The sequence below is a fragment of the Pogoniulus pusillus genome, chromosome 20, assembly GCF_015220805.1.
Source record: "Pogoniulus pusillus isolate bPogPus1 chromosome 20, bPogPus1.pri, whole genome shotgun sequence".
Lineage (NCBI taxonomy): Eukaryota > Metazoa > Chordata > Aves > Piciformes > Lybiidae > Pogoniulus > Pogoniulus pusillus.
This window is the reverse complement of record NC_087283.1, coordinates 3802158-3874246: the sequence shown is the minus strand read 5'-3', so window position 1 is coordinate 3874246 and position 72089 is coordinate 3802158. Positions and strand designations below refer to the sequence as shown.

General features: G+C 39.6%; 1 long non-coding RNA gene across 4 annotated transcripts; it reads left to right on the top strand.

Annotated features, from left to right (window-relative positions):
* Positions 1 to 26416: 26416 nt before the first annotated feature.
* On the top strand, positions 26417 to 67196 carry LOC135184190 (uncharacterized). 4 transcript variants are annotated; one of them, XR_010305891.1, is made up of 4 exons: positions 26417 to 26537; positions 26961 to 27192; positions 42281 to 42361; positions 67104 to 67196. It is a non-coding gene; the product is annotated as an uncharacterized LOC135184190 (long non-coding RNA). The 4 variants fall into 4 exon arrangements; XR_010305893.1 differs by lacking the exon at positions 67104 to 67196 and adding an exon at positions 61289 to 61496; XR_010305894.1 differs by lacking the exon at positions 67104 to 67196 and adding an exon at positions 49144 to 49191.
* Positions 67197 to 72089: the final 4893 nt, after the last annotated feature.

Sequence of the window (72089 nt, the reverse complement as noted above, 5' to 3'; positions counted from 1 at the left end):
TCATGGGATTCACTAGATCCTTGTAGATACTAGAAAGAGGAGAAACATAATGGAGAGCAGAGCTAAAGCAACTTGATCAAAGTCATTTACAGATGGAAGAGTTGGGGGAAAACCCCTCCAACCTTCCTAGATTGCAGAACTTTTAAGAAATGTTGTTACTAATTATGCAAAATTAATAGTTGATATTAATTTTGATATCCAAACAAAGGTAGTTAATAACTATGAAAACTGTTTATTACCATTGAATCTCACCAGAAACTTGTTTACAAGGTTCAAAATAAACAGGTTGGATACTTACACATACAGGGAACAGGCAAAATTGTAACACTTTAAGAAATAACTAACAAATGCGAACATTGTACTGGAAGAGAAGGTTCTTGTGGTCAGTACACCACTTGTGGTTAATTATACTGCTTATCCACTAGATGGATGTAGGAAGCTTTTTTCTGCTTATGTCAGAAGGCAATTAATGAATTACAAGAGGCTTTAAGTATTTACTCACAAAATATTAGTCTCCTGGCTCACGGGGCTGGCTACAGCTTCAGATGGTATCCAAATGCTTTCAGGGAATTCTCTTTCTGTCTTGTTAGCTGCTGAGGCTTATCATTCTTCCCAGGCTTCACAGGCTCCTGGGGAAAGCAGGCAGACAATCTCTGATCTTATCTTGGCTCCTCTGGATGATCCAGGCGAAAAGCCTGGAACACAAACCCTACAAGGAGAGGCTGAGGGAGCTGGGGTTGTTTAGCCTGGAGAAGAGGAGGCTCAGGACTGACCTCATTGCTGTCTACAACTACCTGAAGGGAGACTGTAGCCAGGTGGGGTTGGTCTCTTTGCCCAGGCAACCAGCAATAGAACAAGGGGACAGAGTCTCAAGTTGTGCCAGGGGAAGTACAGGCTGGATGTTAGGAGGAAGTTCTTCATGGGGAGAGTGATTTGGCATTGGAATGGGCTACGCAGGGAGGTGGTGGAGTCACCATCCCTGGAGATGTTCAAGAAAAGCCTGGATGAGGCATTTAGTGCCATGGTCTAGTTGACTGGACAGGGTTGGGTGCTAGGTTGGACTGGCTGATCTTGGAGGTATCTTCCAACCTGGTTGATTCTATGATTCTATGACTACAGTAAACACAGGTTTCAAGTTCTGCTTCTAGACCAGTGATTTAACAACTCATTTACTACTGCATATACTGTGATCAGATATGCAGCCTAGGGTTCTGGTTGGGCAAATGTGACTATTGTAACTAATATCACATTTTGTTGGTACCAATATTAAGTAATGCCCAGGGTTCCTATTAAAAGCGAGACAAGGAAAACTCAATATATTTGGAACAAAAATGGCCTCTGAAAGTCAGTCTCAGTGTATCTTTTTAAAAGTCTTTTCTCACTTTCTGTCACAAGCAATTCAGCAACTAAATTATTTGCCCAATTATTCAAATAGCTAAAAGATGAGCCTGTATACTGTTTTTTTTTTCCTACTAGCCCTGTCCACCCAAACTCCTCTTGACAATAAAGAGACAGACAACAGTGCACAAACTCAGCTTCGATGGAACTATGTGGGTTTGCACTGGCTAAAATTCTAAGTCTGGGCTATACAGAAAGAGAAGGATTAGACTTCACCTGTGTGACAGGACTATGCAAGCTCCTGGTATAGTGAGGAGGGCTGACTTTGTCAGAAAAAATCAATGCTCAAGAGAAGTAAAAATAGAATAGGTCACCTCCATCAATTTCTGGTCTGAGAAAAGCATGAGGCTAAAAAAGCAAAGTGGTGAATGTCTTTAACAGCTATAGATTAAAGAGTGGAAGTGGATCTAAAAATCTTACTTTTTCAAAGAGATGTTCAATGCCTACCCAGTTAAGAGATTGTAGACTCTTAGAGAGGTTAAACCCAATGATTACACTAAAGTGGCATTCACATAGAAACAGACTTCTAAACCATGGAGGTTGAAGGAAGGGCAATGAGGAGCAAGCATGGAGAATCTGGGGCTAAAAGACAGCAATGACATTAGGCAAGGATGAGAGGAGGCTTGGGTTTTTCACACCAGCCATAAAGACTGCTGCACACAAAAAGTTTGGAATGAGGTTGACAGCTGGTGAGAGAAGTACTGTTAGGAAGAGGAGGGGAAGACATGGGAAAGGTCTTTGTTCTTTGGTCATAGAGATGAATTGAAAGTATCTTGAGTCTCTCTGAAAGTGTTTACTGGTAAATGTAAGTCCTTGTTTCCTCAGCTTAGTCATCAGAGAGTACAATGTGATGTACAGGCAGTGTCTGTAGCAAACAGAATAATCAGAATAATGTACAGCCCATGGTATATGTAAGTATGGGCATGAGAAACAAGACACCACTAATTTCTAAGCACATCATTAGAAGTATATTGACTTCTTCACAAATTCCTTTCTCGAGGTGTTTTATTTAGTTTCTGCAAAATGAAATGTTACCTTTTGGAAAAACATGTATGCATCGTGCCATTAGTTACTGACTGGCAAAGAAGAAGGAACTCTGCTCCTACAGAGTTTTGTTTTAGTTTTTTCTCATACCTAGAGATTTTTAAATGCCAGAGCAGAGATGGCCTGTAAATCTAATTGCCAAAGCCACTTTTAATGTAAGAAAGGAATTTAGATGGGATTTGTTCAAATGCCATGTACAGTACAAGCCAAATAGACTCTAATCTGTTGTGGCAATTCTGGTAGGATATAAAAACACATAGGTCCATAGGATTACTCTGTTTTAAGAGGGGATAGAAAAAAGGGTAATTACATCTAAACTCATTCATTTTGAAAATTAATTGCTTTGAAATGGCATCCTCCTCAAAAAGGAATGACACAGAGTGTGATCCAGGTCCCAGCAATGTCAGTGGGAAGCTCTTCAGTGACTTCGCAGACTTTGTGGGAAGGAAGCTTGGAAATGGCTTTAAAAGACACTTTTTATTTTTAAATCTGTCTCAGTTCTAATTTATGTTCCCAGAGACTCAAATACAGTTGATAGAACCAATAACAATTTATTTCCCTCTTCCCCCTTCTTTCCCAAATGAAAAGGAATTAGATGGAGAGAGAGGAAAGCTATGCAGACCCAAATAAATAATCTCACTGCAATTTGGAAGTTAAAAGAAGAAAAGTTTAACAATAATTAAAAGGTAAATGGGGTAGGGAATTTACAAAGGTGTAGGGAAGGGAAAACAAGGTACAAAACATGTAAATATACAACCAGGTTTGGCAGCAATGGGTTTTGTCTGCCTCGTGGTGGTGATGGCGACGTGGTAACACAAAAGAGCAGCAGGATACAGGAATGGTGATGCTAGCAGGCAGGGAGGGCAGAGAGAGAGAGAGCAAGAAATGCCCACTGCTTTTATGGATTTTTAGACAGGAAGGGGGAGTGGGCTAAACCATCACCTGTTAGTGTTCAGACCCACCCCTGGGAAGGGCTCAAGACCACCTGGAGTCATGTTCAAGACCACTCCTCCCTGGAGGGTTAACCCTGTACAAAAATTTAGAGTCAGTGAAGTTGCTCTGTGCCCTGCTACACTGTATGGTTTTCCAACATATGGGCACGCAGCCTGGACCTACTGTCCTACACTTGAATTCAAGTCTTTTCTGGAGCTAGAGCACCTCCTATGAATTGTACTTTTCATCTGCCTTAAATGTGCAAAAGGCCCAATGTTGGTAAGCCTAAACTCAGCTCAGGCTTATTCCTAGGCTATCATGACCTTTTTTGGCTGCTTCTGACAGATCACCAGAAGAACTAGTTCCTTTTCTCCTCCTTAATGTGGTAATTCTTTGAGCACTGTGCACACTGAATCCACACATCCTTAAGTGTTGGAAGTCATCTGTGCTTAAGCACACAGCTTTATCACCAACATAACAGAAAATTGAATACCCTATGGTTAGAAAACTAAGCTCCCTGTACTGTTAGTCATGAAATTGCCCTGTATCTCATATGAAAGATACTGGGGCAGCATTTGTTATGTTATAGTTGTCGAAGATTTTTCATGTGGAAAGCTTTCCAATTGAAAGATACAATGCTGCCAAAAAGCATTTTTAATGAAAAATGCCAGTTCCAATAGAAAAAAAATCAATCATTTAAAAACATTGGAAGGTTGTTTTTTTTTTCTTTTTGGTTCAGGTTTTAAGAGAATTGAAAGTGAAAAATTAAAAGGAAGTGTTGCACAGTTATCCATATCCTTGGAATCGTGGAGAAGACACTGCCTTCTGGGTAGACTTGCCCTTTTCCTGTGAAAAGAAAGACATTTTCTTTCTCAGGGATACCACTGACTCTGATGTTTCCCCCCCAGATAGTATCAGGACTGGGACATATCCATTTGGGGCATAAGCAGAAATATGTGTTTGCCAAAAATAAACAAATAAATAGCATTTGAATAGGAAATGTGCCCACTCAGGTCCTCTGTAAATGTGTTCAGAGGCAGAGTGTTGCTTAAGGAGCTTTCACAGATGTGTTGCCCAGGGAATTAATATTCATGAATGATTACACTTGGCATTTGGAAAATATTTTTGCTTTTGAAGCCCCCTACCAAACACCATCTGGTTTATACACAGCTCCATTACATGAATGGGGAAACTGAGGAGCAGAAGGCCCTTCATGGCTTTTTCAAGTCCTCACTCTGAACATCTATGTGCATCTGTAAGATTTTTTTCACTCCCTATTCCAAACTAAAATTGGGAAACAATGCTGCTTCTTTATGCCCCAAGTGCTCAATAAGCAGCAATGAATTGGGAATGCAGAGACTTGCATTATAAAGCTACTAGCTTAAATGGAGAAGCTTAAAAAGCAATTCTGAACTTAACAGAGGGTAATAACTAATATAAGGATCTGATAGCACAGAAATTATCTCTGTTATCAGGTCTCTAAGTTAAGCACTTCTGTATTAGTTATCCCAACATTTGGTTCAAAGGAATTACAAAGAGTAAATTGTGTTTCACAGCTTCAGCCTCCTAGCATGCACAGGAAGGTTTGACACTGAGATCTTTAGACATCCTCTGTTTTTTCTACCAATGTAAGAGAGCAGAAACTGCCCAAATAGCTTTTTAAACTGGCTGCAGACTGCTTCAGACTAAATGCTTGGCTTAATCTGTATGCCAGTATCCTAGCAGGAAAGGATCTGGGGGTACTTGTTGATAGCCTGGCAAAGATAGGCCATCAGTGTAGCCAGGTGGCCAAGAAGGCCAAGCACATCCTGGCTTGTGTCAGAAGTAGCGTGGGCACACCTCAAATACTTGGTTCAGTTTTGGGCCCCTCACTCCAGGAAGGACACTGAGGTTGCTGTAGCATGTCCAGAGAAGGGCAACAAAACTGGTGAAATGTCTATAGAACAATTCTGATGAGGAGCAGCTGAGGGAAATGGGGTTCTTCAGTCTGGAGAACAGGAGGCTGAGGAGAGACCTTATCACTCCCTACAACTACTTAAAAGGTTGTAAAGCATTGGAAAAGGCTGCCCAGGGAAGTGGTGGAGTCAGCATCCCCGGAGGTATTTAAAAGCTGTGTAGATGTGGTACTAACATGCCTGGTTTAGTGATGACCTGGCTGTGCTGGGTTAATTGTTGGACCTGAGGATTTTAAAGGTCTTTTCCAAAGGAAGCAGTTCTATGATCTGCTAAGTGTCCCAACTTCAAGTGATATGAAAGAAAACTGTGCAGGTGCCAAGAGAGGTGACTAATTAAAGAGTAGGAAAGAGAGATGAAAATCCTGTGGGCCTTTCTAAAGGGTTAAGTGGTCAAATGACAGAGCCTCTCCTGTGAGAGGGTATGCAGCTGAGATACACATCCTGCAGCTTTTGCCCTAAGCCTAAAGGGAGGCAGGCTTAAGGTGTTCCTAGTTACTTGTCAATGGGGAATCTATATATCCTTTAATTAGTACCACCACTTAAAAGGCATTTGCCCTCTTCCCCTGGCCTTTGTGCCCCAACACAGACTGCCCTTGAGGCTATGGTAGCAATTCACCCCATGCCACCTTCTTTTTTCCCCTTTTCTTTGCAATTCTGATGCCAAGTGCATTATCTTAAACGCTTTCAATTTTAGCTAATGAAAAGACAAGAAACAGCAACTCTGTGGGAATATTTCAAGGGGATTCTCATCCAATATAAAGACAATAGCAGAAAACGCTGATGTATAAACTGTGCCAAGAGGTAAAAGAGAGAGGAAGAAAAGAGAGATAGATGGCAAAAAAAGGTTTTCATGTAGCAGAAGACAAAGAACCTCTTGCTAATCTCACTCTACTTTCACTCTGGTGTAATGAAACGAGGGCTCACGTGCAAAAGCTAAACAACAGAGGAATAGTGTTTGCTGCTATGCAAAACAAACACTGGTCTTCTGAGAAGAAAGAGCAAAACTAAAAGAGGGCAAAGTAATAGCATTTCATGTTTCCAGGCTGTCAAGAGTTGTCCTTTGATCAGTTTTATCAAAAGCTGCACTGATTGTCTTCAGCTGGGGCTGGTTCAGGAAATGTTAACCCTTCAGGATTCTGGTTTGTTTCATAATAAATCTAAAAGCAGTGTAATAAGGGAGTCATTGGGGCTGGCTGTCGATAAGGTTTTCAGCCTGATGCTGGTACGTGCTGGATTTTCTCAAGGTAACGCAGTTCAAGGGCTCTCAGCAGCTGTCTCAGAGCTTAGGAAAGACACTGTCACGATGTTGATCAAATCCATCCCCTTCAAGATGTTTAAAAGAAGTGGCTAGCTTGGCTTGCAGTCTACCTTTTACGAGTTTTCAGTTAGGGAAAATGAAATAACACCTTCCACTTGATTAAGAAGAGAGGTAGGCTTTCACCTTCAACGCACTGTGCGCCCAGCTCAGAGAGGCTCAAGCAGGGCCAGAGGTACGGGGTGGGAGACAAAGCACAGAACGCAGACGGATGAAGGCAGCTAATACTTTCAGCACGGGAAACATGCATCGACACAGGACTCTGCTGAAATGGTGGAGGAGCAGGCAAGTGCTGTTGGCTTTCTCACATGCCTCGCTTTGGGGCCACCAGCCTACCCGGGGCTGCAGGGCAGGAACGACTCTTCCTCCTCTCCAGGAGCGAGAACGAGGATCCTGCACACTGGTGGGGAGTCTGAAGAGACATTCTATTTACAAGAGCATACATACAAAAACCAATCGGGTAGTGTAAGTGCAAAGCACACTGGGCCCAAACCGGCTGCCCAGAATCCTCCACCCCTCCACCCTCAGCCAGCCTGAGGGCAGGCCGGAACTGCCCTCCCCAGCTGGGGCCTGCAAGGCTTCAGCAGGCCGCATGACGCAGCTCAATTCCCTGCCCGCCAGGAGCCATCTCCCCTGCCAACCAACCGTGAGGTAAGGAGAGGAGCGAAGGGAAGAAAGGCAGGAATGAGGAGGGGCAGAGATCAGTCAGGCATTATCTGTTAAGTTGTGACAGCAGAAGATGGAATAGAATGACAGAATTGCAGTATGCTGGGATGAGCAGGTCCATCCCCCGGGGTGGGCCTCAGCCCCCACGGCCTCGCTAAGGGAGACCTGGGGTCCCCCAAACTAGCACACCGTGGTGAAGGGACGAGGCAGTATCGACTGGAATGATACGGTGACAGGAGTTGGGAAAAATAAAAAGCAGTTAAAAAGAAGGCATTTGGTCACAAAGGCAGCTTAGCTGAACTCTGGAACTCATTGCTGCAAGACAGGCAGAGACCAGAATCGTGAATGGGTTAAAAGTGTATCTAGACAAACTCCCTGATGAAAGATCTGGTAAGACTGTTAATGCAAGTTAACATTTCCTGCTAGCTGATGAAGTATAGTGGAGGAATATCACTTTATGCTTTTCTTACATCCACCCAAGCTGGAATCTTGAGTTAAATGTGACTGTGATGCAGTATGGATGCTGGTATGTTCCTAGGAAGCAAATGAGCACAGAACCCTGCTTGCAAGCTCTCTGGAACACCTCTGCTAAAAGGAGCAGATCAGAATGCTGTTAAAACTGGTCCCAGACACTAAAAGGTGGGACTAGTAGCATACCTGCCTGCATATAAAAAACCACAGAATCATAGAATCAATCAGGTTGGAAGAGACCTCCAAGATCAGCCAGTCCAACCTAGCACCCAGCCCTAGCCAGTCAACTAGACCATGGCACTAAGTGCCTCAGCCAGGCTTTTCTTGAACACCTCCAGGGACTCCACCACCTCCCTGGGCATCCCATTCCAATGCCAAATCACTCTCCCTGTGAAGAACTTCCTCCTAACATCCAGCCTAGACCTCTCCCAGCACAACTTAAGACTATGTCTCCTTGTTCTATTGGTGGTTGCTTGGGAGAAGAGACCAACCCCCACCTGGCTACAACCTCCCTTCAGGTAGTTGTAGACAGCAATGAGGTCACCCCTGAGCCTCCTCTTCTGCAGGCTGCACACCCCCAGCTCCCTCAGCCTCTCCTCATAGGGTTTGTGTTCCAGGCCCCTCACCAGCTTTATTGCCCTTCTCTGGATACGTGCCAGCCCCTCAACATCTCCCTTGAATTGAGGAGCCCAGAACTGGACACAGTACTCAAGGTGCCATCGTGTTCTGTCTTTTCACTCCTCCTATTGTAATGTTTACAGTAGCAATTTGAGTCAGAAAAGTCTTGAGTATTTGCTCTGAACACTACCAATATTCTTGTACTGGTTTTCCTGAATGTCATATTCTGGGAAGGAAAAAAAATCAGTGAAGAAGTAGGAGACAATATCTTTAAAGACTAATGAGTGATTCATATATTTTTTTGGATTTTAATTATAATGGGCTCCCTGTATGTCTCCTGTGGGCATATCAGTTAGAATGTGGAGGAGGATGGGCTGGTTCTTTAGTTTCAGGACAGTTAGGCAATCATTACAATTTGAGCAGAGGATAAAGACTAGCTTCTCTATTGGATTAGTGAGTTCTGCAGCAGAATCGTTGTATGATCTTTGGCAAGTCCTTTCATGAGTGAGCTGAAAGTTTTCTTCCTGAGTGAGAAAGGAATTTAAGCTCCTATTTGTAGTTACATCTCATTTCAAACACTTCTTACACTTTATTGTGTGCACAGAAAAGTCTAAAGCATTAGATAAAGTGCTGTCAGGTGCAGACTTGCTAAGGATTTTGTGCACCAACCCTTCCCTGCATTCTTGGCACAGGATAAGTACCAAATCACTCAAGTTAACCACAGGGGTGCTGTGTCTGCTCCTTTTGCAGCAAGGGTCTGAGAAATCCATCTCCTCTGGTAGCAGGACTTGTCAAAACCATGGCAGAACAAGATCTTCCTGAAGCAAGAAGATTATGCTATAAATTCAAGCCTCCTATCCATAAAGTGGAAATGCTCAGATATGCTGTGAAATCAAAGGGGTCTCTGGCTTGTGTTTCATAGCTGAAGTAGTTGATTGAAGGTTATTCATCCTATGTGGAGATTGAACAAGAACAGCGTCAAAGCAAATGTACTTGAATTTGGCCACCTTTGTCTGGACTTGAAAATAAACATTCAGCAGGGTGTCAGGAGAGAAAAGATCTCTGATTTCATAGTTAGGAGATGTTTCAAATAAGTTCATTTTGGAGACCATGCCAGCCTGTAGTCAGAAAGCTCACATCCTCATTTCTATGTTTTACACAACTTAGGCTCAAATTAAGTATTTGAATCGCAATGGGAAAAGGCTGTCTTATGATCAGAGATCCAGCACCCTGCAAGAGTGAAAAATCAGTCACTACACATTGAGATGTTCTTTAGAGGCATCTGGGACTCTTGCTGAAGCTGATCAGTGATTTTTTGTTAACTTGATATTGTGCTTCATGTGCAAAGTGACATGATCACTGCTTGCATTGGGAAAACACTGCCGTGTACAGACTGGATTGGAAGCATGCTTGAATGTGTGCCTGAGAGCCCACCCTGTTAGTTTTAGTTGACTTAAGTTATACTGAACTCATTCCAAGATAATTTTCAATCAAGCTAGATAGCACAGTGTGGTACAGTGTACAAGAATGCTTTTCACATTAGTCCGTCCTTGAATAAAACCTGTGCATGATTAGGAACAGGTTTTTTACTGTGAAAGCTCACTTTTCCCCTACTCCTTTGTTAACAGGGAGCACCTGGCTAATGCTTTTCAACAGAAGACTCCAGTTCTGTATGAAGCCCTGTGCTGTCAGCTTCTCACCAGCCTGCAATGCTCAATGAGGGCACATCTGGTGTGACTGATGGAAACAATGCACGCAGGAGGTTTGCGTTAGGGAGCTCATTTTGGTGTTGCATGACACCTGTTCTGAGGATTGCTCTGGCATTATATGTGAGACACCTCAGTTTTGTCAGTGATCTTGAAGCTGCTCTCAGCACAAGGTAAGTAAGATAGATATGTGTGAAGTGTGTATGTGCAAAATGTGAAAAGAGTATCTAGTCTACTGTGTTTTCTCTGCCTGACATTAGTCTTTCTGAAGGAACCCTTGCCAAGTTTGCTCTCAGATCTAAATCTGCCTTGGAGTTCTGAGATTCCCTTCAGGTTCTAATCTAACTCATTCTGCTTCTAAAGCCTCCCTATTCCTTTCTTTTCTGTGAGATTGTGCCACATTTCTGAATACTAATGTCTACTCTTTGTGGCCTGCTAGGAATCCTTACTACCCAAGTGGTATCAAAAGCTGAATGGCAGCAACCCCAGTGCTTTCACACACTTGCCATCTGGCCAAAACACATTTTTCTGCCAATCTGTGTATTGCTTGCATTGCTAAGTGATGATTTTTAATGTTCAATTGATACATGCGAACTACTGATTATATTGGAGATGAAAAACAATGATTAACAAATATTTTTGAGCATATAACAGGTTTGGTGGTAAATGCCCCTAGCTTTCTCTTTGAAGGACAGCATAGAAAATAGCTGTTTGCTTTAATAATTGGAATTGTGCCTCTAATAAGCATCTTCTTTAGTAATTTATAGAGCACTCTGCTAGATTGTGGACATGCATGTCTATAAACAGGGATATTTGTTCAAGTTAAGCCTAATTAAGAAAGAAATGATGCAAGAGTTATTTGGAGGGCTGTAGAGTAACAGTCTATCCTGTTTCATTTGAAAGTATTTCCACTCGGTGGAATGAATCTCACAATTACTCCAGAGGAAAAAAATGCTTAGAGAATTAGATGAGAATGCTTAGGATGATGCTAATGACTTATTACCAATAGAAAATGGCTCATTAAAGTCTCATATGGAAATGGACCAAATGGACAGAACTAGAATTTTTTTTAAAGCACAATCATTGACAAAAATATTAATATTTAGCATCTCCATAGCTATGTCATTTACTGTTATTTTACTTTTTTTTTTTTTTAAGTTTAAGCCTTTTTCTCCATCTGAGATGTAAAAGGCATTAGGAAATGGAGTCCTCATCTGAGCACTGGGCAATTACTATGAGTCACAGGGTTTAATATACAGTATTATAAGGAGCAGAAATATTTTATTATTTTTTATCAGTTTTTTAGGTATCTTAGCTCATTGTTGTTGTGTGTTTTTCAGCTGTACCTCTCTATTTTTGTCAGGCCAGGGTTCATGCTTTACTTTGTGTCTAATTTCTTGTCTTCTCTTGTTGAGCCTCCCTAGATGAGCTTAGATGAGTCAGACTCCTGCAGAGACCAAAGGTACTTCTCTACCTTTTGTTGCACATCAGGAGGCAGAAAGAGTTGGGGAAAATCACTCAAAAGGCCCGAGACTATTTTGTAATTTTTCTGTTTGCATGGTTTCATCTGGTGATATTATTTCCATCTATCTCACTGTATCAAGACTCCTGATAAAAGTGTGACTCTTGAGGTTGTCATCCTTATCCATCAGTTGGAATGGCACAGCTATGAGAAGCGCCACAACACAGGTATAGCTGTGGTACCTGTAATGCTGCTGAAAGATTTATGCCACTTAACTATTTGTCTTCTTGCTTTCCACACATAAAACATTATGGCTTTGAGAACAGCCTTGAAGAAACTCTTGCCTATTCTTGTTTTATCCCAAAACCTGGTATCATCATTTGGTGACTAATATTTTTAGCTTCCAATCTTTTTAGCAGTCTGTAGCTGAATTGTTAATTTCTAATGGGATTTCAGGGATAAATATTTCTACACTCATTATTAGTAACTTTGTAACAAACTTTACAAGAATCTTCAGTTTTCCTTTTCAGCTGATATCCCAGTTGTGATTTTTTGATTACCCATCCCCAGTGCACTGTACTTAGCAGTTTTCTGGGTTGAGCTGACACAGAGTGATTCTACAACTTGCTGACAGTTTCTCCCAAGCATGATGACTGTCACCACTTTTATTAGGATTTGATGTTATTCAATGTTTTCCAGAGACTCTCAAGAGTCATCCTTTATTTGTGTTGATACCCTATTAAAATAAGTATTGTAATTCAAACTCTTGGATAAATATCTTAGGCATAGTAATAAATAGTCCCCATTAGTAGATAGAAATAAAGTACTTTAGATTAAAGTACATGAGCACAAGAAACAGATGGGCATAAGTGCAAATAATTGTAATTTTTTATAAGAAGCTCTTCCTTCACTTTTGGATATCCATCACTGCAATTCAACTTTTTATTTGCCAAACATTTTCATTGATTTGCAAGCTGTTTGAAGATCTGCTCAAATTCTTGTAAGAAAGATGTGTCTTCTGTTAATTAATCCATTTTAGGTAATTTCTCTACTCCAGGAAGTGGAAAAAAAACTCTGCTTCCTTTTTTTTAATTCCTTTGAGGAATGTAAATTCTATATATAGAGAGAGAATTTATCCCTTTTGAACCAATCAACTCTGTCCTAAACAGATCTACTTGTAACACCATATTCATAAGAGGCATTTGGTAGAGCATTTCCACAACTGGTTCATAAATCAAATGTATGGTTTGATTTACTTAGTCCAAGGTGTGCTGAACTACCATGCATTTGCTACCTAGTGCTATGCACTTGTGAAGTGGGTCAAGAGCATCAGACTGATTTAGTGCATAATTGAAATATACAGGATGGATGCAGAAATGGATTTTTATCTAGAAACTGTGCAGTTGTGCACCCAGGCTGTAACAGTCTTTTCATGTGCAGGCACTAAGTCTGATGCAGCTCAGAAATTGCACTTGAACACAATCTGCCTGTGCTATGCAAAGGTAAGGAAGTGTTGCTTGGGCAGTGAGCTGTTTCTGGGAAGCTTCAGTGTGACCACGCATATCTTGACTTACTCTGCATATCTTAACTAACAGTGAGTCTGCCTAGGTACCCCTAGAAACCTATAGATCAGGCCTTTATAGTTATTCTTCTACATTTTGTTCAGGGGTGCACTATTACCCAACGATTAGGTTAAAAAACCCCAAAAAGGTAATTCTGCATCAGTTTCTGATCCCTCAAGGCAGTGAGTTTTGCCCCTCTCACTCCAGCCATGAGAGCTGACTAGCATGGGGCTCTTTAGCTTCTGAACTGTCACAAACAGCACTTTGTATTCACTAAAAAGCTATTGATCTCTCTCCCTCAAGTCCGAAGCCTCCTTGTAAATCAGTACAACTCATTGAATGAAGCATTGGAAAATAATAAGAAAGCCTGGATCTAATAGTGTCTCTGAAAAGATACTGGAGCCCTTACCAGAGAGCAGTGCTGTTGACCTCATGTTCCATCGGTGCTACAGTCCACAGAAAAAGTTTTTGGTTTGATTAGAAGTGTTACCACGTGAAAGATTCAATTGCACCTCATCCTTACATCCAAAATGAGGTGATATCAGTCAGTGCTTGACTCTAAACTCCCAGCTGGCTGCTGAACTTCAAAGAACACTGACAACTTTCAGGGACTTGATCCAAACATGGGTGTCTCGGTGTGCTGCTGTGTAGGCACACTGGAGGAGAGACGTGTGTTTATGCAGTTCAGTTTTGGCTTGCAGGCACCTAGGTTAGTGTCTGAGACTGCTTGATGGATGTGGCTGTAATTCCAGGACAGCTTTTTCTGGCGTTTCTGTTGACTTCAAAGGAGACTTGAGGTTCCACCTTTGTAACTACGTGAGATGCATGAATTTAGATGGTGTGAAACCTCCTTTTTCTCATCTCATTTCCACAGAATCCTAGAATGGTCTGAGTTGGAAGTGACCTCTGAAGGTTGTTCAGTCCCTTTGCAGTAAGCAGAGGCATCCTCAACTACATCAGGTTGCCCAGGAAGATTTTTACTTCCAGATAAGCTTTGAGAAGCTCAGAGAGGCTGATTCTTCCGGTTTCGGATACCTCAGCTAGCTAACCAAACAGTCCTATTTTCAAACTATATCTTATTGACAGCATCTTAGGACTCTTTCAGTCTGCTTTGCCCTGGGAAGCTGATCTAAACACTGCTTAGCTGAACTGAAAGTCCATGTCCTAGCTCTTACTGCTTACCCTACCTCTATCTATCTGATTGCTGTAATCCCACCCCAGGTTAGCACACTGGCAAAGGTGTTGTTTGATTAAATGCCCCAAATCTGACAGTGTTATACAGGAAGAAAGCCTGAAGTCACCAGCCATGCCTTCAGAGACTTCCCATAAGGAAAAAAAATAAATCACATCTAAGTCGATCTGACCCTCTCTCTCGCCTGTCTTCATGGCATTCAGATCTCAACCTGTTTCAGCTGGGTGGTTTATAGTAATACATCACTTACTGATCACCTGGCAGGAAGAAATCAGAAAGAATGTCAGAAGACAGTAGCATAGTTCTGCTCCCTGCTGGAGAACTCTTCTCCTATCTTGTCAACATTACAGAGGCACGATATGGGTCACAGGTACCTCGTTCTCCTGACAGTTGTTACTTTGGGGATTAGATTGATAATTGTCTGCATCTGGGGATTAGCAGAACAACTGCCTGAAGGAAGATATTTTAGAGGTGCTTTCCTATCAGTGAAGGATGCTTATGAATTTAATTCTTCTATTCAAGACAGCATTTATTTTTCTAATGCTTAAAGCCATATGTACTGCTCACAAGAAATCCTACAGGTAAAGAGAAAATAGAAGAATATGTGTTAGAGGATTAGGCATAATATAGATTTTTCTCTTTTGCATAAGACTTCACAATCATATTTTTCTGAGATGTTTTGCAAAGAAATTTTGCACTTGGCAGGGTATTTAAGTTACCTGTCATTTACACCTTGAAGATCAGCAGAGAAAACCTCATAGCGCTTACACTCTTAGGAGTGATTTCTTTATAAAGTAGCTATCTTTGGAGCACTATCCAAAGCAGAAAAAATGTCAAGTTTGTCATCTCCAATAGCTTGTGGTTTAATTTCAAAGGACTCCACACATTTTTTTTCTTTCTATTTCTACCTCCTTTTCTGCTATACTCTTAAAAAATGGAATACAATGGCCATATATTTTGTGCTGTTCCATGGTGAATGTTGGCTTGAAAAAGCACCCCAAAACTGTAAGGAAAAAAAAGAGCAGAATAAAGGAGCATCACCAGCATGTCTGCTAGTACAGACAGACTTCCAGTGGGACCCACTGTGCACAGGATGTAGATCTGGAAGTAAAGACAGACTCTTTGTTTTCCCTCGATCAGTTTCTTCTAGCCTCTAGTATGACCCTCCTATTTCTAAGAATGTTTTGTGGCCTGCCCTTGAAAATTGTTATTAATGGCCAAGTTAAGCAGGGAGAGGATTACTACTTATCTATGTTATATTTATTCCAATTTCTGCTTTAAACATTGTTTTATGTAAATTTACCATGGCATTTAATTCCCTGCATTTATCCACTTATTACATTTTTACAAATACTTATTACAGTGATTTTGAACATCAGTCTTTCATGTTCCCTAGCCACACAGTATTATTTATTATTTCTTTGCCACTCTCATTCATTATAAAACCTAAAGCAAACCTGTGGAGGCAAGGCAGTGGAATGGAGCAAAGTGCTACCGTAGAGCAGAGCCTGGATATGTCGGAGGAAAAATCACTCGGGGAAGGAAACCATGCTGAAATTTTGCTTTTCTCTGTGACTGTGTGTGTTAGCCTTGAAGCAAGCTGCTGTGCTTGTCAGAAAGACTAGGTAGAGTAGCATGTTGTGGGCTAGCTTAGCTTGCTGCTGAGCACTGCTGCCCAGCAGAGCTGAATAGGTGTGCCTTCTGTCAGTTTGCTACTCTGAAAGCAACTTTGTCAAGTCACTCCCACAGCAAGTGGTTATTTTCCCTGCACAGTTAATGCAGATGTTTAGAACAACTAGGAGTCCATGAACAAAGAGATAGCAAAGCTAAAATCTTTCCAAATATTTGGGCAACTAAATCCCTTAGATGGTGGATTCCCTAATCTTGGCTGTGTTATATTCCTATGTGTTGTAATACAAGAATACTGTTTCTCACCTGCCTGGCAGAGGTCATAGCACAGTATGGGCAGATCTCTGTAGTAAAGAAATAGCTGCAGATTCTTAACAGAATCCTCCTAGCAAAAAAATGGATCTGATCACTACATCCAAGAGACTGAGGCTTGCCTCACAGAGGGATGGTAATCCCAAACCAGTGAAGCTAAGTGGAAAGATGTATAGTATTATTTGAGCACTGAAAAGATGCTGAGAAACCCATGACAATAAGTAGTCTGTTCCACTTCAGCAATGGAACCTGATTTCAGATATATCCGGAGAGATAGATGTGATTAACAGAATTTCAGTTTCATGTCTATTAGGAATCAAACTGACAGCCACTGTTTGATTGTTTTCAGCTGTTTTTTGACATCTCACTAATGTAACTTTTTAAAAGCAATTTTTATTATTTATTTTTTTTACTGAGTGGGAACTTAGAAATTCTCTATCATGGAAGCAAATACCTTGGCTGAAGATAAGATGATCTATTAGAGAAGAGCCATATCCAAAGGTAGCAGAACAGCTGCACTGGGCTTTTTCTAGCCTAATAGGGAATTGAATCTATTTCAGCCCAGGGACAAAATACTGCATCACTTGTGTTTGAAGAAATGACTGCAGAACATTTGCTACAATTGATCATTTACTGCTCCCTTTTATGGCTTTAACACTCTAAAATCCTACTTCTTGAACACTGGGTTGTGTGAACAAAATGCACCCAAGTGAACGGTTGTCTCCAGCACTAGGTTTTGTCAGTACCTTTATCACAGTGCCTCTTCAGATTGCACTTAGCATTATGAACATAGAGAGCAGAGAACTAAAAAACCCCCACCCTGCTCCTTGCTACTAGCTCTACAGCATAATCAGAGTTGAAATGTAAAATATATTTTCCAGAAGAAAACAAATGCCAATTTCTAGTGGCCAGAAATTCAAGCACTGTAGGTAGAAATTATAATGTCTCTCTCTAATGCTCCACTTAAAGACTGTGGAAAAAGAATAGTACATTTTTCTGCCACTCCTCAGCCACTTTATCTTTGAATAGAAGGATGATTTTTTTTTTCTCTTACAAGTGACCAAGTATTTAGATTTACTTGTGTATGTTTCCCCTGTTGATAGCAGATGATCACAGAGAGCAAAGGTGAGCAAATGGATTTAAAACAATGCTGCACAAGTAATGTTGCATGCACTAATATCACATGCTTCATTGCATCTTTGATTATTCATTCTTTACACTTGTCCTCTGGGACAGAATCAATGAGACATTTTATGTTATGCTTCAAAGTCATCATAATTGTTTGTTTTGAAGCAACACTTTTTTTCCCCCCCCTTTTGTCAACCAGGCAATTTGCTGAAGTACCCAATTTTGCAACAACAGTCAGGAATAGAGCCAGAAGCTTTTAAAAAATAATTTGAGGAGGGGAAAACCCAACAGCCACAAAACCCTGTGCTGAAGTGCTCTGTTGTTTATAACATGGAATTCTCCCCAAAGGGGAATCGTAATGCAAGGAAACCAACCAACCAAGAAAAAAACCTCTCCAGAACACTTACTTCAAACAAACCCGAGTGCTAAACATTATTTATATCTGTATGACAACAAAATGGCTTTGCATAATTAAAGCACCTCAGAAGATGTGTACAGCAAGACATCCTACTGTCAATTAGCTGCTTGAGTGGTCAGCTCTCCATGTAACAAATTCTGCATATTACTCCTTCAGAGAGGAGCAGCACTGTACTTGACCTTTTCTGCTTCCCCAAGGGATGTTGCTGTATTATTTTTTGCTCTGTATTACCTATAGCTGAACTTGTGCTTTTTGTAAGTGCCTGAGTCACAAGTTAAAACATGCCTAATTAACATGATGTTTGCATCTGTATTAACATCCAAAAAGCCCTGACAGAGACTGCAAAGGCAGCGGTCCCAGACATTGTACAAACACTTGGTAATGAGCTCCTCTAGTGGTTTTCATCAAATGTCAAAATGCTTTATTGTCAGTCCTGGTCCGTCTTGTACATGTGGGAACTGAGAAATGCAGCAGTGGTGAGATTCCCTGATGCCAGACAGGATGCTGGTATCAGCCAGGGAAGAAATGAGGCCTGAAAATCGGGCGAGGCTTTGTCTGTGTTGGTCCCCAAATCCTGCAGCTTGGAAAAGGTATCTTGTATCACCAACTCTGCAGTCCATGGATCTAAAATCAAGGCTTCCTCACTAATGAGGAGTTTAATCTCAGGGTAGTAAAGCATTGGGACATGCTGCCCAGATTGGTGGTGGAGTCTCCATTTCTGGAGTCACTCGACACCAATCTGAGCACCATCTTGTATAACATGCTATAAGTGAACATGCTCTGGCAGGGACTAGATGATCTCCAGAGGTCCCTTTCAACCTCAATCATTATCTGATTGGCTATACACGAAGCATATGTGGGAGGGAGGGTTGGGGGTGGAAGAGGATTAAAAACAAGGCAGAAGTATATTATTACATTGTTAACATCCCTCTGTTGTATGTAGTAAGACCCTCTAGGGATGCTACTTGGCTGCTTCTAAGTGTATTTAACATAAAGCAGAGATGATTGAAAAATGTAGCTTGTAGCTCCCTGGAGCAGTCTGCCATTCACACGATACAGGACAGTGAGCAGTACTGGAAGGAGATGTTGCAGGCAGCCCCTATCTTTGATGGCCCTGCAGGCAAGAAAAGACTTGTGTGCACTGAGAATATGATTTGATGATTAGATCCTTTAGCACTTGTGAAAGCCACTTGTTTACAAATTATTTTGTGTGCTCTGCTATAAAACCCTTGCTTCTTAAGATTTGATAAGGTGCATAAACCTGCAGTGCATTTTAAGCACTACATAAATGCAGAGAGAGTGGAGCTCTAAGGCCAAATTCATTAGTGGCATTGCGCTGAGTTCAGTAGGCTTATCCCATGGATGAATTTTGCATGTATTCTGCAAAATGGGTAAGTATTTGACTAAAATTAGCCAAATCCTCCAGAGCCTAATGGAGCACTTCTGGGCTCTGCCAACCTAACCCAATGTTTAATTTGTACTAATCTAGCCAAGCCTGCAGAGGCATGAAATATACTCTATAGGGAGTGTTGCTCTTTGAAGTTGGTGGTTAATTCCCACTGTCTCTGATGGGAGCAGGACTGGGTTTTATGTGGCATTTATTCCTGTTATTATAGACAGAAATTTTTTTAGATGTGAATTAATTTGACCTGAATTGGTGGAAATTGCAATCTTTTGAATTCATTAGAATCTCCTGAACTTTTAGGTGAGCCTGCAAAGTTGTGCTTGTGAGTTTTGTGTATCACGGACTGTGAGAACATCCAATTGTTGTTTCTCAATGTGTGTGCAGATCTCTAGCTAGCTGATGGCACTGAAAAGAGAAAGGAAGAGAAAACATCTCTTGTACAGCAGCATGAAATCAACTAGCACATAGTGCAATCTTTTCCTTTTCAGTAGGATTCTGTAAGTACCAACGATTCAAATAGGTTAGGTGACTCTGTGCCCACCTGCTTCTTTTGGATTCTCACATCTTTGAGGTCAGCTCACCCTCTGAATGGTGGTGGTCTCGTGTGAGTATGCAGCATGCCACTGTTGGCTGTGGTTGTCCCAGCTGGGCGAGGGGCTGCAGCCTGCAGCTGGGAAGTGGTACTGGAGCACTCTGGTGTGCAATTCCTCAGCCAGATAAGTGACTGTTTCGGTTTATCCTTTTGACAAGAGCAGAGGTTTTCTATTTTAGACAGTCACAAAAGGTGAGCACTTAGTGTTTAGGGGGAAGGCAGCTCAAGTAGTGATCTGGGCACAGAGGAATAGGGAAAGGGAAGAAAAAGTGCCTTTGAAATGATCCCACTTAACCGTCAAGTAACTATTACCATGGCACAAGCCCAAATTGATATGCTGCCTCCACAACACTTTGATTCACTCCTGCAGCCAGGTGCTGAGAGTGACTGTAATAATACAGGGTGTTTCAACAGTGAAGCTCATAGGGGAGCAGACAGGCAAGACAGTAGTCAGAAAGCAAGCTGTCTACTGTACAGGAAAGGCAGACACTTCAAAGAGTGAGGAAATCTTTTTCAAAGAAGTTATTGTCAGAAGCTACACAAGAGTTCCCAGTGATTTTAAAGCCTACTGTAACTAGTCTATCCCACCGAAAAGAGGTTTTGTCCTGGTGAGATGACTTTCCTCATGATGGAGTGACAAGTAATCCCTAATCCTTTTGTTTTACTCCATTTTCCTGCAGATTCCCTGCTTTTCAAGCCCATGGTCACTGCTTTTTTTCAGCCACTAGCCTCATTTTGCAAGTGCAGAGACATGTGAAGAGTTTATTTTAGTCCTAGGAAGCACCACAAATTCCTACAATGTTATTCTTCCTCTTGATCTATTGAAAACCTCAAACATCCAGCAGGTCTGTATAAAAAGAAGAGGGACTGCTGTTCCTGTTTTGCATCTGAGTTCTGACACTTTGTGCCAGTGGATGCTGACAGCATCTTATTACTGAAGGAATCACTGCTGGCTTTAGATGCAATTTCCAAAGCCTGTTAGCTCTGGGCTACATTGCCACACACCAGCAGAGTCTGTTCCTCCAGCACTTTCCGGTACTTGCCATAGCTCCTCGCATGCCACTTCTGCTTTTCAGGTGCAGCTTGAAGCAGGTGGAGAGAAATCAACAGGGAAATGCTGAAGCTCCTCTGTTCTTTTCTCACTGTCATTGCTGACACGGTATGAGAAGGGCTGCTGTGGAAATGGAGGAGGCAAAATCTTAGTCAAGAAAACACTCGAGCCAGGTGGTAGTGGAGAATGCTAATATATCAGACTCACTCTGAGTGGTACAACCCCCCTTGCACCGAGAAAATTGGTTTGTATTTGATTTTGCTGATGTAGCAAACCAAAACAGCAAGTCAATTTGTGATAGGAGATGGGAAAAGAGAAGTGACCTGGTTTATTAATCCCAGTAGAGACAGGACTACATTAACCAAACTTGTAATTTTCAGGAATGAATCAATTTACTTCTTACACCCTTATCTTGGGATTTTGTTGTTGTCGTTGTTGGGGTTTTTTGGCACTCTCAGTCTGGATTTGCACATACTGTAAACTTACACAGTATTTAGATTCCCTTATAGGATTTCCACATGGACAGAATTCCAGCCTGTCCCATTAAATCTTCCCAGATGTTCCTTGTTTGAGACAAAATTAATGTCATATAGTCAGTCTAGCTGGCTGATTGTTTTGTTATGCTTGCCTATTTCGAGGCAGTTATTATCTCTAAAAGCATTCTAAGAGATCAAGTTATTTATGAGAACACTTTTGAGAGGATTATAAATACAGGAGAAGGCCTTTATTTGTGGAAGATTGCAAGAGATTGCAAAAGACGATATTGTCTACTAAATGCAAAGGAAGGAAAAGAATAGAAATTAAGGGAATAATTTGTAAAATGAAAATTAATTGAGGGGAAAAAATCATCACTAGATTGTAATTGTATTTAATCTTAACCTTACCAATATTTCATCTTTGTATCTCATTTTTTACACTAAAGTACTAAGGCTTGGGATTTCTTTGACACCTCCTCATGTGCATTTTAATTAGATCTATGTAGAATTCTCTACAAAGTCAGGTCATCTTGGGGTTTCCAGTTTCAGCCTCAAAAGACTGGAATTAACCACATGGAAGATGTGAGGGTTCACCAGTTTTACTGTTTTCTCTTATCCAAGCAAGTTACTTTTGGAAATTTGGAATAAACTTCAGGGGAAGAAAGCACAGCTTGAGCCATCTTGAGTCTGATCTTACTTCAATGGAAGTGTCATGCTTCCATGTGCTGCTAAATCTGGCAGCGAATGTCTCCCGGCTGAGGCCTGGCTCTGCACACATGTGGCCTCCAATGCAAAACGCCCTCCCCAAATAGCTTCCAAGGAATGTGTTTTAAAAATGTCCATCTTAATTCTACTTGTAAAGGATAATCTAAGACCTAGCAAAACCAGCACCTACTGACTCAAGAAAACACCTTGTCACTTTCTGCATCCTAATTAATGCCTATGCAGACCCAGAAAATCTCACTTTTATCAGCACTGAGATTCCTGCTGTGTGACTGATGCTCACCTGTACAATTATTCTACTCTAAATGACCAGTGCTGCTGGGAAGTAGGACTAGTATTGTTTTGATATAAAATAACCCTCCTTATTCCTTCCTTCTGTAAAGCAGTAAGTCCTGGAGAGGCTGGCTGTGTTTAGATGACTTTGAACATCAGAGTTGAAAGGCTGAAGACCTCATAGTAAATACAAATGACAGTCTCTGATTTTTGCAGTGCCATGCAGATTATTTCTAGGGACTTGCAGACTTTCCTCAGTTAAAATCATTAAGTGCCTGCAGATGAAATTGACAGTTCTGTAGATGTTGTATTGGGTTAAAAATGTAACGCTAAGGAGGTTTCATTTTTGGTTTCCTGGAGAAAGGAGCTATTATGTCTTATTCTGAGTAGGCAAGAACATCCACCTGAGCAAAGATGAAGTGTAGGGCCTGACAGCAGCAGGGACCACTCTGACACTATGAAGAGTAAAAGATGTGGTAATGCTGCAGCTGAGATGCATTTGCCTTGAAGCCACCTTACCTGCCAGGTGTACTGATTAGGTGGTTAGGGCATGCATTAACAGGGAAAATAATTTCAAATGTGTTTAAGTCCTTAAACACACTTAAAAATAATGAGACCTACCCTTCCTATATTCTGTATTATCCCTAAATACAATACAATGGTTCAGCCATAGTGACACTGACTTCCTGGTCACTTTAGAGAGCTGGTTTCTAGTACCATAATGTTGGAGTGGGAGACCAGAACTTGTTGGCAATTATTTTTAATATTTATATTGCACTCAAGTACAAATTCAGTAATTATATACAATTATTGCACTGACTGTACCAAATAGTCTCACTGCTTTGTTTTAATTTTCTTGTACAAAAAGCAGATCATACAATCAACCAGGTTGGAAGAGACCTCCAAGGTCAGCAAGCCCAACCTATCACCCAGCCCTAGCCAGTCAACTAGACCATGGCACTAAGTGCCTCATCCAGTCTTTTCTTGAACACTTCCAAGGACGGTGACTCCACCACCTCCCTGGGCAGCCCATTCCAATGGCAAATCACTCTCTCTGTGAGGAACTTCCTCCTTACATCCACCCTATACTACTCTTATCTTGCCCAATTTATGCCCATTTGAGTGGTAAATATCTGACAAAATCTTGTGGCATGTGGGATTAGACAGAGCCACAGATCTTTGCTGTTAAGTCTGCACTGGTAGCACAGACCTAAGACTTTTCAGAAGTTTTCCTAGAGGTCCATTATTTGCAGCTAATAGAAGTCTGAGAAATGCCTTTTAGCTCTAATTCACTTTTATTATCATTGTCACTCTTGACAGGCACAGCCAAGGGAATGGATTTTCAAATCCTTAGGTTGTGTCATCTCTAGGTTTCAGTCATACAAGTGCCCCTGAAGAGCAAATTTTAAGCCAGTACATGAAAGGTTTTGCTGATTTTACACTAAATCAAAGCTTCAGAAATCCTACCATTTGGCTTGCGTTATCAGTCCCACCTCAAACACTGTATCAAATAGTCACAGTTAATTGTTCATAACCAATCAAGGAAATTCTATACCAAACTCTTTCAGTTTGTTGCTTAAATGGGTAAGAGAATTCAAAGATACATCCTGAAGAGTCTAAGTTGTGTTGCTTAGGAGCATGTTGGAGGGCTTGAATTCAAATACAGCTTTTGTAAAGTCTGTATTGCACAGAAATTCTCAGTAGGCAGCCATTGGAGATGGAGCAAAAGATAAATTCAATGCTCTTGAAACCAAAGAAATCAGGATACTGCACTGGTCCATGTGCAGAGCTAAAAGGCTTAAAAGCTGGAGGGGCAAGTGACATTTCTTAAATCATTGTATCCAATCTGTGTTCTGGAAAAGGAAATGCTTTGTGAGAATACTTAAGTGGTGTATTCAGCCCTTTGACTACCACCTTGTTCTTTAGCTCTCTTTTAAACAAACAAATCCTTAATAAAGGTTATTAATTGTAGTCATGACTCTGCAAACCAAAATGTTCAGATTAATGAACTTTTTCACAAAACTGTTGGGAAATCTTGATATCCTCCATCAGATATAATTCCTAATGCCCAGTGCTTTGCAGATGTAGTATTCAGTGATCACTTGCAGCCCAGAGCCATTCAAGGTAATTGAATCCCATGATTTGGGACCAGGTGTACAAAGATGTTCAAACTAATTATTTAATAATTGAAAACAATAACCAGTGTAGTTAAATCTCTTGCTGATTTTCTAATGTTTATTAATTTAGGCACCTGTCTTCTGTACTACTTTCTTTCAAAATGCATATAAGGATATGCATAGCATATCAATTTTAAATGGATGTGATTACCTCCATGCACATTCTAGGCACTTAAGTGATTAGAAGAGCATTATTATTTTAATTGTTATAAAGATTTCATTCTTATGAGTCTGCTTATTAAATAGTTGTTTCAACTCTTAGCTAGACATCAAGGTGCAGAACTGCCATTCAACACTGATTCTGTGCTTTTCCACTAGCTCTTTAAATGGCCTGGTTTAGGAAGCATCACAGAGAATGTTTCCTTAAGCAGTAGGCAAACACAACATTCATAAATAGTTAAATAAAAGAAAACTAACATTGACACCAGCACCCTTATCAGCAGAAAAATCATTTGAGTGGAATTTTACTTCATTCTTTCGTTTATGCAAATTGCACTGAAGAACTGTCTGAAAGAAAGGAGGTTTATAATTGTTATGAAAATTCAGCAACATAATCCCTTCTAAATCAGTTTGTGTCTTCTTTCCAAAGGTTGTATATGGTAGGGAAGATGTTAAACCTTGCACACTGCTTTCATCTACCCTTGCTTTACTTAGCTATGTATATTATTTTAATTGCCTTCTGTACCTTCAAGGCAATTTCCATTATACTGTTGTATTTTGCTAATTTACCTGCTTAAAGAAAGCAAACTCGAAGTGGGGCACTGAGGGAAGGGTAAAATGGCAGTGAAGTTAGACTTCTTGGTGTCTTTTCTATTTTCTTTCTCCACTCCCTTCACTGTGACTGAATAATAACTACTGAAAGGAGTCATTTTACAAGAGGGACTTATCTATTATTTTTATTTGGTCCCAATACTGCTAATTAACAGCAGGTCTGAAAGGTCCTGTAAAGGTTTTTAAAACCTAACAAAATCTGGTTTTCACATTCTATTCTTATTCTGCAAACAGAATTCTTATGCTACCATGAAATGAGCCTCTTTAGTCTTAAAGTCATAGGAAAGAAGTATGAATAGAGCAGAACAACAACACAATTTATCAGCATGAGCAAAACAAATGGACAGTATTAACTGTATCATTCCAGCAGTCTACACAGCAGTCCTAATGCCTTAACCGACCGCGTGAACGTAAATGAAATGGCAGCATGATTGCCCTGATTACAGTGGTTGCAAATATGTTAGACTGCATTCATGCTTCAGTGGGGCTGTAATTATACTTCAAAGAAATGCTATGCACAGGCTGCTCCATTCTTATGGCATCCCTGCTGTTTGTTTCCTCTTATTTTGTTCTTAGCATCATAGGTCCCAATCCTGCAGACACTTAGTCATAGGTATAACTCCTTGTTTCAGCACTGAGGGGGGAAAAAAAAAAATCACCTTTTTGTACTTATCAGTAATATTGGTTGTAAATTCTTCCAACTCTGGTACAGAAGGGCCATCAAATAATAGGGTTTGGTATGGTTTAATACTGCTTCTAAATTCGTATAGAATAAACCTTCGGAGCTTTCATTAAACTGGTGGTTAAAGAGTGTAGGGACTAAGGCTGCTCAATATCAAACAGTTCTCTTCTCTACCTTGCCCCCAGGTATTAGTACTGAACAGAAGAAATCCAAACCTTTGTGATTTGTCTTTGATTAGTGCTGCCTCATGCTGCAAGCAGTACTTCAGGAAGAAAGATGAATTTGTTGCTGTTGTTTCGTGCTTCTCAATGGCAATGCACGGCAGCACGTAGCCTAAAGCTGACTATTATATTTCATTTAAGAAAAGGAAAATACATTTTGATGTGTCTGCATTTTGTCTATACTTCAAAGGCACTGACATTTTACAGCAGTTTCAATTTTTTTCCTCCTCAGATAACAGCATGACACCATGAAGGAAGAATACAGAAGCAGAATGTGGTAGTGTCTTGGGGTGACTGTCAAGTCCTCTAATTGCTCCTCAGTGCCCCTTGCTCTCCTTCAGGTGCCTGCTGGCAATGGTAAGTTAGTGTTCCTCTCACTGTCTAGACTTTTTTGTGTGGCTTCTTACTGTGTCAAATTGTGATTTGCAGAACTTTCTCTAGATTCCACAGTGGAGCACAGGCCTGAATGCTCCAGGTGTGGACTTCAAGAAAATCTAGTTCAGCCATCATCTCAAAATGTACTGTAGATTTAAAAAACAACACCCCAAAGTCCCAATCAAAACCAAAGGATCTGCTCATGAAATAAATAAATATTTGTTTCTTACTAAGCAAAACCAAATCTTAAGCTCTGCTCTCCTTGAGGCTGAAGCAGTGCTGGCAAAAAGCTTAAGCACTATTGCTGCCCTAGAGAAAAGGAGATTGGGAACACTGGAATTACAACAGGGTTACAGAATCAGATGGAGCCTGACACAATATTTCTGTGACTTTGTATCTTTGCAGAGACTCAAGAACCAGAAACAGCAGTTAAGAAACAAGGGCAAGATGAGGCAGCCATTGCTCTGGAGACTCTTTGGCTGCTATGAGCCATATCAGTTGCATTAACTTCACTGAGGCTTCACCAGCTACTCTTAGAGACTTTGGCCCATATGTGCACGTAGATGAGTGTTGACACTTTTCACAGAACTGCAGCTCGGACAACAATAAGGATTTTCAAGCAGTGGAGTCAAACCAGGTGAGCTAAACCCAGATCTCCACCTTCCTGAGTGTGGAGCTAGATGTGTCAGAACTGAAAGTTGCTCTCTGCCTGTCAGGCACTCTGATATATGAAGGTAATTGCTTCTGTGTGCGTTTAATTACAGTATTGTAATTAGCAGGTTGCAGGAGCAGATGCAGAGGATGTTTTCATAGAGCAGACTCTGATAGGCCATGAAAATATCTCAAAAGGAAAAGGGCAAAGCAATGTCACATTGTAATGCAGCAATTTGTGCCTGGAAAAGAGGGTTAATTAGCTGATTGCTCCACTTTTCATCTTCATTCCTTAAGGTGGAGGGAACATGGTAAGAAGGAGACTAATTTATCTTCATGAATTTTTAGATTTAGTAAATAGCACCAAATCTTTGTTCAACCCAGCACTGCAGCTTGGGCTTGATGCTGGGGCAAGGACCAGTGAAAAAGTGAACAGAAACTCCACAAAAATCTTCATCATCTCTGGGGAAAAGGGGAGCAAGAGATACAGTCTTTGAGTAGAGTTCACCATGGCAACTAAAGCAGTCCCTATCATTTCTCGTCACGAGAGAGCAGTGATGATTCTGGGTTAATGCTGCATGTGGGGACTTATAACTCACCTGTAGTTCCTCAGCACCTATTAACCAAGTTCATTTTTCAAAGTATCCCTTAGAACCTTGTGGTGGCAAATGGCAGCAAGGTTATCCTGAGCAGCTTGGTTTCAGCTATGGGGAACTCTTTGAAAGGTCAGTCAAGTTCAGAGCTGTTTGACAGGGAAATTGTGCCACTGCCTAATGACAGGCAAGGGGAGAATTTTACACTATATGAGATGTGGTGTTAAGTCCTTTAAGAAAGCTGTGGTCTTGGTAGCTATGGAAAAGAGAGTACAGTGTTCATGTATTGCAAGCACATCCACCAACAGCAGTTCCAGAATTCTTTCTTTTGCTTTAAATTAATACAGGTCTAAACTAATCTTTTTTTTCCTGTTAGGAGACTTCCCCCCTTCTTGTGTTCTCTAACTTTTATTATTATCCAACTTAAGTATTAGGTTCTGGTATTCACATTTATTGAATTTATCTAGTAAGGGCATTAAAGAACATAACTGTTGTGTGGACATCAATCCAGGACAGCACTGCCTCAGCTCAGACTTTGCACAGTGCAGTCTTGGCTGTGTGAAAGCATTTCTTGTAAAGCAAATTCATTGCACTGGAAAGGCAGCCTTAGGATGATTAAATTCTTTTAAGGTAAGTGTTCCTACACTTCAATCTGCAAGCACAGCTTCCAACTGCATTTCTGCTGTCCACTGCTGATACATGTAAGGAGAGTGAGAAGTATTCCATCTACAGGGAACTTCAACTTAAACCTTTAGTTTCCAAATTTTATTGTGAAAGTGCTGTGCTACAATAAGGCTCCTTGAAGCTTTAGAGGACATTAAAGTTTTGGCACTGAATCCAGTTTGGCCAGTTACAGCACAATGAGCTGCTCAATACAATTCCTAACTCTCAACAGTATCACTTCCTTTAAATTACATTTTAATTGTTTTACTTCAAGGTTTTTCTTCTGTCTTAATAATAAAGTGTAATATTTTTGAATGAAAGGAGAAAATAGAGCCAAGTAGCTGTCTGGGTTAACATCACCTTGAGTGTCTATAATTATCTGTATTATTCCAATGAGAAAATTAGAGAGAAAAGAAAATTATTTGGGGGTTAGGTTGGTTTTTTTTTTTACTGGGTTTTTGTTTGGTTTGGTTGGGTGGGTGTTTTAAAAAATCAGGAATGAAAATGAGTGAATTATCACTATAAGGCATCAGCTGCTAGTGAACTGAAGACTACATTTTAAGAAGGGCAGTGGCAGGCAAAGGTCCCAAGCCTCAGCTAAAAGATGACTCTCAAGAGCAGCTGAGAGGGAAAAGCCAAGTCACAACATAATGATGCATATGAGGGCATTTTAGGTAGAATTGATAGCAGTTATTAAAAAAAGTAGATGGCTCAGCCCAAGGCTAAATTGAACATGTTAGCTGTGAATGAAGCTTGGGCTCAGGAGACAAATTAAGGTATGATGAAAATGTCTGTGCCATTAGATAAGAAAACACTTTTATTTTCACTTCTAGTCATAAGAGTGAAGAGCCACCACAAGTCTAAACAGAAGAAAACACTCTCCTCCAAACATACTCAAACACTGCAGTCACACAGCTTCGCTTTCGTTTTGTATACCGACAAATAAACTTAGCTGACCATAAAGCTTCCATCAAACAAAAAGACCCAAGTGACCTGCCAGAGTTTCTCTACTAAACTGTCACCATACTCAGCTTCAAAAGTGGAGTAGCTAGGAAGGTTTCTAAGGTTTTAGGGCTGGGGGAGTTGGGTTGCTTTTTGGGTTTGTTTTTTCACTTTTCACTTAGTCGCATCTTATTAGACTGCTTAGTTGTCAGTGTAATGTTGCTGTAAGACCTATTATTGAAATTGTACCAAAAGAACAGAATAGTTTATTGCAGATTTCACTTTGGAAGGTCTCAATTGTGATATTGGAGCAGAAACAGAATGTCACGTGGCATGACTAACAGCACGTACACAGTGTCACAAACAGCAGAGAATGTTTTCGCTATGCAGCTACACTTACAGGCTCTCTAGGAAAGACAATTACTCAGATTACAAAGTCAAACCAGGAATCCTCAAGTAGAACAGTCAAAAATAGCCAATATAGATTTCCTATGAACCTGCAATTCCACAGCAGTTAAAGCTGATACAGCTAATCCAGGTCCACACACAAAATAGCAGAGACAGACACTTCCCTGGACAGGAGCGAAATGCATGTACTGCTTAAAACTGCTTCAGCCCTCAGCCAGTGTCTCCTAAGTAAACTATGCAGAGTTCCTCTTGATTCATGGAGCCCTGCTTGTGACTCCCTTCTGACTCTAAGCTCAGACACATCAATGATGTGACTCTACCTGGCCATAAGATTAGGAAACATGTCTCTCTTTGAGTCACACTGTTTACACTGAATCCTCTCCAACATGAGAGGCTTTTAGCATTACTGCTTTTTTTTTTTTTTTAAGCTTGTGAGGTACTGTGTGCTTTAACAGGAACTTGAGAAAGGAGAGACTGCAGTAAGAAAAAGATTTCAGCTAATTTTTTTTCAAGTGAAGATCAGTTAAAAACCTCAATGAATAATTTATTTAGAAAACAAAACCAATGACAGACAATATAAAGAAAAATCCTTCTGCAATGAACAGCCAGAACATGTAGATGGATTTGTGAAGCCTGTGAGCTTCCCCTGATGCTGAGGACAATTATAATCCATTTCAATTAATAGCATTTAAAGATTCAGTTCAGTTGATTTCAGGAGAATGGGCCCACTTTCCATAAGCAACTAAATGAGCTGACATTTGTAAACCATTATGGACCCCAAGTTCTAATCACCGTTTCTTCCACACAAAGATTTTTCATTCAGCTAAACTAGGCTGACTCCAAAAGTACACTTTAGAATGATAATTAATTCAATGCCAAATGTGCCTGCAGTAAAAATACCTTCAGGGAATGAACACATAGTAGTGTATGTAGCTTTTAAATAAGCTGTCCACAGGGCTATGCCAATTTAGACAAATTAAAATAATTGTCAGTATGCTAGGTATGGAAATACCCTTTTTGTACCGCAGCTGTGAAATGCCCTGGAGGCTTGGGTGGCATAGCAAGGCTGCCCGACAGATCCAGCTCGCTAGAAGTGTCCTCAGGTGCTGTGGTGCATTCACTAATGTTGATAAAATAGCATCATCTATTTTTTTTTAAGGCAGGTGCATGTTGGTTCAAGCAAAGCCCTTGAAAAGGATGGAGTCCACACTACAATAATCATATACAGAAGATGCCTTCCATTGCTCTGTTTGGTTTACTGAATTATATGTTCATGGTTGTTTCCATCTCCCTCCCCACCCCCTTGAAAAGCAGAATCAAAAAGGAAGAGGTCAAAAATGACCTTTCAGATGTTTACAAGTGACAAGAGATACAGAACCTCTACTGCAGATGCAGGCCACTTTTGTGTAATTCATAGAATCAACCAGGTTGGAAGAGACCTCCAAGATCATCCAGTCCAACCTAGCAACCAGCCCTGTCCAGTCAACTAGACCATGGGACCAAGTGCCTCATCCAGGCTTTGCTTGAATACCTCCAGGGACAGTGACTCCACCACCTCCCTGGGCAGCCCATTGCCAAATTGGATCAATGTGTCTGAGGTAGCATTGACATACTCCATTTACCTGCCGTTGCTGTCAGGGCCATCTGGGACAGTATCAATTTTAGCAGTCTCCCAGAACCTTGGTGCTCTTGGATCCTCTGAGCTCATCTAATCAGCAGAATTTTTAGGCCCCTGAAACACGATGATCTTATGCTGATGTCTGAACACTAGCATTTGGACTTCACTAACTTAGATTAAGAGCACCCACATGTCGTTGTGAGGGGGCAAAGTGATTTCCTTGCAGCCTTTTGTGTAGCAGACAGGCAATCAAGATCTGGCCATTGTGTGCTGGATCAGCTTTTCAAATTCTGTAACAGCACATGGAAGAAGACTGCCCTCCCACACTGTGAGTTTGATTCCTAAGCATACCTAAGCTAATAGTGTGATTTTTGTGCAGACCTTACACAGATTCATGTAAAGCAGACACCTGTAGGTTTTCAACAACACCACAGCATGAAAAGAGAGGGAGTTTATTCTTTTGTACTTTAAGACTGAATATCTAATAGCTTGTACAAAAAAGAGAAGCTAACAAATAATGACAAAACTATCAATCAAGGGCTCCAAATTGATTTCCAGAGCTAACAAAAACAAAGAAAGGAAAAAGGAAGGAAAAAGCCTTTTAATCAAATCTTGTTGAGATGGGTATCTACAAAGTTAGTATTTCTTTCTTACCATCCAGCACAGACATACTGAAAGAGTGACTATATTTGGCAGTTCAAGGTGTCTGGAAGGGAATAAAGAAATAAACTAAAATGTAGGATAAAATCTGGCCATCAGCTCCCAAGCTTTCTAACATTTGTGTTTAATCATTTACCCTGACTCCTATCTCCAGATACAAGCCCAGCTGTCACTGTGCTCTAAACTTTAATTCTTCAGAATGTTTCTAGTCACATATTCCAGTTCAGGTTCATTTCTATTTATATTAGAGTACCTCTAGACACTACTTTTGACTGAGTGCTGCTCTAATATTAAGTATTACATAAAGGGTAGTGTTCACAATGCATTACACATCCACGTTTCTTTCCTTTCTGCTCATGCTGCCTGCTTCTGGAAAGGTATTTTCATGCCATGTCAGACACATTTCTTTGTGCCCCATTGTTTTAAACTCAGAAAAAGTCTACAGAAAACCATGACAAGCACATTTGTTTACTGAAAAAATCAAGTGAAATATATATGTATTTATATATGCTAGGCTCAGAACATGAAAAACACCTTGATCTGGATACACAAAACCCTGTGGACAGGTTTTTGAAGAGCTCCTGACAAAAATCTGTTGGAGAATTGTTGTTTGAGGGTTTTTTATCTGGCCTAAAGATACTGAAATTTAGTTATAAGAATCTCTCCTTACAGAAAGGTGGAGTGAAACATTCCATAAAACTCTGTAATTCTTCCTCTTCCCTCCCACAAAAGACTTTCCTCCATCCTCTCATGACAGATTTCCCACCATGAGACCATCTTCACCATATGTTACAATGAGTTGAGAAAGAGCCTGAACACACCATTTCAGCAGCCTCTGCATTTATCTAACCTAAACCAGAGGCTGCAACCATCTTGACCTAAAGAAGCAGAGCTGAAGAAGGAGCATTTTTTCCTGTGGTTATTCCTTGTACTCTTGTGCAGGGGTGTGTGGCATCTGGGGTTATTTTTATTATTCCCACCAATATTACTTTTATCCTGGAAGCTCAGACAGCAGTGTGCATTTACAAAACTTGACCCAGAGAAGGAATTTTCTGTTGTTATTTTCCCTAATACTAGAACCACTACTTCTGAAGGACATGAGCAATTAGGCATCATTTCCTCTGTGTAAAACCTTTGAAAAAGTACTACATGTGAGTTTTGACAAAAGGATGAAACAGCAAATAATGCAAAAGGGAATTCTTTCCTAAGAGAACATGAACATTTGCTATATAGTATCTCTTTTGTTTTTCCAAGCACCTGCTAAAATGCAGAAGTGGAAAGATCAGAACAGATAAATCCAACGGCTTTAATTCAAAATACTTTTCTTTGAAAACAGATCAACTTCTGTGACAAAGCACTCTGCAGGTGTTTTGCATCAGGCTTCCCAGAGCAAGGCCCTGTCTTTCCCACTTACAATCAAACTGGACTGACAGAATGTCCTTCATAAGATATCTCTCTCTTCCTCCCCTCCCACCAACCCCCAGGCAAGTGCATCATCCATGCATCTACCATCTTAGCATCCTGTCAGCCAGTGCATGAATTTCACTAGCCAAGAACCCAGTCCTTCAGCAGCTGATAAAGAATTCCTAATCAAGAAAGAGAGAGTCATTTCTTCTCTTCCATCACACCAAACATTTAGTGAGAAAGCCCCCTTGAAGAAGATGCTGAAATCCCTGATTTGAAGGGCACAAAATCGTCAATGGGAATTTTGTCTTTTCACTTCAGTAGCTTGAGAATTCCACAGAACTCATTTCCTTAGAATCTGTTCTAACACTTCCATGGGAAAAAAAATCATACTGTGTTCATTTTATTGCAGTAAATTTTGTGATCTCAGAATTTACAGAGCTATATCCAAATGGAATGGCTTAGTTTACAGCGAGTAAGCCTATGAATTTTACAGACACAATTAATGGCTGCCATTTCCAAAATTGTTAGTAAATCCAACTAAAAAACAAAACAAAAAAAAAAACCAAACAAAAAACCCCAAACCCAACCCCTCACTTAAGAATAAAGTTTACTGTCATTACACATTCTTTCAATTCCAGGAAGGTGAGTGAGTTTCCAAGGAAGAGAACCTATTTTCTGCAATATTTTCTTCATCAATAGTATGTTTTTTACAAATGCAAATGTTCAGACTGTTTAGTAGTGTGGAAATCTCCTTTCTAGTGTTCTGCAAGCACTACCCTTCATGCTGAAAAAGGTCAAAGCTAATCCTCTCCCATGGATTGTTCTCTTTACTATGGAGGTGGCCATCTGTGCAAAAAGCTCTAACTTCTCCTCTAGGTTTGCTTTTTCCTAGAGTTCTTCCTCAAGAACTATTCTGCCTAGCCCACTGTGAATGAAACCACAGTGCCTGCAGGTTCAAAGGAGACTTCTGCAAGGCTTTTACCTTAAAGTTGTCATGAAGGGGTAGTGTTTCTTGGTCCTAGAACTGTGCCACATTAGAATAGTTTAAGCACCTTTGCCCTCTAACCAACCTCCAGATTCAGGCAAGCTGATCTGCCTAATAGAGTTTAGCGCACTGATAACCTGACACTTTCACCCATGTGCTGTCCACTTGGTTTTGTGATTACTGTGGAAAGATAGTAGGATCTCTCTTTATCAACTATGGTAAACAAAAGTGATTTTCTCTGCCTGATTGCCAGGATACAATTTCTTTATTCTCAATATCATGCAGTTTTACTGATGTACTAAAAAAACCCATTTTTCTTCATACAGATATGCTTCTATGTTTGTCACCTCTGGTGATCCTCAAAATGCATTAAAAATGGCTTAGAAAAATGATTTATTCTAGAGAATACACAAGTCTGAGTAAATGTCTATGTATACAAAGTATTTCTGGAAATGAAAGTGGATGAATAAAATACACTCTAAAGAAAGAGAAATAGAAAGAGGATTAGCAGCAACCTTTTAGCTGTGAAGCTTTGGGATGCGGTAAAAATTAAGGTTAGAGCAAAAATCCTGCTGAGTTAATATGTATGGAAAGATGAAAGAGAGAGGAGAAAGGGACTGTGGCAAATGGGAGGGGGGAGAAAAGCTGCAAAAGGTCAAGTTGCATGGAGAAGAGGTGAGCACAGAATCAAAGGGTAGGAACCATATGAGCTGAATCAAAGCAGAAAGGAACCAAGGCTTGAAATAAGAACACTGATCATTTTGGAGATAGGTTATTGGATTAAACTGGAACACTGTTATCACCTTGTCCAAGGAACAAGAAGTGAATTTAAAACATCTCATACAGGAGTCTGTTGAGCTGTGTGTTTCTTTTTTACACTTTTTCATTAGTGAGGTGCCTGCTTCTTTTGACTCTAATTTCTTTAGCTTTATTTGACAGAACAATAGAGCTTTTCTTTTCCATTTACGTTGATTTCCAGAACTCTTCAATTTATTCAGTGAATCATCATCTCTGTTATTCATCAGAAAAGAAAGTCCTATAACTTTGACTATCTAAATCCCACTAATATTGTTGCTAAATTTTTTGGAGAGGCATATGTGCTGAAGGAAGAAATTGATTAGTGCATGAACTAGTTCTCCAATGGGAGTTTGTGGCAGATGTCCTATTATATGTCTCCTCAGCATAGAGGGAGCAATGCTAAATTGACATGGGAATGATTAAAGATTAACCAATCTCAGCTTTTTTGCAGTGCAGCCACACTTGAGAATTAAGTTGCTTATTCCTTAGAATACTTTGAATGCCACACAAACTATTCCCATTTGCTTTCTTTTAAAACCTGCTTCCTCATTCCCATTTTCATTCAATATTCACCTTGGTGAGGCAGGAGAAGTAGTTAAGAGTCCTCAGGTACTTTAAAAAAAAATAAATTGATCTTTGGGAAATAAATGCTCCAAAGAGGACTTATCTAGGTGGTAAGCAATTCTGAAGTCTTACCACCATTTAAGCTCAGCTTGCAAGCAAAGAACTTCAAAGGGAATTGGATCAGGCTCTAGACACCCCATCACCATTTTGTGCAGGATATAACAGCTGTATTTGTAAGGAGAGCAAAAAAATAAGACAGGTCTGTAATGTGTAGACTTTATTGTCTGAAAAACACTAACCATTGACACTTTTCATCTCTGGCAGATTTACATTCAGCAATACCTTTAAGTTATGCAGAAAAGCAAATGCATTATTAAATATTCCATTCTGACATTAGCTTCGCTGAAAGGGCCTAATATTTTATGTACTGTAACAGTTACAACTGCTCATTAAGGCTTCAGAAACTGAGAGCAGATCTGCTCTTGACTATACTTTTAAAATTTTGATCAGACAGTGTCTGTCCTGTTTTGCAATTATGGATGTTGGCTATGAATATGCTCCTCTGGTCACAGTTCAAGCATGCTGGCCTGCCTGAAGAAACTATGGTGACAGAACTCTTAGAAACACTGAGCTTTAATCACCACTTGCTGTCTCACTGATTAGAACAATATATATGGAGTTTGTTAGTCAGCAGTCCTTCAAGTAATTGCTTTTGATTATGGACTTATAAAACTGTGGAAAATGTCCTTTTAAAAGCAGGGCTATCTGAATCAGAAGACTCTCCTCACAATTCCACTAGCTGGTTGCTTCTACATGACTCTTGAGGGGAAAAGTTTAAAAATGAGTAGAAAGAAAGGTGTGCAATCCGTGTTTTTAGTGCTTGCCAACAATGCATACTAAATCAGATTTTTATCCTTCTTCCACATAAATATGTAGTAATTGGACCAAAATAAGGGTAAAAAGTCTTTAATAGGTTGTCACATTAATGGGATTTATAGAGCAGACATAAGCCTCCAGTAATTGTGGCTGTCAAGAAGGCCAGAAATACTTGCATCTTGTAACTGTTTAACTCTCCTCCTTTACTGTCAGTTTACACCTTGGAATGGCTTTGATGCTGACACGACATATCACAGTGATCATCCGGTCCAACCATTCTGACAGAGCAAGATCATGTAGAGTAGGTCACACAGGGTCACATCTAGGCAGGTTTTGAAAGCCTCCAGAGGAGTAGACTCCAAAACTTCTCTGGGCAGCCTGTTCCAGTGTTCTGTCACCCTCACACTGAGTTTATGTTTTATTGCTTGTTTTGTTTTGTTTTGTTTTGTTTTTCCTAGTGGTCACCTTGAGCTTTTTTTTTCTGACTAGTAAGAAACTTCAGAACTACAAAGCCTATCAAAACTTGGCATGGTTTTGACCTCGTGTGACAAAAGCTTGCAAATTGGAGTTGCATTTTGCATGGTTTTATGCCTTGCATTGCAAAAGAAAATTATAACCTTCAGTACGAAGGTTGTTCTTGTTGTTGAAGACTTGCATAGTCAAATTCTCTGAGCTCAGCTATGTGGCATCATGCTTTGTACTCCATAGAGACAAATGGAAGGCAAATGCATTCTTAAATTCTTTAGTGCTTTGTGATGCAAGGTAACATTTTTCCTCCTATAGTCACACACTGGCATCAATAGAATGTATTCTCTATTGTTTACTATAAAAGAGAAAGCTTATATTTGAAAAGATTTTGAAATGCCATCACTCTGAGTGTAAGCACACATGTAAAATCAATACCAATTCAACAGCCTTCTTTTTTTCAATTCAATAATAATAATATTAACACTGTCTTTTAATGTCAAGGATGTTGGAAAACCGTAAGATAAAACTCTAACAGCATTTCCCCCATGAAATAGTCATTCTTTCCCTAGTCCTGTAAACAAAAGTGCTCATATGATTGTGCTCATCTGTTCTAGAAATATTTTATGACAAAGATATCTCTGTGATAAGAATTAATTAAAATAAACCATCTGGTTGAAAAAAAGAAATGTATACAGCAAACACACATGGTGAAAGGCTTTTCTCAGTGATGCCATTAGGACTTGGTTTAAGTAAGATCTTGAGTTAGTGACTCCTTTAGTGTGTGGCAGTGTAATAATGTGTACTGAAAGGCTTATTGACTGGTGGTGGTGATGATTTATCAGTTTGGGTTTGGTGTTATGGGTTTTTTTCCTAGATTTTGTGTTACAAATCCTCTCTGAGGAAAATGAATGAACTCTAGGCATTTAAGTCAGGAGGGGCTCTGTACAAAGTCGATGAAGGAAGAAAATGTGTTCTTCTGAAGGGCACCTCAACTCATCTAAAAATTAGCTCTTAGAAGGTTTGTTAGCAGTAGATGGATCTGGCCATCCTACCTCTGACACTGACTCGTAGGGCTTGAAGTTAGGTGATGTGAGCCCCACTTTTGTGAATGAAGGGAAACACCAGTCTGGATAACAAAAGTGAAAAGACTGAAATGAATGGTCAGAACTAGTAGTACAATCTACACTTCAGAAAATGTATGCTCATTTTGCTATTCGTAAGCAAGCCTCAGGTGCCCAGTTCTGACTGGAAGACTCGCTGTTAAAACTTACCCTTATTTTTGTGTCATGGATTTACATACATATTTATAACATACACTGTCTCCATGATGAAGGAATTGCAGCTCCTGTTGGGGTCACACTGTTTCCTTACATAGTGGAGAGGCCTGTTTCCCATCTTCATTTCCCTGCTAGTGGAGTTTCATTCATTGTTGCCACTTGCTAGTTTGCTCTCTGTGTCTGAGTTTCAGTCTGACAGAAGATGAGCAACCCTTTTTCAGCTAGCCCTATCATCTCTTAGAAATTCTGATTTCTTTCTGTGGTGACAGATTTTTTATTTTTTTTAACCCTCCTGCTAGGGTAACTATCACAAATAAAAGAAACAGAATCACCAGAATATTACCCTCAATCTGGATTACAGTACAATGAATTAATTCCATTCCAGTCACTAATTTTCAAAGTGGTTAAAGAGTGAAGAAACCAAAGCTTGTTCTTTAAGCTTTAACTCCTTAACAGTTTAAAGAAATTAGTAGCATTCAAGAACCATTGGATGTGAACAGCCTGTGCAGGTAGAAAGCACTGTTTTCCAAAGAAATACATAGATATCTAATGCTGTAAATCTAGCACCAGTATGCTGTAATTCAATGTATATACATACAAACTTGGGGGAAGTCATAGAGTACAGGACTTGTCTGTGAATAAAAATAAAGGGGGCACTTTCAACAACCTACAATGATTGCCTATAGCTAATGTGTTGAGACATCTCTCCTGAAAAATGAATGAGACCTAATTTATTTAGTTGACTGGATGGGGCTGGGTGCTAGGTTGGACTGGATGATCTTGGAGGTCTCTTCCAACCTGGTTAATTCTATGATTCTATGATTCTACTTTCAATATTAAAACTAAGTATTGGAGCGTTGCTGCGTGTCTGCCTGTAACGCTGCTTTTTAGCAGCATTCTTAGCATCTTGATCTGAATGAACTTTGAATCACAGAACAATTTGTTTTAATTATAGGCTACGGATCACTACCAGCCCAACTATGCATAAACACATATGAGAAACTGCACTAGCAGATGTATGTTTTCTCTTGTGTTAAAAACGAGGCAATCCAGCAGGATGGAGTTTATGAAGTCTCTTTTCTATGTGATGCCCCCTTTTATTGTTGCTTATCCTCTGGTGTTTACTTTCCATCAGGCCATTGCCGACAGACTTGACATTTTTGTTTTTCAGGCAGACTTTTGACACAAAACAATATGAGTTCTATACATGGTGTAGCTGATTTAGGCCATAAGTGTATTGCACACAAGGGGAAATTAATCATCACGAGAGAACACTCTACCATAATGTTCTCTCAGCTATAAAGCTGCTCTACTGGAGATAGGTTGGCATTTTCAAAGTCCTCATTAATACTAGTCAGAATCCAAATGCTTTGCCCATTCTCCTATTTCATATATATTTATTCTGAAATTATGAAAAGTACCTTTGAAGCAGCAATTGTGTGAAGTGAGTGACCAGAACAACTTAAATGGAGAAGTATCATCATTTTGATGTATTACATTTCAAAACACCGTACCTTGGGCAATGCCTCACATGAGGATGTTACTGCACATTAATTTTGAGAATGTTAGGTTCTGCCCACCACTATTTCAGCAGTAAATGCCATGGCAATAAAGAATAATCGCTGCAGTAGTCACACTATTACAGTTAGAGCTCTGTTGGAGTTTCCATTATAAGTTGTAAATGCTCCTTTTGAAGGATTTGCAACTTGGTGCTTTTGAATTCACATTGGGCTGCAACTTCACATTGGGAAGGATTAATGTATATAATTGCACAGGTTTTGTTTGATGTTTGGGTATACTGGCTGACAGAAAAATAGCCTAGCTCATTGAAATACCAGCCTTGCCTGCACACTGCTTTTTGCCCTAACTTTTTGATTAGGGTGCAATTTTATACTAGGATAATTACACTGGAACAACCTCTGATATAACTCCAGTGTAAAGATGTTATACAAATATAGCTCCTTCCTTTAAATTTAGTAGAATGCACTATTTTTGCTTTTGTACCATTGCATTTTTTAATCCTAATTACAGGTCCTTTCTTACTGTATTTTAGCTGTGTTGCTTTCTAAATCATCAGGATTACAGAAAAGCATAACTGGGGAAGAAAAGCCCTATGATGCTGAATTTAATTGTTTAAAGAGAGCAAACTGCTACTTTTCCTCATTTTGTCTCATCATGAAAGAAAAAAAAAATCATGCTTTTATATCTTCATGTTTTGTTTGGTTTACTTTAGAAGGGTGTTTGTGGGAAAAGCAGCTTTTCCTACACTTAATTTTCTTCATTTTCTCTTTGCCACTGTGTAAAGCTCTAGCCAGTTCTGCTAAGCATTACTTACTGCCTTAACAGAGCTACATCACTGTCAGTAATGCATTACATCATTGGCTACTTGCACAGGATCATGGGATGTGAAAGAACTTAGTATAAACACAAATATTTGGCAACAAGGAACAACATGCATTGGAAACCATGGAAAAAAACCCCAGTACCTGGCCTGAGAGTACACATTAGACTCAATGTTTCAACTGTTAATGTTTCCAAGTAAAGCAAAAAACATTAATAGGAGGTTTTGTAGCAGAATTGCTGTGAAAAGTATTCAGAAGTACACTATAATTACAAAAGAAAAGTCTGGACCTACCACCAAATAATGAGGAAAATGGTTGAAAATGCTCTAATTTTCATTAAGTTGCACAAAAAATAAGAGAAGTACCATTACTGCAAGAACAAACCTCTAGCTTCAGTGCAAAGCTTGTCACATCTAATAGAATCAGTGATAAAACTGATGCAGAGAATCATGACCCTACATCTCAACTGCCACGCTAGACTTCTCCCACCCAAAAGAACATAATCATTTTCAGCTGGAGGATGTTCTCCAGTTTTATAATTAATAACATGTACAACCACCACATTAACCTGCTGTAGTTGAAAGAGTATGTGAAGAGATCAGTAAAGGTAAATTATGGCTGATTTCCTCCAAAGGACTGGTTGATACCAGATTCAGTCAACTTTTAAATGATTAAGACCATGTCAAGACTGAGTGATGGGTGCTGAAACATAAAGAGTGGCACATAGGTGGCAAATATCTAAGTGGCATTTGAAAGTAGCTATTTAAACACTATTTAGAAGGATAAAATATACTATCACTAATATTTAACTATGTACATATATAAGTAATATGGCTGAGGCAGACGGTGTGGTTTGCTGTAGAAATTAATACCCAAAGCTTCATGAACTAGAGAGAGCTGACCAAAACAACCCCCAAAAGTCCCAGAGCTACCCACACCAGTGGATTCTGTCAATGCCCTCAGATAGGCCAGAGTTTATTGGTTCATTACTTTTCTCATGTACAACAGCAGAATGAATAGAAAGATGGACATTTCTTCAGCAAGGTTGTAATTGCTTGTGCAAGAGTATGCTATCTTGGCATACTCTTGCACAAGCAAGACAATTTTGCTGTTGAACTCACTGGGAATTGGCACAGGGATCATCAGCCTTGAACTGGCAGACGACGAAAGCATCCTCTCTCAAATTGCTTTGCTTGCTCGAGACACCTAATTCACAAATCCATGTAAATCAATATCCCTGACATCTACCTTCTGGTACACACACCAGGTTATGTCAGAGCATAGGTGCATAACCATGCTCTAGGAAGCAAGCCTTCAGTAAATTGCTGGTAAAACTGAGAAATTGAGAAAAAGATGTTTAGGGATTAAAGTGTTAACAACAACAACAACAAAAGATCACGTAGAAGCCAAAAGAGCTACAAGATCCTATTCTGTTAAATAAGTTACTAGAAGAGTCTGCTTGTTCTATTACAGGACTGCTGAAGAAAAATTGGGATATTAACAGTAGGGACCAGAAAGAAGACACAAATAAGAAACAATCATTTTTACCCAGAGGTAAGAAAGTATAGGTTGTATGAGCTAATTTTATTGAGTTCTGTTATTCTGACTCAAATATTAATTTGTGCAGCTACAGTGTTGGGGAAGTATTGTGTTTGGAAATGTTTGCCTATCTATTACTTTTCGAGGTTCATCCTCAAGGAGAAAACTGATTTTCTGTGCATCGTTCTTGGAGAAATGAAGCTGCCTAAAGCATTTTAAGTTCCCACCACTAACAGCCCATATGCTTATACTGGCATGTGTTCAAACTGTCATTCTGTTGTGCGTTCTGCTCACACCAGAAAAAAATATTATACAGGCATTTAACATATTTTAACTTTTATTATACTTTAGCAGGTGTAATAAAAATTAAGGGAAAGTTGAAGGTATACCTTAATGTTCCTAAAACTGAGCAAGTGCTCTGATTAAGAACCGCTGCTCTATAATATATTCAGGAGAGCTCTGCTTCAGAAATCAGCCTGTAACACAGATAGGATGCCACACATTCTGTACTGACTAAGCCATCAGGAATTTGCTTGTTCTGGTGTTTTTTAAAGAAATACCAAGTTATATTCCAGCTGAGAAATATGAAAAAATAAACTTCCCACTTAGAGATCAAGCATAAAACAAAATGGATAAACTGTCTTTTGAATTCGGAAGCCAAAGTGTATGGGTTTGCTTTAGGCCTAATTCATTTTAAAGGTATTTGATCTATTAACAAACTTTAAAAGATTTGTTCAAAGCAGATTTTTTTTTTCAATATTGAAAGTAATTTTTAAAGTGTTAAATGTTTCTTTTCATAAACTTTCCAACTCATCCACTTATTGCCATCAGCATTATTATCTGAATTCAATTTACTGTCAATGCTCTTTCCTCCCCAAAAATCCCATGAACATTTGTGTTCATTTACCAATAACTAGGTCTGGATTCATACTCTGATTTTTTTTTCACTCTGCTACAGTTTAGTGCATAGCTATACATTGGCTATACATCTATGTGTATAAATATGCATATAACATATGGACCATAGAAGAAAAATGACAATACCTGAAATGAGGTTTGAATAAAGCTCTGCCTTAGCCACAGTCTGAAGCTGTGATATTTATCTAAATGTTCTAGTTGAAGCTCTCCCTGCCTGAAGGAAGAAATGGAAGGTTTTGTGCTTCCAGATCTACATAGGACCATTCCAACTAGAACAGTTTGCCCATGGATGCTGTTGAGGCCCCATCCCTGGAAACATTCAAGATCAGACTTGATGTGGCCCTGGGTAGCCTGGTCTAGTTGGAGGTGTCCCTGCTAACTGCAGGGGAGTTGGACAAGATGACTTTAGAGGATCCTTTCCAACCTGATGCAGTCTGTGAATAAGTCAAAACTAGAATAAAATGTTCTGCCTTGAATTTTGCTGCAGACACTAGGGTATTCCAAAACACCTCTTCCTTTCTACAAAGCAGGCTATGTCTTAAGTGCAGTGTGTTGTCCACATCCAGTGATACACTGCTGAGTTATTCCACAAACCAGAGAATCTCAGGGAAGATTTCTGAACAAGTGCTTATATACAGGCTGCCTTCATGGCATCCATGTGTAAGCCTCTTCTCATCACTTTGTTTATACAAGTTTATACATTCTGCACGTGGCAATCCATCAACGAATGTTAAATATGAAGGCTTTAAAATAGAAACAGCAGTAGGTTGTTGATTACAGATTCAAACTCTGGCAAACAAGCCCCACTAGACATCCCTTGGAAAAGCTATCAGAATAACTTCTGTTTTCGTGCTTGAGATGGAAAGCCTCCTATTGGCTGCCAATGTTTGTGTACTTTTGCATTTGGATTATCTGTGCAGGATTCAGTAGGCATAGTTGGTCCAGAAGAAATAACAGATTTGTGTGCCCAGAAACATACATTTGGAACACTGTAAGCCTTTTTCTACCCTGCTGTGAAAACTTTACTGGGAAAGGAGGGCCTAGAAGTACTGTATAAGTTTCACAAGTATAATGCTCCCTCTGGAAAGGTAAAAGCTATAAAGACTGGAAAGGTCTGCACATCTGTATTCCATGGTTTGAAAGGATCCAGTCATATCCTGCTGTGTCTGAGACTACATTAACTGTCTGCTTTTCAAAATGGCATTGCAGGGGCTTTGCAGCAAACATTCTCTCCAACTTCCTGGTACTGCCATCTACCCAGTGAGGAAAAGATTCTGTTGGACACTTGTGCTCCGCAAGAGTGTTACCTCCCAGCACTGCTTTGCTACGCCATGATCTGGGGTTGTTTAGCCTAGAGAAGAGGAGGCTCAGGGGTGACCTCATTGCTGTCTACAACTACCTGAAGGGAGGTTGTAGCCAGGTGGGGGTTGGTCTCTTCTCCCAGACAACCAGCAACAGAACAAGGGGACACAGTCTCAAGTTGTGCCAGGGGAAGTTTAGGCTGGATGTTAGGAGGAAGTTCTTGCCAGAGAGAGTGATTGGCATTGGAATGGGCTGCCCAGGGGGGTGGTGGAGTCACCATCCCTGGGAGTGTTCAAGAAAAGCCTGGATGAGGCACTTAGTGCCATGGTCTAGTTGACTGGATGGGGCTGGTGGATAGGTTGGACTGGCTGATCTTGGAGGTCTCTTCCAACCTGGTTGATTCTATGATCTGAGATTGTGGGGCAAACACAGCGTGAAGCTGGGGCTTAGTGGGAGGACAGTTAGTTAATTCTCTCCTGATCTGTTTATTTTCCTGTTTCAGCTAAGTTTGCTTGTGTTTTAATTTTTACTGGCAGAGTGGATCTTGCTGTATTTAGAATCACACAAGCTATCTGGTTTATGCTGCTAGAAAGGCCCAAAAAGAAACTGGGAAAAAAAGCCAAACAATGGAAATCCAGCACAAAACCTGAAATTTCACTGTGACTCACCTTTAGTTCACTGTAAACTTACAAGATTAGGCTAACTAGACAGGCACATCCAAAAATTAGTCTGTGCTCATTTGAAGGATCAGGCCGTCAAAGCCCTTGCTGGAAGGGACAGTCTTCACTTATGTAAATTGTCACGTCGGCTTTGAAATCCAGTGCGTGTCAGTAGAAATTGATAGGACTGCTCCTAAATTGATAGTCTCGGAATGCATTTACCACAATGAAGATTTTCACATTATTATTTGATCAATTGATTGATGTGTATGACAGATTTCCTTTCCCAGGAGAAAATGAGATAATAAAGAATTACTGATGAATGAGCGATTGCACATCTTCGTTAGACCAGGAATTATTATCAGGTACTTACAGCTGAATATAAGCAATAAACAATCTTCATAAAAAATATGTTTCTAGAAATGCACTTCACTTATCAAGACTACCATATCTAATTTTAGCAATGCTATTTAGATTAATACACATACCCTGGACAACATATTACATTAGATCAAATTCTCAGAGAGACTTTTGTAATAAATGGATGGCAGCAGAATTTCCATCTTAACATGAAGACTTATTGCTTTGTATTCAGATGATTCTGTAATCCCAAGCTAATCGTTATACACTGAGTTACATTTAATCATTAGTGCTGCAGGGAGGCAGACATAAACAGATCATTGAGAGTGTAATATGATTGTGGATTATTCATGCTAATATCCATTTTATTTCTCTTAAAGATTTTTTTTTGAGTGTTGGTACAGTGTATGCTATACTATACAAACACTGTATTTTATTTCCATGCTGCTGCAGTACACTATGTAACTTGTTACATCATAGTGTCAGTGACTGACACAACTTCCTGAAGTTGAATGACAATTATTGTTTGGTTTGGTTTTTTTTTTTTTAATTAAGATAAATAAGCTGGTGACACTCTACAGAATTTCAATCACAAATTCCTAAACAGGAAAAAAGCCCTTCCTCTGAAATTAAAATGAACAAACAAACAAACGCCCAAAAAACCAAATCCCGACAAAAAACCAGTCACAAACATGGCTTAGTTTTTCACAGAAAGGTAACCTTGGAAGGGTCCTCTGGGGATCATCTGGTCTGACCAACCAGGTACACTTAGATCAGGTTGCACAGGACATGTCCTGGCAGGTTTTGAAAGTCAACAGAGCAGGAGACTCCACAACCTCTCTGGGCAGTCTGGTGCAGTGTTCTGCACCATCAAAAGAAAAGGTTTTCTTTATGTTTAGGTGGAACTTTCTGTCTCCTTGTTTGTGGTCATTATCACTTGTCCTATCACTCAGTACCACTGATAAGAGTCTGGTCCCATCTTCTTGATCCCCAGCTATTTATAAGCATTGAAAAGATGCCCTCTCAGCCTTCTCCAGGCCAGAAGTCCTAGGTCTGTCAGTTTCTCCTCAGAAGAGAGATGCTCCAGTCCTCTATTCATCTTTGTAACCCTCCGTTGGACTCTGTCCAGCAGTTTTCTGTCTCTAGAACTGTGGCCTCATTAGGGCAGAGCAGAGGGGAAGCAGAGTTGCTTTCCAGCAGGTCGACCCCTGACCTGTATGGCAGCATGGGTTTTTTCCTCCCCAGGTGCAGAATTCTACACTTCAGTAGGTTCAGTAGGTTCTCCTCCACCAAACTCTCCAGTTTTCCTATTTTTGGTAGTAATTTTCACATGCTGAGATGCTGTAGTGTATTGCAAGCTCTCACTGCTTACTTTGATAGTTAAACTACTTTCATTTTTCTCCACCTATCTATACAGTAGTAATTTTTTGTTCAGATACAATACAGGGATTAGAGTTGGTGATCTCCAGAGGTCCCTTCCAATGCCTACCAATCTATGATTCTATTATTTACCTCATACTTGTTCCCTGGATTCAGTTGTCTGTTCAATATATTTATCTCACTTACCTTCAGCAGATTTGAAACACCTCACTTTTGAGAAAGTGCTTGGATTTTCCTATAAATCTGTAATTTTCATCTTGAAAAAACACTTGTACCTTCAGGGAGCAATGTATTCTCTTTTCCCAGTGGCTTTTAATTTTGTTTACTTTCTCAAGTACCAACAAGAATATACTGTAGTACTGTAACAGTCTCTTGTCAGATCCAAAGAGTATATTTTTACCATGCAAGAGCTTCAGTTTGCTATAGAAATACAGTATAGAGTAATTGATCTAATCTATGTTTCAAATCCCAGTAAAATTAAAGAAACAAACAGGAAGGAAAAGAGTGTAAGTGCAACAAACTGCTCTTCATACATTTAAACCCTGAGAAGCCTCTTCTAGATGCCCAAATAAATCCAGGACCAACCATATCTTCATTTGCTCATTAGGTACTCAGTTTCAAAGAAAAAAAAGAAAATCAATACTTGTTCCTGTCTCATTTCTGAAGAGTGGCACTGAGCCATTTGAGGTCTGGAATGCCTTCAAGTGAGTGACATGCTCAGATAAAGTTCAAAACCTCAATATCACCTCAGCTCATTTTGAACATCAGTCACAGGATTTTGATTTTTGGTGGAATCAGAATTAAAGCAGAGGGAGAAAAGAAAGCACACACTGTGTTGACAGAAGAATGGATGCTATTTGGAGAAGGGGAAAAAATATTCTTGTCATTCTTTAGCAAAATTCTATCACAAACCAAAAATCTTTAATGTCCTTAGAGTTCGTTTTGCTCCCTGCAGATATTTGGGAGGTATTGAGATTACAGATATAAGGTATACATCAAGATTGTACTTGAGTGAAATAGATAAGGCCTATTAAAGATGCAAATTAGATTAAAACATAGTGAAGTTTTAGCTATGATATCTTACAGGATTTTCTAAAGATTTAGAGCTTTCAGCTGCATAGATCTTACCGTGAGAGTTCAGAGAGAGAACACAGCACTTCTTTCACAGAGTTACTGGGATCAGTCAGTGTTTGAAAAGCCCTGTTATTGTGTCTCACTAGGAAAAAACCAAGGTATTGACAAACTGAAAGGGCACTCAGGACTGAGGCCTTGGAAAGGCTGATCAATGAGAAAGGACTTAAATAAATAAATATGTATGGCTTATCTTAAAGGTGACTTTTACAAAAGTTTGAATGGCATTGCTGTGAGCCCTGGTTCTTTGGCATGAACCTGGGAGAAAATACAGCCAAAGCAGGCAAAAGTACTTGATTAAATGAAAACTGAATTGCCCAGATATGTAGCTACAGACATTATGGAAGAATCTTTCTTGTTCAAAATGATCACAGAAGGACAGATTTGTAATAAACACATCATGTAATAATATTATGCAGGCATTGGCCAATGGAAAAGATGTGGACTGATAAGGAGGATCTTTTTTTTTCTCTCCAGCTTCTCTTCCAGCCTGGTTGATTCTATGATTCTCTGATTCTTGTGGGTTTGTTTGTTTGTTTGTTTGTTTGTTTTTTAGGAAAAGCCTTAAATGTGTATTGCAGCACAGAAAAATGTAGTACTCAGTACTCAGATCTTCAAACATTTAAAAGAGACATTAGTCAAAGGCTTATGATCTTTAAGCAGTAGAACACCTTCAGAATCCTGTTCTTTTTTCCACTTCTCTCAGAAGGCTTCCCTTAAGAGTCATCAACCACTGGGGGAGAATCAGACCCAACCCAGTATTTGCCAAGCTTTGGGTGTGACTATAAAAGGAAATGGTGCTTTATGGATAGTACCATCCCTTGCTCTCACCACAGCATCATTTGCCATAACTTTACAACTTCCTGTACTGACAAGAAGTACTGAGATGCTGACAGGTGATATGTTGCCTGTGAACTATTGGTCAGGGTAAACTGACTCCAACTATGCCCTCTCAACTCAGGCTTTTAAAGAAATGGAGTTCAGATTTATACTGTCTGTGCTAGCGACGCTTTCCCCCCTCCCTGTAAATCTCTTTCTTGTCTGCAGGATTCGCTTTCTGTTGCAAATGGACACTGGAGGAAGTAACAGTATTTTCTATATATACTTCTTTGGCTAATGCCACCTTTGGTCCCAAATTCTAACTCATCACCACCCTGTCTGCTAATGCAGGAGCAAGACACTGCTTCACCGGATGGACATATGATGCCTCTTAGGGAGGATTAAAGTGCCTATCTCTGAGAGACAAAAAGGGAATACTTTAATGTTTAGTATTAAATCATTTTCCTAACTGGAGCAAAGCTATAAAAACAGTAATAACAACAGACTCCTAAAGGAGCTGAAATTCAGTCTTTATCTGACAGAGGAGAATACACAATTATGAACCTAGTAAAGCTTCAAAACCATAAATACAATTAAGAGTAAAGATATGTAGAGAAAAATACTGATGTAAACTCCTCATGGCTTCAAAATAACTGGATAGGATTCTAATATGAAGGAAAGCACTCTGCCATGATAATTATACAGCTCCACAACTCCCAGTTTGCATGTAAGAGTATGCAGAATCTCAAGTGTTTCACCTCCACTCAACATCCATCTAGGAAGAGACTTGAATAAAATTCACACAGAATTTTAGACATCTGTGTTAGCAACAGCAGCTCAGACTCAAGGGCTGAGAAAAGGAGTATTTGCAAGGCTGATGTAGGGAGGTAAAGGCAGAAATTCTCACACCAGTCTAATGTGCTATTAATAAGTCACAAGGTAAAGCATATTAGTAAGTGAAAAATGCTAGTGTGAAAACTGTAGAAGCAGTTAGATGTGAATAATGCTTTCATCTAAAGGTGTGCTGTTGCATCAGCCAGAAGGACATAGGGCATCAGGACGGGAGAAGGCCAGCATACATTAGTTAATGTTGTTCCATTTATTGGCAAGTGTTATCTTCTTTTTCCTCTTTCCTTTAAAGAATTCTGCTAAGTCTTTTTGGGTACAGCCTTTCTTCAGTTTAAATTCCTGTCCTCTTAAGTGTTGTGACACTGAATCAAGTCACTTTTCTCCAGCTATTTCCTCATCCTTTTCACAAATGTGTATCCTGTACTGCAATGCAGTGCAGTCTCAGTCTCCTGTTTTGCCATCTTTCCAGATCACTAATGACTGAACCTTTGTTTTCTGTGTCATTTTTGGGACTTTGTGCCTTTAGGATTCAATCCAGGAGTTTGTTTCCCTGTCATGTCCTTTGTTTGTTCTTCTTTCCTCTGTGCTACCTTAACAGAGATATTGATAGATGCTGCTCTAAGTTAAACAGTAATATTTTCATGTTTTTTCTTCTACCTCTTATTACTTTTAACATTTTCAGCATCTCTTTCCACTCTGTTACCTTCTCTCAGTATCCCATGCCATAACAAATATTTTTGATTCACAAAAAATGCTGCCCTATTCTCTTTATCCATTGCTTTTACACTCTCTGTTGGTTTGCCACGTCCTTGTTATTGATGTGTAGTTACTGATGATTAGTTTGTTTCTTTTCCAACACAGTGATAATTACACTCCAGCTTTATTTTGGCCATCTTCCGAGACTTTTTATTTCTGCTAAAGTTTGCCCCCTTCTTTTCAAAACTTTGGAAAAGGATTATTTTTTTTTTCTCTATTCAGTGGCTATGGGCATTAAAAAATAATTTCCTTTCTAGGTTGCTACAGTCTCACTTAATTGTACTCAATATCCAAGCTTTCAAGATTTGCTTCTCAGAAGCTCAGACCTTGTGTCTTTAACTTTTACCATGCAAATCAGATAGACATATTTTCTGCTACTTCAAATGGATCTGGATTTAAGCATATTGAAAATCATCAGCTATGACTTGGAGTCTGTCTTTGAGAATCTTTTGAAAGCATTTAAAAATTTGCTGCCTTTAAATGAAGCAGTTATTTAATTTCAGAAGTGGTGTCCTGCAATTGTTAGAGGTGAGGTTTCCAAATAGCACTCAGCAAGATGAGACATCTGTTCCATCTTAAGGAAAAACTATTTGTGATCAGTTGTGGCTAGCTACTTTATGTTGAATACAAAGTCTGTGTCTCAGCATAAGCGGAACTCATATCAATAATGTAAAAATTACAGCTTTAAGATACAGGCCTGCTGTGTGAGCTCTTCACAGTTCTGAGGTTAATGTCCTGTTGTCAGAACTCATCAATGTCAATTGGCCTGTCTCCATTACACACAGTTTGAATGGGGAGTAAGGTGTAGCCAAGAAGAGTTTTGCAAACTGGATCACGTCACAATAAATTCTTGCCTTTCCCCCTCTGCTTAAACCATCTGTTCAACTCAACTCAGAAAGGATCTAAAACAGAAAGACTCTTCAAGTCAGATACAGGACTTGATGAGCAACAAACATGAAGTGTTTAATTATGTGACCTGTAAGAAAAGAAACCAGCTGATTCCTCTGACTGGTGCTATGGAAAGCCTTTGCTTTTAGTGGCAGAAATTACAGTGAGAAAACATCTGTATAGTACCCTGATAGCTATGGAATTTGGGCCAGAAAAGCCTCAGCGTCTTTCACAGAATGCTGTGAAAGTGTTTGGGTACTGTCTGAAGCTATAGTTAGCCCTGCAAGTCAGGAGATAATATTTTGTGAGTAAATACTTAAAGCCTCTTATAATTCACCATTGCCTTCTGCCAAAAGCAGAAAGAAGCTCCTTGAATCCAACTTGTGGACAAGCAGTGTATTGACTGCAAGAACCTTCTCTTCCTGTTCAATTGAGATCAATTAATGTGTATATTTTTTGCTAGTTATTTCTAGATCTAGTTACTCCTCTGTGTAATGTCTCCATGACCATGCAAAGAAGCCATTATTATTAAAATTAGTGGTCAGGGATGGAGTTCTGAATACCAAAATTAATAAACAATATTAATTTTGGAAAAATATAATCTCACATTAATTAATTACACCTCCATAACAGGGTTGTACTTGAGCATGAAATTGGTAACTGTGAAAATGATTTGGTTTAAGATCTTAGTCCTCATAGGTTTGGGAAGAAAAGTCCTGGTAAAGATAGGATTTCAGTAGGTCTAAAAGAAAATCTTTATCCAAAGATGTGAAAAGCTCGTTCCTAATTAATCACATCAGATAATGTTATGAGTTTGCCTATCTGATCTTCATTTTCTTCACTTCCAGGGTGGTAAGGCATCTCATGATACCTATTCATTGTTTATAAAGTCATTTTGTAGCCTCTATCAACATTCCGAAAACCAAATATTCATGCCATGATTATAATCTTGGCTGATGCTATCAGCACAAGTTTATTTCTCTAATTCTTTGAAGCTACCTTGAAGAATTTATTGATTTAGATACTCATCTTGCTACACAATACTAGATATACTAAGCAATACACTTAACAAGGTTTGTGAATAAAGATTATTTAAGTAGCATTTTCTCTGAACAAAGTTAGAGTGAAATACTTTATGCTGCCAACTTCCTATATGAAAAAAAATGAGAGCAGCTGAATGGGCAATGTGAGAATTTGCCTTACTCAAAAAATTGAGGGATTCTAAGAAGGAAGCATATTAATATTTCTGGGGAAGAAAATACAATGGAGGGAGACAAAGAATCAAATGATTATGTGGCCAAGACTTTCACTTTTGTTTTTTGTAGGAAAAAACAGCTGTTCTATATCCCCTTCCTCCTTTATTCTCCAAACAATGCTTTTCAAGGAAAATGCTGGTTCAAAATGCTACCAAATGCACTTTTTCAGTGAAATTCCAACTGACAAGGTTTCGGAAGGGCAACAGCAAGCTGTCAGTAAAAGGATAGGACAATTAGGTGGAAATGCTACTTCATGTCAGCTTCTGGTACAACTAATGACATTTTGCACTTAAAAAAGATGCAACTGAATTCTGAGTGACACTAGCTGTAGATACAAGCTGGCATAGTTCCACAGGCTTCCAAAGAGCCTCAGCACCTAAAACCAGCAGGCACCTGGTCACAGGTTGTACATCAGATTTTTTCATAGCTTTTGAAAGAAAGGGTTATACTACTTGGACTAATATTTAGTCAAGCTCTGTATGAGAGCAGTATTAGAAATCAGATCAGATCATGCTAGCACTCAAAACTTAAGGATTTGACCAGGGTTATAGTTAAGGTGCTTGCATTTTATTTGTGATTTGCTGAGGGAAAGCATTAACTATAAAATTAGCTGGTTCTAGAATTGCTGTCTAGAAATCTCCACTGAGTTGTCACTTAACATGGCAGAAATCAGAAGGATCTTGCTGTTTGACCTTGAAGCTTTATAGTTACCCCTGATTAAACCCCAACAGCTTCACCATTGATGAGGCTGAGTAGCTGTTACAATCTACAGAGTAGTTGACTATTCATCTCGGTTACCTTCCGTAACCAGGAGAAGCCTTTTTATTAACTTGCTTATGACTCCAAACAGGAAGCTACTTCTAACCAACAGCTATTTCAGCTTCCCTTGAAAACCTGGCTGTTATTCAAACCACAAGCTTCTTTTCTTAGTGTACAGTAGTTTATTAGCCTATTTAGGTAGTTATGAGCCCTGGGTGGAACTCTGGGGAGTTCTTTCACCTAGGTGTTAAAGTACTCATTTGGAGGTTGGTCTGTACTTACCTTTCTCAATAGAAAATACAACTGACTTTTACATTCAACAGAAATTGCTTTAAAAAACCCCCACAAACTAACCACACACAAAAAAAAAAAAAAAAAAAAAAAAGAACCCCCAAAATAAAACTATAGAAAATACAACTGACTTTACATTCTACAGAAATTGCATTAAAAAAATCCCAACAAAACAAAATCAAAAAACAAACCACACAAAAAACCTCCCAAAAATAAAATCAATAAAAGAACCAAACAAAAGAGCAGAAAGAAGCAATGGGCCTTAGAACAGGAACCAAACATAATGAGCACCTAAACTCTGAACTGCTGAGTTATCCATCCTTTCTGACCTCATGAATTTGGAGCTTTTCTTCTGCACAAAGGTACTGCTTTCAAAGAACAACATTCCCCACCTCCTGAGTAGCCTTGTGTCTTGCAAGCCTTGTGTTTTGGGCACTCATCTGGAAGATAAAAGTATAGGTTTGAAGTTCAGACAAGAGGGAATTGAATCTGTGCTTTCCTTTTAAAGGGCAAACATTCTTACTACTTGGCTATTGTAGAGGAAAGAAAGACTCAGTATCTCCTTCTTCAGCTGTGTTTTAAAAGAAAAATACAAACACTGCTCAAAGGGACTAGGTCCCTGCTTTCAGCAAGGAGTGCTTGCTGAAGATCTGAAGCTCTCAGAGAGGACTAAGACCCAGAGTAGATTAACATTTCATGGTTTAACTTGGTGTTGGGTAGCTGTCGACAGACTGTTCAGCCTGTTGGGTACATCAGTCCCAGAGTGAAAGTGTTAGTCCTCTCTTAGGCTACACAGAGTGCCTGATGAAAGAGTTAGGAGTCCTCTTCTGTAAGATAAGATCCTAGATCTTGGAGGACAACCACTGCAGCAACAAGCCTTCATGTGCCACATGGCATCCAGACTGTCACTTCTTAAGTTCCCAGGATGCAGAGCTGGGACTTTATGCAGTTTTTGTTTAATTTTGGGTATGGCATTTATTTTTAAAGTCCTTGCACTGTAATTGCAAATTTCTTTTTCTATCTGAAAAAAACATTATCCATTTTTTTTCAAAGAGCAGGTGCATTCATCTGCTGTAGTTCAGCATGTACAGGACCTAAAAATTTCTGTACAAAGCCCCCAGCATGTCCATGGATGCAGAAAATGGGAGAGGCACTTACGAGAGACACAACCAACAGTTATGCTTTGAAAATCTGACATAGAATGTTTACTTAAAAGCACCTCCACCTCATGAATATTCCAGGAAGCTTTGACCCTTTCAAAATTTCCTGTAATCATGAAAAATGTCAGTTTTCCATGGGCTGCTGTGTTTTGGTTTGTGCAGTGCTCAGATGACAATTGGAGAAGCATTGCTACATATGCAGTATTAACGACTGTCATTAACTACTGATTAAATAAATAGGAAAATACCTGATTTATTCATTTATTTTTGTATTTTTAGCTTTCCTTTTTCTTTTCTAAGGTATTCAGACATATTCAAATGTTCTCAGCACAGCTGAAATAGAGCACAGAGATAATCTGAAATAAAGGCTACTGCCTGAAACAGCTGACAAACACAGTATATCTTTTAATTGCAGGAAAGGTTCACATTATGCTGCTAGGTGGAAAAAGATCTTATTTGGACAATCATGCTGAACTGACATGATTGTATAGGCTTAACACTCCAGGGGGAGTAACCTGGAACCTGACCTTAGATGGTCTTGACCCATCCCCAGGGGTGGGTCTGAACACCACCAAGTGATGGTTAGCCCACTCCCCCTTCCTGTCTAAAGATCCATAAAAGCAGGGGGACCTCCTGTTTCTCTGCACCCCCTGCCTTCCTGATTATCAGCATCACCATCCTCATCCTGTTTTCTCTGTTTTACCACGTGGCCACCACCCACAAGGCGGACAAAGCCTCACCATCAAACTCGGGTTGTATTTATACCCTTTTGTATTTGCTTTCCCTTCCCTATACCTTTTGTAACTTCCCTACCTCAGATACCTTTTTAAGTTACTGTTAAACTTTCCTTTTTAACTTCCAAATCGAGTGAGATTCGTTTATTTGGGTGTGCTTACTTTTCTCTCTCTCCATCTACTCCCTTTCTTTTGGGAAAGGAGGGGGAAGAGGGAAGGGCACTCTATAAATTGTTATTGGTGCTATCAAATTTATTTCAGTCTCTCTAATTAAAATTAGAACCAAGACAATTATAAAATGTTTAGATTAAGTGATGAAGCTTCATAGGCCAGTATGGCATGAAGGAGACACTATCTGTGAATGGCTGAGATCCATGGTCCCAGACAAAGGAGGAAGAATACTTACTCAATTTCCTAGAATCTTACAATACAAATAGAAATTGGAGGCTGGATGAAGCACTTAGCATCATGATTTAGTTAATTAGAAGGGTTAGGTGATAGGTTGGACTTGATGATTCTAGAGGTCTTTTCCAACCTAGTTAATTCTGTGATTCTGTGAAATATGGCAAGGTGGAAGTTATGTTTTCCTGTAAGTCTTCCAAAACCAACCAACCAGCCAAACAACAAAACAACAAAAAGCACCCAACCAACCAAAAGAAACAACAAAACCAGAAATATCTTACTTGCAGTGGGGACAATGATATGAAAAAATACCTGAGAACTCAGTTTCAACATAGACTTTTGATACTTGCTACAAAATCCTGGCCAGACTCTGTAATATATAAGCATCAGTTCTAAGAGAACATCAGAAAAGCAAAAGCTTTATGTTGCAGTTCTGCAATCCACGGGAAAAAAAGTGTAGCCTTAGGCACTGTATTTAAATGAGTCTTCCAAGATCCTCATGAACGTTAGCTCAGGCACAGTTTATCTACCAGGGGGAAAGCAGAGATTCAGTTTCACTGCCAACTTCCTTAATAAACATGAGCCAGTGGCATTGTCCAAAATAGAGTAGATAAGCAGAAGCTGCACATCCCACTCATTACTATGCTATATTAAAGCTTAGTGCAGCTGAGAGAACAACATTTCAGAAGTTATTTACAGCGATGAGAACAATTTAGTCTGCAAACACATGAGCAATAAATATCCTCATCCTAGAGATAAAAAAAAAAAAAAAGAAAGAAAAATTACTTTTGACAAAAAAAGTGAAACTATTTCCCCCTCCCCCCGCCCCAACCTTGATTATCAAAGAAATGTTGCCACTTTGGATGTGTTTAGCTGGGTTACTGATTTGATGTATATTTAAATTAGCTAGTATCCTGTGTGTATGCTAGGGAGAGATTCTACTGCTCGTAGATGATACAGTTCTTGACTGATATTTCGGCTGCCATGGCCTCCTGAAAGAACTTGGATGCAGGAGAAATGCTGACGTTTGCATGGTTTTTACCCTTTTCATAGCACCAATTAACATAATCTTCAGACTGTAGCAACCCAGAATTAGCACTATTAATTGCAATCTTTTCCTAGAGCAGTGTTTTTTACAGTAGACATTCTAAACTCAGGGTACTTATTATTGGTGTAGACTTTCAACCTGAAGGGTTTGTTGGGCTTTTGCTCTGACAGAGGTAGCCTGGGCATTGAGAGAGTTTATGAGTCTTAATGGAGATGTGTAACCCGATTTGCCATAGAGCCCCAGTCCCTCCCTCCTTACAGGAGGATGGGTAAGCATTTGTGTTGGTGAAGACTGCTGTAAAATCAAAGACATAGGAGTGTTGTTTGTAGATTGTCTTTTATCTCCTAAGTGTCTGGGAAATGCCTCTATAATCTGTTGTCCTTGTCTTTAGGTCTGTTAAAGCCCTAAGATCACCTTTCTCCTCTCATGGTATCCTAAGAGTAAAACCAAGAGAAGTGCTAGAGCTGGGAGACAGTGCTCAGGTTGCAGGGAGTAAATGAGTCCCTTTCCTGAACCACAGCCTGTGCTTCTGCCTTTTTGGGCATGTTTTGGAAGAGGCAGGCATATCAAACCTCCCTTTATTGGCTTTGTTTAGCATGATTGCATGTGCAGGTCTGTTAATTGTACAGATAAATAACCTGCAAGTAGATTTCCTCACACAGAAAACAGAAACGTAGCATGATTGCATGTGCAGAGAGGTTAATTGTACAAATAAATAACCTGCAAGTAGTTTTCCTCACACAGAAAAAAGAAGCTTGGCATGATTGCATGTGCAGAGAGGTTAATTGTACAAATAAATAACCTGCAAGTAGCTTTCCTCACACAGAAAACTGAACTTAGGTTGCAATAAATATGTCTAAAACAAATGTGTTATGTGACACAAGCTGAGTGTTTGTACCTTGTCCAGTCAATGACATGTGCTACCACCCCTGTAGTGCCCTGTATGGTTTAATGAAATGTATAGGTGTGAAAGATAGGAATGCATTTTCAAATAGATTGTCTCTTCTTGTCCAAGAAAACTTCCAGGAAAACAACCCTGCTTTGATTCACAGAGTCCTACACCTCAAAAATGAAACAGCACTGTTTATTTTCTTGCCCCAAACCAGGAGTGGGTAGAATTTCAGGAGGCAGTTGTTTACCAGACCTGAAATATCTTGGTGTGATGCTAAGCAAATGATATGTTTTGGCAGTAAAAGAGTGTTTGTGCCTTTGTGAAAACCCTGAAAATAGTAACAGAAAGATTTCCCCCCCTGATCTTTACTCCTACAGTCTCTTAATTTTTCATGTAAAATATATTTGAATTCTTTAAAGTTACCAGACTTTTTCCCCCTTTGTGTTTCTTACAGGGGACTCTAACACAGATCCTCTGATCACTGCTAATTCTAATTTTTTTCCCCTAAATGACAAAGGAAAATGAGACAAATCTGAAATTTTGTGAAAATTCAATAGGCACTATTATTTTCCTATTTCTTAGCTTCATTGCATCTTTTTCATCTACTCACTAAAACAGCTTTCTTTACATTTTGTTTTTACTTAAATAAACATTAAACATACTTGCCTACAGTAAGCTCTCTTGTTTTATTCTCTTTGCTCTCCTTTCCTGTACAATAAGCCCATTAATTTTTCATATTTTATTTTCTGAGTTTCTCCTTTGTTATTTGATTCTTAATGAATTCTCTCTTAAGCTTACAATATCAATGCTTATTTATTATGGATGTCTTGTACGGGAGCATTTTTACTGTGATTTGATTTTTCATCAGAAGACCTTGAAGTTCACTTTATATAGAAGAAATGACAAAAAAAAAAATCCTTGGGAAATAGTCCATGCAAAATAAATATAGGTAATGCAGGAGAGGGGAAAGAAACCCAAGGACAAAACCAAAGATCAGCAATGACAGTTATCTGGGAAAAGCTCTTTGGAAAGGGGAAAACATCCATTATAGAAGGCAAATGACATTAAACCAAGAGTTCTTCAAGTTTTTCAGGGCAAGCTGCTTAAAATTTTTGAGCTGAAGTTTTAGGCTAGTTTGCATGGAAATTGTGTCAATCAAAAGAAACTAATTGTCTGTATTTGTAGTTACACATGTTAATTTATGAACTGAATTTATAAGATATATAAGGAGCAGTAAACCTCTAGACAATGTTCTCTACCTGCATAGGAAACATTAAGAGTGCTGTAACTGAGATACAGATGGCTAAGCCAAAAGTCTATAGTGCTCATTTGGGATCTCCTTTTTTTTTTCTGTGCATGGTAAGGTGAGTAGGAAGGAAGCTGAAAAGAAGTAGTTTGCAGCCAGGTATTTTGATACAAAGATTATGGACTCAATGATCTTAGAAGTCTATGATAATGTTGTTAGGAAATGGTAATGTCGAAGTACTTTTAACCTCCTCTAAATACTGCAAAAGCAAACATATGAGACACAACAGTAAATCCAGACATCATCCGGCAGAAAGATGTCCTTAAGTAGCTGTTAGGAGGAATTTCTTCACAGAGAGAGTGACTTGCTATTGGAATGGGCTGCCCAGGAAGGTGGTGGAGTCACCATCCCTGGAGGTCTTCAAGAAAAGACTGGATAAGGCACTTAGTGCCATGGTCTAGTTGACTGGCTAGGGCTGGGTGATAGGTTGGACTGGCTGATCTTGGAGGTCTCTCCCAAACTGGTTGATTCTATGATTCTATTTACTCCATTTTTTTTAAATGATGTTACTTCGGTTTATCCTGGTAACAATTCCAGTCCAGGCAATGCAGGTTAGATTTTATATGAACTTGGACAAGTTGCTTAACTGTTCTTAGCTGTTGTATTTTCCCAACTAACTGGGGGATTGTCCAGATGAGCTCATAGATTAAGAGCAGTAAATGAAGGCTATAGAACTGCCTGGTAGGCAGATGTATGGGCTATTGTAGTTTTCAGCACAGATGAGTGGCATTAAAGATGTCAGTGGTGTTTCATGGTTTATCTGGACCTTGAAATGAATAAACAGAATGAATGAATGAGGAGCTGGAAAACACTGAAGAGACAACTCATAAGTGATCCATCCCCTTTATGGCTGTGGCCATATATTTTAGCCCTGGGTCACAGCCATGCCTTGCTCAGAACACAAACCAAACCTAGTCACCCTAGAACGTACCTGCACAGTTTGTCCCCCTTCACCAGCCCATTACCACAGTTTCCATTTGCAACAAAATTCCATGTGAGAACCATTTGGTTTTGAGCTTTGCTATGATAGCCTAGGTAAGCATTAGCCAGTAATGAGTGAGGGTAATTTTAACAGTGAAGCAGGAGATCACTGCTTATCCTTTAAGTCTTATTTATATCACACTGTGTGTGCTTTCTGTGTTCACTCTTAAGAATCAGGATAAAAAATGGGTTATTTATACAAACCTGCTCTGAAGGAAGACTCTTTGAAGAGGCTGCTCCATTCCTCTGTCTCCACAGTCATTCTTTGTCACTTCTCTGTAAATTTTGAGAGCTAATTATAACTGTTTCAGTCTAGATGAAATGAGAGAAGAGTCTGGATTGAGTAAATATATCTCTTTCCCTAAAGTTGGGTTTCTATAGCATATTTGATGTTGCTGTTTCCTGAAAAGCCTCTCAAGGTGCACACTTGTAAGGACTGAGACAAATGCTTCTGTGTAAACGTGTCTGATTGTCCTGGCTGCACAAGCATGAGTTTTCACCCTTGATGTGGGTCACAGGCTACTTAGATGGGACAAAGGATGCCCTAGAAATTTAAGAATTGGTTTGAAACTTGAGAGACCTGAGTAGTAATGTCAGTACAGCTGAATGCTTCCATGTAACTGGAAGTCACATCAGGGCTTCTATGCCACAACTGCAGGTTTGTCAGCCTGTTTTCACTCCTCTGTGACTCACAGAAGTAATTTTTAGCTGATGATTTCCAGCTGCCTTTGCAAACCCTCTGTGCCAACTTGTGCTTTCAGTAAAAGCCTTCCTGTGCCATAGTTCTCATTCATACACATCCACGCCCACGCTCCTTTCAGTTCTGCAGTCAGAGTCAAAGCCGTAAGAAATTATCCAAGTTATTCTTTGTGCATTGTAAGCACTATTAAGGATGTGCTTCTTTCAGGCTCTGCTTCACGTTAATGCTGGGGAGTATGGAACTTAATGCCTGTGTAGGCAGAGTTTTTCTACAATTTACATTCAGTTGCTGCAAACGTTTCTTACCTCTTGGGTAAACATTATCAGGAATATACCATGTTTTTTCCTGCAGACAAGGTCACTGATGAGAAATGAACAGAAATGCTGTCAGCCTCCGAAGCCATGTAACAGTTTTGACGAGTTGTTTTATAACATGCTGCTTTGCCACAAAACAAGACAACTCCTTTGCCAGATAGGAGCGAGTGTAACAGTTGTTACCTTTCAACAACTCTTCATTTCTGATCAAAAGAGAAGGAGGTAATTTTTTGAAATCTGTTAATCCAAAAAAGCTTAGCTGCTAATAGTTCCCAGAATCCTTTCCATGTCTATGCCATGTTCCCTTTTTGCAGTGATCAAAAGTAAGAGAACTCTGCTGATCAAAAATAAAGGAATATGTTATTTTGACACTCTGAGATAAACTTTGCTTCCTGCACTGATGAGAATTCAGAAATGGTGCATCACCCTCCAACACTTCGGAGTGCAAATCTCCAACCTTATGAAACATCGACAGGAAGAGAGGACTTTGCCTTCTCCTCCTGGAGAGCAGGATTTCAAGTGCTTTAAATTATGTATGGCCAAAGAGTATGTAAGAAAAATAGTTAATGCTTACACTTAATATGGAAGAAAACCCCCAAACCCTCAGACTTGTGAATCTTGCCCCAGGTAAATTGTAGCTCTTGAGAGAATGAATTTACTAGCCACAGGCAGAATTCATGTTTGCCTTTTTCTTTTCCCCCCCCTTTTTTTTGGTGGGGAGCAAGATAGATTGAAGTAATCAGTGAAGAATGACTACATGTTGACAGCCATTTGAGCAGAGCTGCTATGTCTGTGTCAACTGTAGTCAGAATTTGTTCAGTATTATATAAGCCAGAGACTTCCTCAGTAATCACCTCATACAGGACTTCATAGTCAGATTTATCTGCCTGTATATATTCAACTCTACCGTAAATGCTACTCTATCCTTACATGGTTACACTCATACACAACACAGCAGATACTAAAGTCATTTTTACAAGTTCTCACACAACCATTAAGAATATCTGACACAAAATGCCTGTATGAAAAAACCCTGTGACATTCCAGGAGTATGAGAAACCAGTCTTGACCTTTCTCTTTATATGGAGTGGTCAGGATGAATAGCAGTGGCAGTTAGAGAAGACCCCTAGAATGATACTAACTGTATTATGCTACATGGCTTCTATGGTAAAAGGCCAGTAACTTGGTCAGCTTTCTGAAGCTAGTCTGGCACTAGCAGGTGCTGGTTTCTCTTCCATTTCAGATTTATTTAGCTGTCTTAGAGGAGAGAGTAAAGGCCCCTCACAATATGATGATTACTGTAGAATCATACATGATGGAAAAGACCATCAAGTCCACCTGTCGATCCACCACCACCACACCCACTAAACCCGGTCCTGAAGTGCCACAACTTCTTGGTTTTTTTGAACACCTTGAGTGGAGGAGACTATCACTTCCCTGGGCATACCTTCCCCACTCCTTCAATAAAGACATTTTTCCTAATCTCCAGTCTAAACCTCTCTGGGTGCAACTCGAGGCCGTTTTCTTTTGTCACTAGTTATTTGAGAGAAGAAACCAACACTCACCTCACTACAACCTCCTTTCATTATAATCAGCTTGGTGGTGGACTTTCAGCTTCTAATCACTGAAGGGGTTTCTTCCTGTTTGTTGAGATAGTTAGATGGCTCCAGGAGAGCACAAAAAGGTGTTTGAGTGGTTTCTTTGTGGTGTACTTTTTCCCCAGATCAGCAAGTAAAACTGGCAAAATGTTTATGTCAGAGTTTTTATTTCTGGGAAGCTACAGGTGTGGGCTGAGCTGATTTTGAAACTGCATCTGTCATACATCTATTTCCACAAAATATTAACAACAAAGTACTCATTGATGCCCTCTTCTCTGGGCTTGAATCATTGTGAAAACTCCTCTAAATTAACTGTCTTCACTCCTGCTCTTAGGAATTGCTGCTGTGGATATTTTACTAGCATACAGCAGAGCCACACTTACAAGTGACTGCAGAGCTGTGTGTAATTTTGCCTCTAGTAGCTCAGCACTATCTTTTTCCCTCCTGCCTCTTGTCCCTCTGCTCTTTCCAATTCTGTAATCACATTCTCTTGATTTTCAGCCTTGTGTGCCTGGAACTATCCTTCTGATCTCATATGCAGGCGCTCTCTCTCTTCCTTTGAATTCCTTGCTGAAACATTTCTTCAGACAATTATTTCTCCCCTTTATTTATAATCAGTGATCTCTCTGGAACTGTTGCTTCTTGTCTTGTCTTGTTTTTTATCTCATATCAGGTTATAAGATCTTTGAGTAAGGGAATATGTCTTGCTATGTCTTTGTAAAATGCTTTATAAACTTACAGTGACAGCAACTATAATTCACAGTGTATTTCCACTCAGATCAAGGCCTTACTACTTATATATTCTGGGCAGCACATGTTCCTGTGGGCTAGTGAATTCAGGTTTATCATGGCAGTAGACTTCCCTGATAATTAAAATTTGCTGCTGTGATCATCAGAAGTGGTGTGACTCTTCCTCGCCTTAATCCACCAAAGTTCCTCCTGACCTAGATATGTCTGTCAGTGGCACTGATTCAGCTGATGCAGGGTACGCTGGCTGGCTGCTCTGATAGTGTGTGTGTGGGAGGGGGGAGGGAGACCAGAGGAAAGAGAGGAGGCTGCTGCCTCTGCATGATAGTCAAACAAGCCCTTCCTTCCCCCCCCCCCCCCTTTTTTTTTTCTTCATTGTACTTGAAAAATAATTTCTGTCAGATGTGAAGAAAAGCAAGGCTAGCTTTTGCCTTCCATCCCCAGCTCTGTGGCAAGGGAGCTGCATGGAAGCAACTAGAACTTACTTAGAAGGCATCATTTGCTTTATAAAAGTGCAGAAAGGCCAATTGTTCTCTGGGAATGAAAAGTTGAAGAGATATCCTGCTGCACAGTTTTAATGGCTGTATATGCTATTTGTTTTATACTATTTATCAGAAATTCAGAGCTCATGCCAAGCCATTTCTGTGCCTTGCCAGAGAGCAATCAAGACAGAGTTTCACTACAATTCCAGGGCAAGGCTAATACATTGCAATAAAACATTATATTGTACCTCCAAGTTGTCAGTGACTGAGTGTTTAAATTGCAGTAACTAGCAAGTGATATTTTTCTTTCTGCAAAACAATGACATTTTTCTCCCTAGTATACCAGTATGATGTTTTCTAGCAAATCATGGGATACATTCAGTACTACAAATACAATCAGCTAGTAATGCATATTACAGTCCTCATTAAACTTTTAACAAGGGTGACAATATTTGCTGTGGAAACAGCTCCCTCTCCTCTAACCTGTTTCATCTTTTATCCATCAGCAGAAAGCCAAGCTGAATCTCTTCATAGAATGAATTTACCTGTTCCTTTTCCCTCCCTTGTCACCTTTAGCTTGCTATTCAGAAGCAGAGCTGGGTTCCTAATTAAGAAACTCTGCAGATACTACTGATTTTCAAAAGGCTTTGTGAACGCAATAGAGACAAAGGTACCTTCTCAACAATATTTTGTCCCAACACAAACCCACGTTGAGCATTTCATTGCAAATCCATTAGTTGTGATTTGCAATAGTCCAATTTAGAGGTCACTTAAGCATGAAAACAGTGTACAAGAAAACGTATAATGAAACAATATCACTAATAGCATATTTAAATGAACAATATCAGTAATAGCATATTTTAAATGTTTCATTAAGTCTGAATTGTTATATTGCAGTACTGCTGTGAAATAGCTGCTGCTTTCTCTACCAAGATTTCTTTTAGATATTTATTCTTGAGACTATACACTTGCACAGAAACCAAATGGTTGTAAAAGCCAAAATACTTCTATTAATCATGTCCTTTTGAACATTTGTATACTGGGTGACTTGGTTTGTATGTCTTTATATACCAAATAATCCTAGATTAGATCAAATTAATATAAATCCAGTCTCCTTTTTTTATAGAGGCAGTGTGTGGTTGAACATTTTGTAGTCTCACGTACAAAATTAAAGCAATTAAGTTACTTTTGTATTGCTTTCAGAAAACTATTATCACAGCAACATAAATTTTCAGTGTCCTGATTCAAAGACATGAAATAAACCAAAAAACTGTTAAAATGTATCTATTAATTTCATTCTTGCTAAGCAAGGATGTTCAATTTACTGGTGCAGTGCCTTCAGTATTGCTGAGTAGCACCAGGCAAGTGTCACTTCCTGGAGATAATTCAAGTGGGACATGGCAAAGACACATTGCTTTCCTTAATGCATATGCTGGGGTGGAAAACAAGCAAAGTATCAGTCTGGGATACTTCTTCAGAACTCATTAAGTAGAGGCAGAACCATAGCAGGCCATAGCTCAAACTAAAATTTTACCAAGCAACCTGAGTGGTTCTTCCTCATTTATAGCGATGCTGAAGCTAGATTTTATTGTTGATCAGCATAAACCAATCTAATTCCCTTAGTACAGTACAGCTATGTATGTTTCTGCTAATGAAGATCTGGTCTGCTAAGCCTTTCATCCTGCAAATACAATCATGCTATACTCGAGAACACTGCAGTACAGAGGCTTGGCTAAAAGTTCTGTGGTGGTTTGCTGGCTTTCCCCTGTTTTGTCCAGAAATGTCCAGTGCAACAAAACACCTGAGAACTGATTTAGCATTCAGAATCAGCACTTTTTCATTTATGAGCATCTGAAAACTGCTTCAAAATACTACTAATGAAAAAAAAAGTCCAGATCTCTGGGCCATATATATATATATATATATTTCTATTTTTAGCTCATATATAATAGATGTAGGGTAGATGAGAAGACATGGACTTGCAGAACTAGCAGGGAGGCTGGATCTTGTTCTGGTTACCTATACTGTTTCTAGATCCAAGGTAATGTTTGTATGGCTCCTCACTCTACTGACTTAGGTCAGTATTAACTTAGGCAATTTCATACTCCGTTGTGCAATAACATAGCTTGGTAAAGAGAGCAGAGACTGATAGAAAGCCTACAGGAATGATGGAGATGTATTGTATCCTCTCATAAAAACAGTTGTTACTGTGTTGTCAGCTTACCCTTTGCTGGTTTCAAACTCCAATATCATCATCAGATCAATGGTGCTTTCAGTTTCCAGGACAGAGCAACCTCATAAGCACTTTCTCAACTTCATGACAAGTGCATGCTGCATTTTCTTGTCTTCTTATCATCTGATGTAAGCAATCAATCAATTCAATCTGCTTGAATTGCTCTGATTTTATTCTGATCTGGCACTCCACATTTCCTTGCCAAGGAAACCATGGCAATGAAACACTGAAAGGTTTATGTGTGAAGCTAGAATGTTTCTGCTCAGCCTTTAGGCTCACTGGTTAGAGGCAACTGTAGTTCCTCTTTGCTTCTTACCTAGTTAGTTAAGCCAGAAAATTTTGGCATGGTTCCACCAAGAACGTGAAATAAATAAATCAGGTGATGGCTAACAATATACATGGCAACAATCATTTCAGATTTGTCCTTAGCATTTGTTCTTAAATGAATGTTTGTGTGAAAAGTAAGCTTTTTCAGAGGACCTAAGTCAGATAGCATTACCCATCCAGTGTCTTCAGTTTCTTAAGAGTTAACTTTTATAGATGTGTGGCTGGGTTGTGAAATTAAAATCATTCATATTGGTATTTCTAGTGGGTTTTAGCCCACAAGATTGATTGGCATGGGAGGAAAAAAAAGTATCAAACAGAATATAGTGTTTTGGAGTTGTTTGCTGTGTTGGACCTGTCTTTTATCGTGCATCTCTGACAAGTAAGGTTAAAAATAAAGCAATATTGAAACCGAAAAACATCTTTGCTCTTATCCACGCCTAATATTCTATCTTTTCATTCTACTAGGTATCTCAAAGGACCATGGATATTACTGGTGATTTATCATCACCCCATTGACAGTGCCACGGCATTACTTCAGAGAAGACGCCACATCTAACCTTCAGGTTAGTCCCGGTCTAATGGACCTGTTTATGATACAATAATTCCTCTCCATTTGGGCTGCATCTGCTAGATTGATAAAATATTTTGGGGGGACTTAGGGCTTTATGTGCTTCAGTCCCTAAGAACTGGAGTGCATAACAGCACTAGCAGTTGAAGATTACCATAGGGACCTACACAGAAAATAGGATGTTTGTGTCTTCTGAGGGTGAAGGGAAATAATGACAGTGACAAGCTGGAATAGGATGGATATATTTGTAAACTGTGACAATAAAAGTTAACACTGTAGCAGGAACAAATCAAGCATTCAAGCAGCAGCTCTGGCAAACACACACTCTAGCAATGCTGCACTAGAAGAGTGTACTTTCATATGACAATATCCAGTGCCAAATTTGCAGGCTAAGAATCCTTTTGTTTCACCTGCCCATACAAGACCAAAATATAATATTTATTGCTTGCATTGAACTGCTTCTCCTGTATGAAACTTCCAGATCCACTTTCATAAATAATTGATTGTTTACATAGGCACAACAGAGGTAGAAGACATAATATTACTGTGTATGCTTGAGAGATGGATAAGTGAAGTTAACATTTTAAGGAAAGCTGGCACAAAATAGCTGCCACAGACTGTAGCAAAAATAAACCTTGCTTCTTCTAGAATATCTGCATATTTTGTTTGGGTGAAGTTTAAGACTGTGTACAATTTCCCAAGATTTCAGAGCACCTGGCCTAGCTGCTAACAGTCCAGAAATACCAGGCATGTTTCCAGTGTACAGCACAACTCTACAGCACTCCTATAGCAAGTCTGCAACTTCTGAAGGCAGGCATCACATTTTGTACAGCTGCCGCACAGATGGGCTGTGTGCTGCTGCTCTAACCCATGGATTCTGGGTGCCATCTGCACAGTGTCACAGGAGCACACCTGACTCTTTCCAGGAGCACTGGGCTCCATGTGCATACATGTGCATAGCACAAGGGTGTGTTTCTGTGAGGAAAACCCTCTACAGAAAGATGTTCTAAGTAGCTAATGAGGCAATGGCTTTTACAGGTAGTCTGAGGTAGAGAAGTTAAGTCCAGATCTCAATCTGCCATGGTCACCACAGACACCTTTTACAACAGCACAGCAGTATGATTCCCAAGGTCAGCAGGGATTTGGTGGTTTTGACCCTTACATTAGACCTCTCCATGATGTTTCTTATGCTCCTGCTCTGCCACCACATAACTACAGTCACATTTGTTTCTTTGTTTCTTTTTCTTTGTTATCTCCATGCTTTGTTTCACCTGGTCCCTCCTGAATGATGTGCAGGTGCCTTTCCTAATCTGATCTTACAAAGCTTCCTGCGACTTCGCTGAGACTTCACACTATTGCTCAAGGCCCTTCATCTCAAAATACTTGAGCAGACTAAATAGCAATGAGACAACGCATACTAGATATGTATGTCCTGCCACTAATGATGGTGGGCAGCTATTATGTGGAGGGTATGCCCTTGATGCCCTTGATACATATATGGTAGGAGTCATTTTCACTGCCAGCTTATCTGTACAGTGTCAGACTTTCAGCTTTAATAGGCTCATTAATCATCTCTGTCACTCACTTTCCAATCCTTCCCTGAAGCTGCTCAGAGGAAGTTCTGCTGCTGTGTTTTGCCAGTACCTTGGTGTTTTGACAAGGAAATGTAAATTTCACTATCTGGTGGTTGCTGAACCAGAGAAAGGCTTAATTTGGTTCAATAAGCATAGCAATCCTTGGATGCTTATGAAGAGCAATAATGTTGTCTCAAAGATGGACCCAAGAAAGGCAGGTTCTGTTTATTATCTAAACTTCCCCTTTCTAAACATGCAGTGTTGGGTGAGGCCTTTTTGACCCATCTTCTTGGGATATTTCACCCTCAGCACCTTTCATTTCCTTTAGAGTTAAATGCCTGCACTATTTCATCCCAGTTTGACTAGACTCATATGTGGTAGGGCCTGACTCTCTCAGGATTGATGTTCTTAGATTTCTACCTTTAATTCCCATTCTTGTCTTCACATTTGACCTAATAAATGTATATTTACTGCCTCACAGTTTTGTTTCCATATTTGTAATCAACCACACATGATGCATCACTTAATCCTAAATCTAGTATTGCTCAGTTTGTGGCAGAGCCATATACTACCAGTCTTAGGATAGGGTAGAAATTAAATCAGCAATGTTAGCATTTCCAGTCTATCTCAATCAATATTTTTGGAAGGCTTTAAGGATATTAATACTTCTACCTGTCTGTGGAACTATTTCCATCTCATTGAACTTGTTTTCCATCCTAGCTGTATACAGACCTACTGTTTGATTTTTGTTGTCATTAATATTCTATTCCACCATTATTTTTTAACAAGTATTTTAAACATCTGATAAATAAAAGCTACCATGGGAGGGTTTCATCCTAGCAAAAAACTACCTTCTGATCTCAGTAGTCACCTTCACAGTTCTCCTTCCAACCTTTCTTCCTAACTCTTAAACATGAAGCTTCAAAACAAAAGAATATTACTCTGAAAAGCACCACACTAAGAGTCACCAATTGCTTTTGCAAAATCAGGTCTCTTAAATTAGCCCCCATGTCTACCCAAATCTGAATGAGGGCTGAAGGTGCTTAAAGTCAGATCTTGTGGCATCCACATTTTAATTACTGGTCTCTGGACTAGAGCAGATTTAAATGCCTCAGTTCACAGGCATATGCTCACATAGGGGACAGAATGACAGAAAACTTAGGCTGTTATCCAAGAGAGTAAAAAAAAGACTTGAGATACCCAAAGAAACCTACAGGATAACCCTGAGCATGGGGAGTTGAGAGTTGCCTTAAGCTATCTAAGATCCAAAGCTCAGAAATTGCTCCTGAATGAGGGTACCCATATCTCTTTGTTTCACTTTATTCCCTGTGGCCCCTCAAAGACCTAACATCAGGAGGAACCTTCCCATACACTTCCTTAATTGCAAGCACAGCAAGATAAAGCTATTGTTTACCTTACAGTGGTCTTTCAAAGCTGTTGCTCTTTGGAAAGTGCCCTAGCTACCAACTCAGGCTATCCAAGGTATAGAATCATAGAATCATAGAATCAAGCAGGTTGGAAGAGACCTCCAAGATCAGCCAGTCCAACCTAGCACCCAGCCCCAGCCAGTCAACTAGACCATGGCACTAAGTGCCTCAGCCAGGTTTTTCTTGAACACCTCCAGGGATGGTGACTCCACCACCTCTCTGGGCAGCCCATTCCAATGCCAATCACTCTCTCTGCCAACAACTTCCTCCTAACATCCACCCTATACTTCCCCTGGCACAACTTGAGACTGTGTCCCCTTGTTCTGTTGCTGGTTGTCTGGGAGGAGAGACCAACCCCCACCTGGCTACAACCTCCCTTCAGGTAGTTGTAGACAGCAATGAGGTCACCCCTGAGCCTCCTCTTCTCTATTCAATCAAAAATACATACCTGAAAAGAAAATACTTCAAAGTGCATCAGTTTCAGCAAATAAATGACTGTCAACCATAGCTTTCTGAGCATTTCTTTAGAGGTACAGAAATCCTCACTACATTTCTAGTTAAGGCTAAGCCTCAGCTGAACAAGTGAAGGAAACCAGAGTAACCATAATCCTTCCCACTGGCTCTTAGATCCCTCTACCAAAGATCTAGGTCTTGAAAGAACCGGGTTTAAGATCTGACTGCAGCAAGATCAGCAGAAAAAAAAGGCCAAACCTCTAGCTCAGCTAATTGATCTGTTTTAACTAGATACCCAGTTATGAAAGTTTTGGAAAACAGTATCAATCTACTCCACTGAGGGAAGAGCTGACTTCTGTGCAGTATGAACTCATTCATCTTCCACAGGCTTTTTAATTCATGGCTGGTAAGGATGCCATTTGGTTCTGTCAAAAACATTCTAAACTCACAGCATTTTGAGTGGGTTTGAAGTTCTGCTGAATCTGCTGAATTTCTGATTTTTTCTCAAGTGTCTTGCTGCCTATACATGCATTCAAATAAGTGTTACAAGCACTGTGAAACTGAAGTGCCAAACACTTCTAAGCAGCAAATGCTTCATTTCAGCCATAAACATATGTTGCCAAAGGTCATTAACTCTCATTTTGTAATGGATTAGGCTGTTTTTCCTGCACTCTGTGAGCTAACAGCATCTTTTTAATCAATGCTGGACAATGAAGTTCTCATAGAAAGATTTAGGGAACCACTGCAGGAATGAGGTTGCTCACAGGCACCTCAATCTTTAGTCTAGGGTTTCCATAACTCATTTTAAAGTGCTTCACCACCTTGAGGTGGAAGAGCTGGGAACTGCTATTTCTTAGTGTTCCCCAACTTCCAAGTGCTTAAAAAATCTCTTCCAGTTAATCTTTTTTTGTTTAATGCTTGTTGACAAGCTTAAGAACTATCACTTTTCCCAAAAGTTGAAAGATATGTGGCTTTGCTCAGTGCCCATGAGGAATCTCACTGTGGGTAAGGGTTTGCAGAAGAAACATAGGACAAGAGAAGCTCAAGGATAAGCAAGATCACTGAACAAGCATGATAAAGTTAAACAGATTTTGTAGAGTACTCACAGAAGACATCATAGTGCTAATGAGCCAACTGAAAGAAAAAAGGAAATAAAACCAAACCACTCAGATCCAGCTTCTTCTTATCATACCTCAGCCCTTTCCCAAGCCAGTGCTAATTCAGGGATTCCTTGGGGAGGGCTGGAGCTTTAAAATAGTCAAGACCAATTCCCTCTTGGAATACCTTCCACTGTGTTCAGAAAGAACAGGGACTCTCAAGAAGGACAGTTCACAGAAGAGATTTTTCACTTTTGAGAGCAGTTAGAGATGCTGGAAAAGAGACAGTGACTATTCAATGGGCAGTCAAGAAAGAGAAACAGTAGGGGTTT